This window comes from Carassius auratus, chromosome 18 (assembly GCF_003368295.1).
Source record: "Carassius auratus strain Wakin chromosome 18, ASM336829v1, whole genome shotgun sequence".
Taxonomy (NCBI): Eukaryota; Metazoa; Chordata; class Actinopteri; order Cypriniformes; family Cyprinidae; genus Carassius; species Carassius auratus.
Genome location: NC_039260.1, coordinates 14157176 through 14229264, shown reverse-complemented (window position 1 = coordinate 14229264; position 72089 = coordinate 14157176). Strand labels below are relative to the sequence as shown.

The 72089-nt window shown below is 37.0% G+C and overlaps 4 protein-coding genes across 4 annotated transcripts; 3 read left to right on the top strand and 1 right to left on the bottom strand.

Moving 5' to 3' along the window:
* The first annotated feature begins 18511 nt into the window (after positions 1-18511).
* On the top strand, positions 18512-26306 carry olfcn1 (olfactory receptor C family, n1). Its single transcript, XM_026286868.1, has 6 exons — positions 18512-18600; positions 18711-18996; positions 19159-19731; positions 20076-20198; positions 20413-20536; positions 25399-26306. Exons 1-6 carry the CDS (start codon positions 18512-18514, stop codon positions 26304-26306), a joined length of 2103 nt encoding a protein of 700 aa, XP_026142653.1.
* Positions 26307-33729: 7423 nt separating this feature from the next.
* LOC113118810 (extracellular calcium-sensing receptor-like) lies at positions 33730-37829 on the top strand. The gene is made up of 6 exons (XM_026288219.1): positions 33730-33956; positions 34155-34452; positions 34713-35546; positions 35720-35941; positions 36716-36839; positions 36934-37829. The coding sequence occupies exons 1-6, from the start codon at positions 33730-33732 to the stop codon at positions 37827-37829; spliced, it is 2601 nt and encodes an 866-aa protein (XP_026144004.1).
* Positions 37830-56970: 19141 nt separating this feature from the next.
* On the bottom strand, positions 56971-60660 carry LOC113118521 (extracellular calcium-sensing receptor-like). The gene is made up of 6 exons (XM_026287765.1): positions 60425-60660; positions 59874-60174; positions 58781-59614; positions 58382-58603; positions 58005-58128; positions 56971-57866 (listed from the first exon to the last, which is right to left on the bottom strand). The coding sequence occupies exons 1-6, from the start codon at positions 60658-60660 to the stop codon at positions 56971-56973; spliced, it is 2613 nt and encodes an 870-aa protein (XP_026143550.1).
* Positions 60661-66519: 5859 nt separating this feature from the next.
* Positions 66520-69809, top strand: LOC113118525 (extracellular calcium-sensing receptor-like). The gene is made up of 6 exons (XM_026287770.1): positions 66520-66635; positions 66772-67060; positions 67191-68000; positions 68128-68352; positions 68670-68772; positions 68908-69809. The coding sequence occupies exons 1-6, from the start codon at positions 66529-66531 to the stop codon at positions 69807-69809; spliced, it is 2436 nt and encodes an 811-aa protein (XP_026143555.1). The 5' UTR covers positions 66520-66528.
* The last annotated feature ends 2280 nt before the right edge of the window (positions 69810-72089 follow it).

The following is a 72089-nucleotide window of genomic DNA, read 5'->3' as shown; positions in this document are numbered from 1 at the left end:
GTCACACAATCCTTCAGAAAACCTTTAAACAATCTTATTTTCTACCAACAAAAACCCCATTTATTATTATCATCATTATTATTTTTTATCATTATTAATGTTAAAAAGAGCTGAGAATATTTTTTTAGAGGGAATAAATTGAAAGAACTGCATTGTTTTTATTTGTTAGAGTTATCTCTATTTGTTACATTTATATTATTTACATCAAGCTTTTGAATGGTATAGTATTGTAAATTGCTATTGAAACTTCATACTGTTTCACTTGATTATACATTTAGCCAGGAATTATAGTTTGGAAAAAGTATTTGGAAAAAGTCTAACTAGTAAAATTTTTACACGTTATGTGAAAACTAGTACAAGTATATAAATAAATAAAAAGAGACTTACTCATGTTTATGATCTCTGCTGAATAAAGTGCCTCATTCTTTTTTCTGAGGAAATCCATTTCTCAAATCCTCAACCACATCACATCTTTTTGGGGTGAATTATGTCTTATTCCTCTCATCGCGAAGCAAACAGTGAAATTTGAAGAACAGTCGTGCTGCCTTTTCTTCTGTTATGGGCGTATACAAGCCGCGTGCTTCAGTTTGAATCTGAAAAGCGCGTTCAGCGAGGGGGCATGGTCACATTAGATTTAATGAGGGGAGACGTGAAAAACTGACATCGCATTGTTTTCATATGGATTACTTTATCTCAGAATATTTGTTTTCGACAGCACTTGTTTAGTTTAAAATTAGACATGTCAGGCTTTCTATAGATATCTCTCTCATGTCTCTTCGTTGAGTATTCACGGAGTTACAGTTCATTTTAATGACGTGTTTGTAAATAACGATCAGCGGAGACAGAGGCTGCAGACAGCGCACCTTGTTTGTTATCTTTATTTTATAAGTGCACAAAGGTTTTTTGTTATTATGTCTGTATCCAAAAAAAAAAAAACTATACCCTTTACAGATTCGATTGATGTATTGCTCTTATCTGTACGATTAAAACCGAGAGTGTAATTTAAGTTCTTTTCGGGGTTATCAGGACAAAATGACTCAAAACGCATATATGCGTTAATCAACTCGAAAGGGTTAACTCAGGAACATGGACCCACCGTGGGCTTAACTCGGGAACAGGGGCCCGCCATGACTTAACTCGGGAACAGGGGTCCACTAAGGCAGAACAGATGACGTGGGAGCCCACTAGAGTGGAGCAGGTGGAGCTGAAGCCCACCAGGGCGGAGCAGAGGACCACCACAGCCAAGCAGACGAGACTGAAGCCCAACAGGGCAGAGCATAGGACCACCACTGCAGAGACGATGGCACAGAAGAGCAAGTCTGGCCAGGTTGGACAGAAACAGAGAACATAAACAGGTTAATGGCGGTCTCCGTGGGCGTTATGAGATGGTAGATGGCCTTCGTGGCCATGACAGGACAGAACGTGAGTTTGTGGATGGCCTTCGTAGCCATGACAGGACAGACAGTGAGTTGGTGGCCATGAAAAGATAGGAAGAGAATTCTGGAAGTTCGGCTGAGACCTGACGAGGCTCTGGAAGTTCAGCTGAGATGTGACAAGCCTCTGGAAGTTCACCTGAGACGCGACGAGGCTCTGGAAGTTCAGCTGAGACGTGACGAGGCTCTGGAAGTTCAGCTGAGACGTGACGAAGCTCTGGTAGATCCGTGGTGATTTGACTGGGTTCAGGAAGATCAACTGTGACTTGATTTTGCTCATGAAGATCAACGTTGACTTGACTTTGCTCATGAAGATCAACAGTGACTTGACCTTGCTAATGAAGATCAACCGTGACTTGACCTTGCTCATGAAGATCAACCGTGACTTGCCCTTACTCATGAAGATCAACCGTGACTTGACCTTGCTCATGAAGACCAACCGTGACTTGACTTTGCTCATGAAGATCAACCTTGACTTGACCTTGCTCATGAAGATCAACGGTGACTTGACCTTGCTCATGAAGATCAATGGTGACTTGACCTTGCTAATGAATATCAATGGGGACTTGACCTGGCTCATGAAGATCAACTGTGACTTGACATGGCTCATGAAGATCAACGGTGATTGACTTGGCTCATGAATATCATTGGTGACTTGACTTGGCTCTGGTAGGGTATAGGTGACTTGACTTGGCTCAGGAAGACCACTGGTGACTTGACTTGACTCATGAAGATCATTGGTGACTTGACTTGTCTCATGAAGACCAACGGTGACTTGATTTGACTCATGAAGATCAACTGTGGTTCTACTTGACTCATGGGTGTTAATGGTGACTTGACCTGACCCTGGAAATTGACGGGGACCTGATCGACAGGGACCTGACTTGACTCTGGAAAGTCGACGGGTACCTGACTTGACTCTGGAATGTCAACGGGGACCTGACTTGACTCTGGAAAGTCAACTGCGGTGGCCATCTTGTGCAGCGGCATTGGGGTGGTGGCCATCTTGTGTAGCAGTGCTGGGGTGGCGGCCATCTTGTGCAGCGGCGCTGGGCTGGCGGCCATCTTGTGCAGCGGCACTGGGCTGGCGGCCATCTTGGCCATCTCATCATCCACAACACCCACAGTAAATGCAGAGCCACTTAGTTGAAGTGCCAGATCTATATTCGGTTGTTAAGTGATGACGTAAGAAGCGCTGTTTCCAGGTCCAAGCCTCAACTCGCTTCACTTGAGAATACGACCTCAGCAGCCTTTATGAGCACTGTTTATTCATATTAATAATTTAAGCTAAACGCTTTCAAACTTACGGTAGACACTGCAGTCTCCGTGCTCACAGCATCCCAAACACAAATATTTTTTATATATTTTTTTTAGTGGTGGGCATAGATTAATTTTTTAAATCTAGATTAATCTCAATGTGATCTTGAAATTAATCAGGATTAATCTAGATTAAAATGGCTCATTCGAATTCTGCCAAAGGCATTCAGAATATGTGTGTTACCCAAATAAAATTGACAAACAGTAAGTCTTTGAAGAAGTGGTTTATCAAGCTAGGTGGTGTATTAGAAAAGGGGCTCATCTCCTGTTTCCAAAATGCATCACAAAGTGCTTGAAAAAGCTGTAAACTAATTCCACATTGCACAAGGTGCAAACAACCTTATGCCTGTTTCACACCAATGTTTTAAGTTTTTTTTTTTCAAGTTTGTAGGCGTCAAGGTACAGAAACCAAATAATTAAATGTAAAATAGCACTGGATAGTCTTCAATGTAAAAATGAAATATGTGACCAATCACGGAAAGTAGGGACACAAGTCGGTTCTGGGGCATTTTGAGTTATTCACAGATTCTGAAAGTGTAGTCTCCAAGCTTTCCAACGATGTGTAACACATGGAAATCTGATAATATTTGGAGAAGTTGTGGCCATTTGAAGGTAGGCACTCAAAAAAGTTCAAAAAGCAGGAAATAGCCTCTGAAGATATGCAGTTCTCACTGCTGTGAGTGACAATGGGGCTCATTTACATCTCATTTAGATAAGCCATACCCCCTACATAGCAACGACAGACACAACAGGAAAAATCAGACCGCATACTATTAATAATAAAGGAGAATGTGCATTGTAAATGTCAGTAATTTATCTTTTTTTACTTTTATAAAAATGATTTAGAGGCTGAAATATGTGAGTTTTATCTTTTTATAAAAAATCTTTAATCTTTCAAATGTGGCCATCATTTTTAATGTTATTATTTTAATGTTTATGTAAACAAAAAGTACATATTGATGCTAATTGTAATTGTTATTTGCTGGTTTCCTACATAAAACTTGGTGAATTGATTTCATTGTGTAGCATAAGGACTTTTTTAACAGGATTCTGTGATAACCGATGAGCTAGCTAATAACAATAGGTAGATATGGGAAGGTCTAAACATGGACTAAACATGAGATAATGTGTACGTGTTCTTAGAATGAACACAAAACGACAAACTTTGATGTTTATGGAAACTCACCCCATAAGAAACGATATAGCCTCTGATATCTTACGGTCCAACTGGTCTGAAGCCAGTCCAATTCATTCTTCCTCGTCATCATCTTCACTCAGTTGTAGATTAGGGATATTACAGTCTTATTATGCCGCTTTCATCGTCGCTCAGATCGTCTTCAGAATCAGTGAGCGCTTGTTTAATAGCATGCGTCTTGTCGAAGAAGTACTTCGAAACATTTTCAGTGTAACGGCCACTGTTCAGCTCGTCTGCATCTTTGCGGTGTCCATCTTCATTGAATTTTGATATCAGCTACAGCCGGCCAGAGCGCTGCATACTAAGTAGCCATGCTTCCCTCGGAGGGCGGGGGCAATAACAAAAGAAACAAAAGCCAGCTTATCCAGTATGGAAATAAAGACAGACAATGAAACGACCCTACTGCGTGCTAGAATCTCCGACAAACAACCTGATTTCAACCTCAAAATGTACGCTTTTAAATATACCAATACTGCTATCTCAAACACGGAGAGGTTTCTTTGTGATCTCAACTAACAGATTCTGCAAAAAAATGAAAATCACCAATTTAAAAAAAAAAAAAAACGCTTCTTTCTCATTTTGCTCGAAAGTTGTGCTGCCGACTTGTGTCACTGGTTTCCGTGACGGGTCACATATACAATCAAACCTACATTTATTCAGACAACTTCAACATTTCTCACAGATTACCGGAAGGTTAATAATGTTACCATTCCTGATTCATATCCTTTACCTAGGATGTAAGATTGTATAGACAATCTTGGATCAACTCGATTCATTAACAAGTTAGACTTGCTTAAGTGATACTGGAAAGTCCCCCTTACCCTTCGTGCTTCTGAAATTTCAGCGTCTGTTACTCCAGATAATTTTCTCCAGTACTCTATTATGGCTTTCGGCATGCAAAATGCACCCATGACTTTTCAGAGGTCGGTGAACATCGTATTAGCCAGTGTTCCAAATTGTATTGCCTATCTTGAGGTTTTAGTTGTTTATTCTTCTGATTGGGCAACACATCTTGCTTTATTAAAACTCTTCTTTGAGCCTTTGTCAGTTGCATTTTAACTCTTAATTTGGCAAAATGTGAATCTGGTCAAGCCACCATCATTTATTTAGGTAAGGAGGTGAGACAGGGGCACGTTCGTCCAGTGGAGGCTAAGATCGCTGCCATTACTGAGTTTCCTGCTCCACAGACCTGGCTTGAGTTGTGCAGGTTTCTTGGTATAGCAGGATATTATCATAGTTTTTGCCAGAAATTTTCTACGGTTTCATGTCCTCTCACTAACCAAAATTGGTATGGACCAAGTAATGTCAACATGCTTTTGATGTTGTGAAGGTGCTTTTGTGTAGTATGCCCGTTTTGGCTGCCCCAGATCTATTACGCCCCTTCAAATTGGAAGTCGATGCCAGTGTGGTAGGGGCTGGAGTTTTTTTTTTTTTTGTTACAGGAGGATGTAACTGGAGTTGATAATCAGATTTGTTATTTTTCTCAGAAAGTTAACAAACATCAGCTCAACTATTCCACTATTGAGAAGGAGGCTCTATCAATTATTCTTGCATTTCAGCACTTCAAGGTTTAAGTTGGCTCTACTGATCTAACTGTTGTTGTTTTTACTGATGATAATTCTCTTACTTTTTTTTGTCCCATATGTATAACCACAATCAGCGGCTTATGTTGTGGGCTCTGGTGATACAGAATTATGATTTTGAGATTCGGCACAAAGTGGACAAGAGAATGTAGCAGCAGATGCCCTGTCGTGTGACTAGGAAAGGTTATGAATGTCAACATATTTTGAATGTATTTATAAAATGTTTACTCTGAAAGGGGAGAGTTTTATGGCTTGTGCCGTTTTGTGGTTTTTTCTTTTCTCTCTTTTGTTTGTTTTTATTTTCACTCTCCTAGTGCTATGCCATATGTTCTGCTTTCTGCCAGTCATCGTTGGAAATGATTTCATCCGATTCTTTCCACCTGTCGAATATCGGGATCTATAAAAGGAAGAGACTAACAATGCAAGAGAGGCCTTGCTTGTTGTCTGTTGCTATTCTTTTTTTATTGTGATATTTAATTGATGCTCTGCGCTTACTTTGTGTATTGCGGGTTAAGCTTTTCTTTTTGTATATCTCTGTGTGTTCGGTGCATTACAAAAAAGATCAGTTTGACCTCCATTCATTTAAACATCTTTTGTTTGGACATTTTAATGTATACAAAGGTTAGGGAAGGAGAGGAAAGGTAAAAATATTACGTGATATACATTTTTACATCCTGCAGTGAACTTTTGTTATATACACTAGGTAAGGGGCATGCATTACCTGTTGTAATTTGTGATTGAGGTAGTGCTAAATCTGTGTAAGCAGTACACATCAAAACCTGCATAATCAGAATGCAATAGCCTACATACCAGATTCGTCATAATAATGAGTCATAAACACATCCACAGCTGGAAATCCCAGGTTAGCTACAAAGGTAAGGGTACACCAAACTTTTAGTCCAATGAACAAATAACATTGTAATATGGATGGTAACTCCATTATTTACGTCTCATTTCTTTGGGGACAGTATTGTTTGTATCTGTTATGGAATAACTTGTGCTCAAAAAACAGCATGGTTTTGAAGCATACAGTGTCACAAAGAGAATGATACCATCCACAAAAAAGTAGAAGATACGCTTTTTGCACAAATACTTCTTTCTTATATTTTCTCCAACATTTTTCATATGTGTGTGTTGTGGGAAATGTGCATGATTACCATCTGTATCAGTGCACATCAGCGTGTGATTACTGTGTGTATGACAGCTATCAGTGTGAATGCGGGGGGATAGACATAGTGTCAGAGAAATGGTTGCAGGAATCAAATTTTTCATGGTATCTTCTTCAGATTTGAAATAGAAACTCATGAGACGTGACTTTCAACCAATTACTTTTCTGGATTGCTTCAGGACTGATTTCATGTATTTTTATATGATATAAAAAAAATTCAGTGTGGTACAATTTTTTTAAAGACACTTTCTATAACATTTTAGCTTTTTGAGCTTTTTTCAGCTCTTCAGGGATCAGGTGGTGAGCCTGCAAGCATTGCCACCAGAGGAGGCAGAAGCAGCCTTAGCTTTGCTCTGTCCTGTCTCAGCCTTGAGATACTACATAAACCGGACACAACGATTTAGGACCTCAGACCAGCTCTTTGTTATGAAAGCCTGCAGAAGGGGAAGGCTGTCTCTAAGCATAGGATGGCCCACTGGATTCTCAGGCACAAGGTGTGCCCTGCCCACTCAGGTTGCAAGCTCACTCTACTAGAATTGTTGCTTTACTGGAAGGGGCAGCACCCACAGCGCTTTGGTAGGGATCCTAATTCTTTGGTCACCGACGTGACATAGAGAGTGACCAAATGAAAGGGAACATCTGGGTTATGTATGTAACCCTCGTTCAATGAAGGAGGGAATGGAGACATCACGTCCTATCGCCACGGCTACTGTATCACAACTTAGCAGCCGGGTCACCAGCTCGGCTCCTCAGCGAAAACTTGGAATGCATTGCACCTGCTGCCTTTTAATGCTCACTCTGTGATCAGCGGTAGCTGGATGCAGTCATCACATGCCAATGTGAATTGGCTCGTTTAGTTACACTCAGAGTAGATTGGTCTCTTTCATAACAATTAGAATCTATCACAATTGAAAAGTCAATTTTTTTAACCCAGCTCTAGCAATTTTTTTTAATTATCTTTCCATCTGTTCACTTCATAAACAAATAAATGCATATGCCTGTATACATAAAAAAATAAATAAAAATGAAATTGTGATCATAAAGCAAGCAATTAAATGTGTTATTTTAATTGAAATATGAAAAATTAAAATGACGGTTAAGCATCATAATCTATTGATTATGATGGATTTTATATGACCCTGTGTATACACATTAACATTCATTTAATTCATTAGATATTGAAAAAAGTAGTGTATTAAGATTATTAATTTAATTCACTAATGTTTGTAACTGTTTGTTTGTCAAACTTCAACACTGAGGTATAAAACAATACAACCCCCTGAACTGACTGACTGTACATCTATTCCTTACCTTACATGGTACATTTCAATCACACCAGTGACAATTACATGGTAATTAAACGCCTTAATTCAAATGTAAAAAAATTAAATTGTTAAATATTTTGAATAAGTTCCTAATCATTCAAATCAAAGCAACATGCAGTGCCATCTGAAGATGCAACATACATTGTATATATTTCTGAGTAGTTATTGTTCTGCTTCATTTAAAATCAAATATCATTTGAAATAGTGTTTGTGTAAAGTAATGTTTACCTCTGGGAATTGGCCCTTGTGTTTCACATCAGTACCTTCCTCCTGTGTCTCTTAAGGAGTGTATAAAGCTAGGACACTACCCTGAACAGGTACTCTAAACCAGCACAACCTCTGAGATGAGAGGAGTCACTGTGGTTCTACTTGCTCTGCTGACAAGAGCACTGAACCCTTTCTGTAGATCACTTAGCCTAAGAGATGCTGATGGACAAAATGAACAAAGTGAGCATTCAGACGATAGAGCTGTTAACGTTAGCAAAGCCTTGACATTTACTACAAGGCATGTTCTGATAGCATGTCAAGGGTGGGTATGATTTGTGTCAAGTTCATTTAATTTACACATGTACTTTTTATTATTATTATTATTATTATTATTATTATTATTAATAATAATAATAATAATAATAATAATAATAATAATCAGTATCATCATCATCATAAATACTGTAATTACATTTGTATTCAATTGTCCTTTTTTTAACAATACTAATATATTGGCAATGAAAAAATCATGAAATGTTATTAAGAAAAATTTGTTATTAAGAAAATGATTATGTTATTACACTGTGCTATGACTGAATAATCATGTGCATTTGGTTTAGGTAACAGTGAGTCTATGATATTCTGTTTGTCTTTTCTCAGCTACTTTGTAGAGGAATGTCATTCTATACACATGATGATCGTTTCTGTGGAAAAACTTGAAGCAATCAGAGTGCAGGTGTTTTTAACAAGGTGCCCAGTATTCTGCCTTTGTAAAGTCCTTAATGGCCAGGTCCTGGGTACACAGCACAAACTGGAGCTCAGCCAGACTATTCTGGGCTCACATAAGGTAAGCATTTTAAACACGGATTGTTAGAGTAAATGAATATGAAAGTGTGAAATGTTCAACAACAGATTGCAACCAAAGCAACAGTGAAAAGCTTGAAATGAAATGTAAACATGATCTTGAAAACATTATTTTTTTTATTTTTTTTATGTCTAGGCTTTCAATCAGTCTTTACACACTTGTTTAAATAACTGCCATATGTATCACCAGCTGTTAAAATATGTGAACAGTTACAGCTTTTATCTGAAAAATGGATTTTCAGAGAGTGTCTGGACAAATTTACTTCACACAATGTGTGAAATGAATGTCAAAGATCACAAAAGAGGAATGAACTGTGTGTGCTTCATAGTTCGCATTGTCATGGCTGCAGAGAAAGAGATGGATATCCCAGATAAATTGTGCATGGGAACTGTGGCCTGGTTTATGCCAGCTAACTTTACTGAAACATATGAGTCTAATCTGTCAAGACTCAGTGTGTTTTTACATGGTGTTAAACTATCTGGGCCAGCAGTGAAAGCTCTCATCAGTACCTTCCCCAGGCAGACAGATGACTGGACCATACCTTCTTTGATCTGTGTGTGTACTAAGTGCACAATGCATTGCAAGCTTGTTCAGTGGCTTCACAGATCTGTGTGTAGTATCTCCCTCATGAAGAGAAATGGTGATAGCTGCACTTACAGTCACTGTGCTGAGATTTATCAGGTACAAACTTCATGACTGTTGTCTCTCTATTGAATGTATAATAATAGAAGAATGAAAAGAATAAATAATAATTATAATAATAATTATATATATATATATATATATATATATATATATATATATATATATATAATTGTATTTTATTTTATTGGCAGTTCATATGGCAATATCAACTGGAGAAACAGAGAGATTTAAACCAAATGGCTAAAAGCTGCTTCAGACAAAATATGCTCATGTGGATGCATAAAGGTGACCTCTGACTTTGTGTTTTTGGTTTGCTTATGATGTGCTACTACTATAATTAGGGAGCTCATATGCAATAATTAATATTGTTGAATTGGTGTGCTATTATAACAACTTGATGTGCTCATATTTCATTTGTACTTGTAGAAATCAGTCCACTACAATGGCAGATTTGCACTCAACAATTCAGCAGAGGCCTGTTTCACCAGAGGATTATGAGAGTGCTGCTAATCATTGTTTCTCTGTTTTTAATTGGTCAGACTGCAGTTGTGACATATATGAGGCATACCCAAAGGTATGTTTTTACCCAAAGAGTCAGGAATTCACATCTAAGTTTCATACTGCTCATCTCATGGAGCTCTTTGAGTCCGCTTACTGTTGCTGGACAGTCGACTGGTTGTTCCTGCAAACTTCACCACACAGCATTTGGGATCACGTTTGTCTTCTGTATCTCCTGTGTTCTTGGGAAAACACTAGTGGTGTTATTGGCCTTCAAGGCTGCAATTCCAGGCAGTAATGTTATGAAGTGGTTTGGCCGATTGCCACATAGACTCAGTGTTCCTGCCTTTACTGTGACACAGATCTTTCTCTTTGTTTTTTGTTTTTTAATATATTCCCCTTCATTTAACTTGAGTATGAACTGTTACCAAGAAAAAATGACCGTAAAATATGAAATGCTGTCTGCAATTGGTTTCTGTCCTAGTTTGGATGACTTGGTGCTCAGCTTTATTCTGACATTTTTTGTATGTAACCTGCCATTTATGGGTGTGACAGCAAGAATATCGCTCAGAGCATTATTAAGATAAAGCTAGTCCGGTTTACTGAAACCAACCTTTATACTTATGTTTATATATATATATATATATATATATATATTAATACTTTTCATTTATCATTTCTTAGATACACGTGCTTAAATTTGATTGTCAAAAAGTAAAAACATGAATATATATATATATATATATATATATATATATATATATATATATATATATATTTTTTTTTTTTTACCATCCTAAACAATTGATGTCATGCTTTTCATTGGAGTGTTATTAAAAATGATGGAATACTACAATATTGTCGCTGCAATTTTTTCAGGTAAAAAAAAAAAAATAATAATATATATATATATATATATATATATATATATATATATATATATATATATATATATATATATATATATATATATATATAAAGCTTGCACCCATATTATAGCAGTCCCACTCTCCCCCTACTTCTATTTACAAAAACCTTTGTATTATATTGTAATTACTGTTCAATTCATTCTAATTAAACATTTATGAATGAATTAACAAACTTTGGATAAAAAATACTTTGCAAAAATCTCCTTGCAGATATTCTTTACAACTTAAAAGTACAACAAAACTTCTGAATGTATGTAAAGCTCAATTAAACGGAAATAAGTCAGCATGCCAAATCAAACAAGACCACAGGGAAAAGCCAAAGGATATGTACTATCTGGATCCATTCAGAATCACTAAACACACCAAAACACAAATAAAAAATGAAAACATTCTGAATATGTGGAAACTCAGCAATCTGAAGGTGAGCCGACATTATCAGTGAAGAGTTCCTCTTTTAGAACAAGCCATCATGTCTGTATTTGATGTGCCGATGACCTCATGAACACAAACGTCCTCACAATCTTCTCCAAAACAAGCTTCTTTGATGAGTATTCATTATAAAACCCTCACTGTACATTCATTCTGACAGCTATGTAGATATACTAAAATGTTCAAGCAAAAATATGTTGTTTTAGTGATCAGTGCACCAAGAGTGCACTGTTTTGCATATTAATAATAAAGCCTGTGTTATACTTTCTGCTTGCACAAGTGCACAAGGGTCTGCATGATGAAACAATCATCATCGGAGGGTGTATGCAAAGGCTCTGCATGGACATTCACGTACCTCACATTTTCTGTGGCCGCACAAACTTGTCCAGTATGCTACAAAAGCACCAACTGCGCAAGCTGTGCGAAGAAGTCCGGTGGTATCCACACCCCTAATAAAGCAACTGATAAAGCAATATAAAGACAGCCATATGTGCAATAACTCTGCAATCCTTTGTTTATTGTTTACTGTTCACCAGCATAAAAGTTCAGTAGTATAAATACAAGTAGTCCATTTTTTTCCACATTTTTTTGTCCACATTTTTGTCAAAATTGAGTTATTTATATATTCATATTATGTGGCAAATTTTATATATTATGTGATGTTTCTTTCTTAAGTTGTGCATATTTTGGTAATTTTTTAGAAAACAAAGTCAAACTCTAACTTAGTTTGATAAGGTTCTATCTGCGTGAGCCAATCAGAACTTCGAATGCTAGGACCAATCACGATCATCTTTCTTTTTCATATCGCTGGACCGTGCCGATATAACAGAAAAGATAGCAGAAAAACGCACTAAATCAGTGAATAGAAATATACAGTACAGACCAAAAGTTTGGAAACATTACTATTTTTTATGTTTTTGAAAGAAGTTTCTTCTGCTCATTAAGCCTGCATTTATTTGATCAAAGTAATGCATTCTTAGTCAGTCTTTTATTTTGTAATTTTAAGAGCAACAAACATATATTGCAATGTTAAGGAATTAATGTTTTTTTTTTCATTCAGATATGTAAATCAACATGCATAAATTGTTAGGAGTCAATTAATGGGGAGATAATGGAAATCGAATCGGTCTGAAAAAATTAATCGTTAGATTAATCGATGCATCGAAAAATAATCGCTAGATTAATCGTTTAAAAAATAATCGTTTATCCCAGCCCTAATTCATCAGCTGTATCTCCTTCCTCTGTAGCTATAGTAGCAGTTTAAAAATTTTATGGTAGCGATATCAAACAGTTATTCCCTGCGTCTCAATGTGACTATATATACTACGCTCTTAAAATATGTATTCTTTTGGTGAAAAAGTACACACTTTTGAGTGTGTAGTAGAAGGGTGGGCAAGCTTTGGGACATACTAGTCACGGGTCTCTCATGCGGAAAACTCTGCTCAGTTTCTGCATAATGATGCATTTAAAAGTTCCAAATGGATGTTTATAAAAGTTCACATTGCTGTTGCAGATGAAATATAACATGGATAACAATAAATATTTTTTTTTTTACCAGGTTAAATGTTGATTATTAGTAACTCAAACCCCTTTTGTAAACCTCTCTACCTAACCGTTGATCGCAGACATACAACACGTTTGTAGTTTTTTCTAACACTTTTTATTCATGTTTGTAGTTCTGGACCGAATCCTTTGCCAAAGCACACTCCTTTACTTTCCTTGGGCAATTTTAGCCATGACTGCATCCGAAAACTTAGGCAGGTGACAGCGTCGCTGCCTTTTCAGGCAATGATTTTCCAGACATGGTTTTTGCATGAAGGCACCTCATGAAACTGATTTTGGACAGGCTTCTGAGGCAAAGTGATGGTTTAATGATCTACTGCAAAATATAGAGAGCTTTGGTAATAACTAAGTAGATATTTCATTACTGCAATATTAATTTCTCACTAGAAATTACATAAAAGTGGAAAATGTTAAAACCATTTGAGGTTTTAAATAAACACTGTTTAAATTGTTAATAATTTGTCTCTGCCTTTCATTGAAGTTATGTATTTATTGTAATGACCTTGAAAGTGGATTCAGCATTGAGGAAAAAATAGCAAATTGTATAATACATTTATAGAATATAGCTTGTGTGTTTCAAAGATGTACTCGTAATAATAATAATAATAATAAACTTTAATATAATACTTTGATATTTAAACTTTAAATAGGCATATACTTGTGTAGTGTTCTAAGTGCACATTAAGTTTTTTCCTAATTTAGCTGTTGATGAAGGCCAAAACAACAGATGGATTAAGTCATTCATTCACAAAAACTGATCTTCAGAAATGGAGCAAGCACTAAGGAGAAGTTTTGATTATTGGCGCCAGTTTAAATATGTGGGAAAGCTGATTGTGTGTTTAATTCAATATCTTTGCTGTTTCCCATAGTCTACTTATAAGCAAAATGAAATTATAATGCTATTTTAGCTTAGACTGAAGTAATTTAAGTCTTTGGTTCTTTTAATTGTGAAGATTTGGCTAACATTTAACAAAAACCCGCCAATTCACTATCTCAACAAATTAGAATATGGTGACATGCCAATCAACTTATCAATTCAAACACCTGTAAAGGTTTCATGAGCCTTCAAAATGGTCTCTCAGTTTGGTTCACTAGGCTACACAATCGTGGGGAAGACTGCTGTTCTGACAGTTGTCCAGATGACAATCGTTGACACCCTTCACAGGGAGCCACAAACATTGCCAAAGAAGCTGGCTGTTCATAGAGTGCTGTATCCAAACATGTTAACAGAATGTTGAGTGGAAGGAAAAAGTGTGGAGAAAAAAAAGATGCACAACAACCGAAAGAACCACAGCCTTATGAGGACTGTCAAGCGAAATCGATTCAAGAATTTGAGTGATCTTCACAAGGAATAGACTGAGGCTGGGGTCAAAGCATCAAGAGCCACCACACTCAGACGTATCAAGGAATTTGGATACCGTTGTCGTATTCCTCTTGTTAAGCCACTCCTGGAGTGTCTTACCTGGGCTAAGGAGAAGAAGAACTAGACTGCTGCCCAATGGTCCAAAGAACTCTTTTCAAATGAGAGCATTTAATTTGGAAACCAAGGTCATGGAGTCTGGAGGAAGGGTGGAGAAGCTCATAGCCCAAGTTGCTTGAAGTCTAGTGTTAAGTTTCCACAGTCTGTGATAATTTGGGGTGCATTTACATCTGCTGGTGTTGGTCCATTTTGTTTTTTGGAAACCAAAGTCACTGCACCTGTTTACCAAGAAAATTTTGAGCACTTCATGCTTCCTTCTGCTGACCAGAACTTTTTCTATACCAAATAATGCAGATGAGCTGAAGGCCAGTGTCAGAGAAACCTGGGCTTTCATACCACCTCAGCAGTGCCACAAACTGATCGCCTCCATGCCATGCTGAATTGAGGCAGTAATTAAAGCAAAAGGAGCCCCTACCAAGTATCGAGTACAGGTACAGTAAATAAACATACTTTCCAGAAGGCAAACAATACACTAAAAAGGTTTTTTTTTTTTTGGTCTTATGAAGTATTCTAATTTGTTGAGATTGTGATTTGGTGGGTTTTGGTTAAATGTGAACCTAAATCATCACAATGGAAATAACCAAAGACTTAAACTACTTCAGTCTGTGTGCACTGAATTTATTTAATACACGAGTTTCACAATTTGAGTTGAATTACTGAAATTAATGAACTTTTTCACGACACTCTAATTAATTGAGAAGCACCTGTATATCGACATAACTCAATGACAACTATAAAAGACCAAATTCAGATCTTACTGATGATGCAAACTATATACAGGCAGATGAGCATAGCGCACAAGTTACGGAATGTGCAAAACTGCACATTAAACATTTCCACAAGAGAAAACACTTTTAATGTGGTTTATTGCCTCAAGACAGTGATAATAAATTATTTACCCTTGTGCATTGTTCAAATTCACTACCCTTTCGTTATGTTCGGGATGAAAACATCCACTCAATTAAACTGTAAATTTGATAAACACTCATAAATTTGATGCAAAGTAGATTTTTTACAGAATTTTAAGGTTTTAAACTTGCTTTACCATCAAGAAAAGACAAGCATTTCACACATAGACCATCCATACTTTTCACCATCAAAAGGCAGCAGGTGCATAAACACACTTCTTTTTTTTATTGTTTTCTCCAAGTAGTTCTGAGAGCATGAGGTGCATATTTGGATTTTTTCAGATACATCAAGGTAAGTGCACAAAGGTCTCTCTCACACCTTCTCTTTCTCTCTCTCGCTCTCACACACACACAAAAACACTGTTATTGCTGTTATACTCCATGTAACTCCATATACAAGCCAGAAACTAAGCCTTTTTTTTTTTTTTTTTTTTTTTGCACAGGCCTATCTAAAGGGTTAATGGTCCCACCTAGTGATCAACTGTAAAAAAATAACAAATGTTACCCCCAACAGGGAAAACCACCAACAGTCAAGAATCTCTCACACACACAAACACTATAATTTGCTGTTATACTCCATATAACTTCATATACAAGCCACAAACTAAGCCTTTTTTTGCACAGGCCTATCTAAAGGGTTAATGGTCGCACCTAGTGATCAACTGTATAAGACTGTATAAGTGTAAGAATGCATGATTATTTGGCTTTGCAAAAATGTCGTTATAATGGAAGTCAATGGGGCAAAAACAGCCACCAACAACAAATTAGGGAGAAATATAATGCTGCACAAAAACTAACAATGCATCAAATCTTGTTACTTATGTTTGACATGCCCAAGACTGTGATAAAAGGTAAAAAAATATCCAGTCCACAATCACTTTTTAAATTGAAAATATGGATCTTGTATTTTTTATTTTTCATTTGGTAGTTTTGATCTGGACTGAGGCTGATTAATAGATTTATGCAAAAAAAAAAAAAAAAAAAAAAAAAAAAAAAAATCTTATACATTTTTACAGCAGTTTAATTTTGTGGATGTTTTCATCCATGAACATAACGAAAGGGTAGTGAATTTGCCCAGAGTGTACCATTGAGTTTTTGAAAAATTTCAAAGCATTTTCCCAAAATATCGGTCAAAATAAGATCCGTCACCAAAAATCATTCCATTAGCTCAAACACAGGGAAAGTTGTGGCCAAAATAAACTTTACCCCCTAGTGGACGAAAACGTCCCCAACAACGCATAAGGGTTAAATCCGGCATCTAATTAATAAAATACATTACTGTATATTATGTACAATTAAGCAGATGAGCCCAGAATATGAGCCCACAACCAACAAAGTTTCACCAAACCATTTTATTTCTCCCACAGAAATACAAGCTTGCATATTCGCTTAAGGGTGCCTTAGTGAAAAATTTACCTCCCATTACAAAATGAAGTCCAATATTTTTTCAAATGAATGTTTACAGTAAATTAATAATTTACTCAAACTGACTAAATATATTTTGTCCAAAACTCTCCTTAAGGCCCCTGATACACTTCAAATGAAATCAAACAGTTCGCTTGCGCCACCTGCTGGTGAGCGACTGACAGCAGTATGAGATCAGGCATCAGTGCTCTACTGCTATTCCTGCAGCTCCTGGTTGTACAATGGCAAATATTCAACAGAATTTTAAACACTGAATTTGGAAAGTGCAATAAAATGGACCGAACTTTGGAAGGTGAATATAAATTATTTAATTTTTAATTAAGTAAAACTGTGTGAAATATTTTGAATTGAAATATTCAAAGATTAAATAAACAACAATGTTAGATTCAAGGACCTAAAAATACAAGCGCTGGAAATACAAGGCATTACAATGCAAGCACTGATAATGCAATGCATTTTTGTTTCAGTTAGTACTTTTCAAAATATAATTTTTGAAAAATGTTAAACTTTTCAAAATAAAATAAATGGTTTCGTCTATACTACTTGTACTATATTGACTAGGTTAATTAGAATTGCATTACTGAAAAGAGACTAAAATACAATTTTCATTGACTAAAACTAGACTAAATGTCATCAGTGTTCGTTGACTAAAACTAGACTATAATGTCATCAGCTTTCGTGGACTAAAACTAGACTAGATTAAGAGCATGAATGTGACTAAAGCTAATAAAAACTAAAATGACAGCTTCACACAAAGACTAGACTAAAACTAAAATTAAAACAGGCCGCCAAAAACAACTCTATGTGTCAGTCACATATTAATATTGGAAATTAAGAGGCAGCAATATCAATCTGGTGCAGAGAACTGAAAAAGATGGAAGAAAGCAATATAAAGGTAAGTGCCAGCAACTATTTAATAGTTTTATAATACCAGTCCTAAGTACATAAGGTTCCATACATTTCCATTTGTGAATTTTTTTTTTAAATAAAAGTTCCAACAGAAACATAACCTAATAATAATAATGGAATTGTTGTTAATTGTTGTTGTTAATGTTACAAACCAACCAATAAACAAATGAATTCATTGAATGAAATTAGAGCGTAAATATCTTAAAAATAATCAAACACTTACGCTGACCATGTAATCACATTGCAATGCTTTTACCAATGATTTACAGTTATTACGATTACTAATGTTACATTGTTTTATTTTTACTTAATACAAGATTGCATGTAAAGGAAACAAACACACATAAAACTGCAATCACTATTAATTTACAACATGAGTATTGTGTGCACTTATTGCTTAACAGCTCACTGGGGAAAACATTCAGTAATAATTGGCCATTGTTCACTATGGATAGAAAAGCTGTATATAACTGAGCCAGCAGAGCTCAGTCTTATTTTCTCTCAGCCACATCTGAACTATGGGAAGATTTAATATATTGCTATTTTTCTCTATGCTGATCAAGCACACAGGCTCAATGTGTCAGTTACATGGTAAATTCGAAATGCCAAATATTTTTAAAGCAGGGGAAATTATGATTGGAGGAATTTTTCCAATTTTTAATAAACAAGAAAATGTTATTGCTTCTTTTGAGAGAAAAATGCAACGGATTAATTGTACAGGGTAAGTGCAGAAGCATGCTTGTGATTCAAATGGGGAATGGATGTTTTTTGGGTGAAGTTATTGGCAAGATTCAGACATGCATTGTTGTTCATGACAAATTTTCTGCACAGATTTGACCTACGTGCCTTCCGTTGGGTGCAAGTCATGATGTTTGCAATAGATGAGATAAACCAAGATGAGGGTTTACTTCCTAACATTTCTTTGGGCTATAAAATAATGGATTCTTGTGCTTCTCCCACTAATGTTTTACGTGCGGCATTCACACTGGTGAGTGAGCAGAAGGAAGAGGAATCTACAACTCAGTGTCACCTTCCGCTTACAGCTCTTGTAGCTGAATCAGGCTCATCACAGTCCTTAGCTGTTGCCGGAGCACTTGGACCATTCAGAGTGCCAATGGTAATGGAAATATTAATCAGTCCTGCAGTGTAAATGCATTTAAGTACTTCTGATAATGAAATAAAGGCAATTTATAATTTGTATGTTTATTTTTATTATTATTATTATTATTATTATTATTATTATTGTTATTGTTATTATTATTATTATTATTTAATCTAGGTGAGTTACTTTTCAACATGTGCATGCCTGAGTGATAGAAGAAAATATCCATCATTTTTTCGCACAATTCCAAGTGACTACTACCAAGCAAAAGCCCTGGCCTGTCTTGTAAAACGATATGGATGGACTTGGATTGGAGCTTTGCAGTCTGACAATGATTATGGAAAAAATGGGATTTCAGCCTTCACAAAGGAAGTGGAGAAAATGGGAGTTTGCATTGCATTTGTAGGCACAATTTTAAGGACATATCCCCAAAATAAAATCATAGAAGTGGTTGAATTGATAAAACAATCTACAGTAAAAGTGATCCTAGCATTTGTGCCAGAGGGAGATCTCTATCCTTTAATGAGAGAAACTGTGAGACAAAACATCACAGGAATCCAGTGGATTGCAAGTGAAGCCTGGGTAACTGCAGCAAGGCCCTCTACACCTGAAATGTTCAAGTCTTTTGGAGGCACAGTTGGATTTGTGGTACGAAAGATGACTATGCCCAAACTTGGAAGTTACCTGAAAAACATCAGTCCTTACTTTCCTTCACAATCCACTTTTGTCAGTGACTTCTGGGAAACAATGGTGGGCTGCAAACCATGTCTTAATTGTGAAACCCTGACATTTGCAAATGCTACACTCAACAGCCATATGTGCACAGGAGAAGAAAAACTAAATTACACAGACAAATTCTTTGACATAACACAAGTAAGAGTAACATATAATGTGTATCAAGCTGTGTATGCAATTGCACACGCTATTCACAAATTGTTGTTTTGCCAAAGAGATAAAAATAATGTTTTGAGACCATGCCTAAATGTATCACAGATAACTCCAAAATTGGTGAGCAAGTTGATTTATTTATTTATCAAAACATTTAAACATCATAAGGTGACGGTTTCATTAATTATTTCATAATTAATTTTAAGGTCAGCGATCACTTACAGAGTGTGAATTTTGTAGATGAATATGGAGAAAAAGTATTTTTTGATGAGAATGGAGACCCACCTGCATCATACGAAGTGATAAACTGGCAGCTAAGAGATGGAGAGGTACAACATGTAACTGTGGGATATTTCAGTACATCTACAGATGGAACATATAAACTTACAGTTAAAGAGGACAACATCCGCTGGAACACAGGAAATTTGGTACTTATAACTCTGAATAAGTATGTCTTAATTGTTGTTAATATTATTATTATTATTATTATTATTGTTGTTGTTGTTGTTGTTGTTAATTGGCTAAAGCATATTATTTTGACAGATACCAAAAGCAGTGTGCTCAGACACCTGCCCAAATGGCACAAGAAAGGCCCAAATAAAAGGACGGCCCGTTTGCTGTTTTGACTGCATCCCATGTGCTGATGGTTCAATATCAAATACAACAGGTACCCATTCATCTGTAATAACCCCTTTAAATAATCATTATTTATTTTTTGTTTGTTTCGGGGACATTGTGTGAACAGTTCTGTTTTATGGTCAGCAACAATTGTGACTGGCGGGATAATGTGCACAGTGAATTAACATATTTCTGCAGTCATTAAAATGTTTATATATCTTAGCCCAGCTATTTTTACTACCATTACTATTATGCATAAAAAGCCCTTGTACAACACTTATAGGAATACTGAGATAAATAATAATAACAATAAAGACAATAATAATATTTTATAAAAAAAAGTGCAATCATCAACGTATTTCAAAATTGTTACTTTATTGTAGGGGAGTCAATCGAATAAAATTTTTAATCAAATTATTCACACACTTCATGAAATTAAGCATAGACAATTTATCTTGTTTCAAATTATGTGATATAAATATTTTGTCATAATTTTCTATATCCAGCAAAGTAAACCAAAAAAATAAAGGGTGATTCTCAAAAATCCGCATTTCAAGCTTTTTTCAAGATAAATTTAGATGTCTTTCCAAAAGCAGGACACTTACAAACCTCAAAAGGACAACAAATTAGCCCATATAAGCACATAAAGCACATATAAAAAAAAAAAAAATTGATCAGACTTGTATATTATGTGTACCATGTATTTTAAAGAAGTTAAGTTGCGATAATGCGATCCAGGACCACATGGAAATGGCAAAAAAAAAAAAAAAAAAAAAAACAGTGATACCAACCGCTTGCTGACTAACCAAGAGCACACATACACATATAATTATTAACAGACTCAAGCGTGCTTACTGTGCGACCCCTGTACCACCGCAACCGCAGTTGCAACTTTGTTTGCAGTACTAATCCATCAAAACTTTACTACCGAGACTGATTATCCAGTCGAGAAACTGTAGGCGTCTCATCTGGCCATACAGTGGTGGGATGTTGACAATCCATTCAGTCTGTACTTCACACAGCATGTGTGAGGTGGAGGGCTCGCACTCTGCAGAGACAATCACAGAATATTGCAGAGCTCTGGTTACCTTTATTTTAGCACTGATTTGGACGGATTGTTTGAACACATTTGCTTCCTGGATCATTGGATTGAAAACTTTCTCATAGTTTAGCAGCTTAAAATGATCGAACACTGATGAATGAGAATAGAAGTAGTTCTCAATTGTTGTGCATTAACTGTTAAATTATTTTAGTGCCTCAAACGATTGTAAAATTAATTGCATAACGATGACAGCCCTACTTGTAACATACAGTAGGCATATGTCATAAAGTTGCTATATCAGTGCTACCAGTTTTACAATGTCAATATTGTAACTTATTTGTAACATTTGAACTTTTAATTTGATGCAATATTTTGTCATTGCAACATTTTAGTGCAGCCTTCACTAACAAATGCAATTGGATTTATATGCACTGTGGGGGGAAATGCATTCCCAGACAACAATAGTGTTTGCCCAGATCCAGCACATATCTGGCCCGCTTGAAATCCATGCAGTCCCGATGTAGGTGGGAACTGGGACAAAACTGGTTGCTGTCTGGGTTACAAATAACGCAAGTATGTATTGACTGACAGCGCTCTTAGTCCATGTCGAGAAAAATCATGTGTAGTTGTGGAAATTTGTATTATTTCAAGATAAATTTTCATTTTCAGTTCGTTCACCAAAATGATTTGTTAGTGCAAGTAAAAAATTCAAATGTATTGATTTAATTAAACATTTTAAGTTTTACATTTATTTTAATGAGTTATCCTCACATTTTGATGTTGATAATTACATCAACATAATATTGTGTGTAACTTAAATATCGGTGTTAGCTTGTTTAATTAAAACATTAAGTTTTACTAACTCAATGTAATTAGCTCCATAACTTGATGAGTGGTAATGTAGAAATAAACTCATATTCTGTGCATTTCTATTCAAGATCAGAACAGGATAAGATTTAGTAAAGTTCAGCGTTCTAATCTTTTAGAATTTAAAAGTGTTTTTGAGCATTTACTTAGGTTGAGAACAGACTCTCTGGCATTGTCTTACATGCTGTTTCAATCGGAAGCCATTTGGTGGAAAATGCTTAAATATTGTTTTCCTGGCAGCATTAAGTGTTGTTTTATCAATAAATTATATTTTATTAGTTTTTGTAACTAGAGTTCATGATTGAATCAAAGTTTAAACAATGTGAAAAAACAAGTTAGTATGAGTATTTAACTTAATAATAGTTAGTTTTAACACAATTTAAGTATATAGAGCCCAATATAGATTATTAGTTGAATTTAATTTCAGAAGTTGCCTTAAAAAATAAATAATGCAAACTCTGTTGTGAGTTATGTTCTGTATGCTAAATATGAATATATAAACAAGCGTATGTGCACAGTACCTATAACTGCACTTTGCATTCTCTTTAATCTGATGCTGATCGAGAATGACATGCTAAATGGCCGACTGCTCCAGTACACTGATTTTGTTCACCAACGAGATATGTACCAGTTCATTCAACTAATTCACAAATGACATGTACCAGTTCAGTCATTTCATTTATGAACAAGATATACCAGTTCAGTCATTTCGCTCACGAATGAGAAGATCTTGTTCAGACTCAAAAGAAACTTGTTCAGTGAAGGGCGTATTCATTCACTACATGCAACAACTCACATGATCTATCACATCTCACACTTGAAGGCAGTTAGCTTGCGGTTTACTCATTCTTTGACAGGATGAAACATTTCACAGAGCTACCCGGTTCGCTCATCTGCGCATGCACTGCTAAATTGATTATGTGAACAAGAACGATTCGTTCCCCCAAAAAGATTTGTTCAAAAAGAATGATTCATTCATGAACGTGACTTCATTAATTAGGAGTTAGTGCGGAGGCATTGTGTGCACTGTTTGTTATCTAGGGCTGTGAATCTTTTGGTAGACAGCGATTCGATACGATTAATGATTCATAGGTTTCGATTCGATTCAAGAACAATTTTTTGCAAATTCAGAATGATTTAATTTGATTCGATTCACAATTAAATTTGATTTGATTCGATTAACGATTTGATTCTGTATTCTTTAAGCACATTCACAGGATTCTTTAAATGCTTAGTCACAAGGCAAATTACACAGCAGCCTTTATGGTTAGAGAAACACTTTTGTCCATTGTTAGATGATAGTTTAATAATGTTTATATTACGTAAGCCAATAAATCACACATGTGCAGTATCATCAGCTACTTGGTGCTCGAATCGGACGCGTCCGACAGAAATGGTTCTTGACTCGAGAACGAGTCAATATTTTCTTCATTATCTGGCTCGGCTCGGTGTTCATCTTCAGTTCTTTCTTCACAGCAGTTCAGTCAGTGTACTGTTTGAGTACATGAATTACTCCGGGATATTGGTTTGTTTTAACTCAGAGGTAGTGTCAGCCACATTAAAAAAAGTTAACAGCTTAAGTCATTTGTGGATTAATGCTTATTAAAGGCGAGAATCATTTCAAACGATTCAGTTTGATTTGGTGAAGTGGTTCAAGAAGATCCGGTTACATCGAGTGATTCGTTCGCGAACCGGATATCACTAAACTGTTGTGTTTTGAACTCGCTCACAACAGACATGGAAGAGTAGACAATTCTGATAAAGTCGTAGTTTTTGCTAATTTTGGACCAAAATGTATTTTCGATGCTTCAAAAAATTCTAACTGACCCTCTGATGTCACATGGACATGTCACATACTTTGATGATGTTTTTCTTACCTTTCTGGAAATGGACAGTATACCGTGCACACAGTTTCAAAGGAGGGACTGAGAGCTCTCTGTCTAAATCTAAAATACTGTGTTCTGAAGATAAACTGAGGTCTCACGGGTTTGGAACGACATGAGGGTGAGTTATTAATGACATAATTTTAAACTTTCACAAACCATGCTATAAGATTTATAAGAGCACTAGACAAAGTTATCAGCTATATAATGGTTAAAAATAAAAACTTTAACAGCAATATGTATGGTTGCATGAATAATAAACAACTGATAAAATTATCCACCCCATAAATATAGTAAAGTATTAACAAACTTTGATGCAATAAATAGGGTATGATTTAAAAATGAGCATGCCTTCAAAAAAAATCCACATTTCTGTCTATTTTCAAGTGTTAGTGTATATAATTAGTTGTATTTTATCACAATGCTATAATATGGGGGTTATTATAGAAACCCCCTGGACCTCAATAATTTTTCAAAGCCTGGCTAAGGCCATGCATCCATGCAATAAATGTGCAGCCTTTGACTGCTCAGGTAATGCCATCGGTATGACAGAGAGCCACTGAAAAACTACAAAAAAGTAAAACTACTTCACTTTAGCATTATTGGCAATGACTACTAAGGAGGAATTACACATCGGCTGCTCAAAAAAGTGTTAGTGAGATGAACGGAGCATGAGCGCAATCCTGTGACAGTCACAGGTGGTAAAGTGGAGTGTGTGAAGGAGATATGCAAGGCTCGAACACTGTTTAAGTTCTCCATTAATTCCTTCTTGTAGTAATTTAATGTGTATATATTTTGAAAGCATTAATTACAGTCTGAAATCAGCGATTCACGATTCAGAAAATCCAAGTTTGAAGATCGATGCATTGCATCAGCAGGGTTTGTAATCGATACATCGAGAAAACGAGTGAATCGTTACAACCCTTGTGTTATCCCACCGATCACTATTGTGACCATCAAAATCACTCAACAAAACTGAATACAGTATATGTGGTTTCATAAATTAATTCTAGACACCTTAAAGATAATGTGTACCAAAAATATTTGTCATATCTTTAACATACTTTACTAGACTTTTGTATTTTTTTTATTTTATTATTATTTATTTTTTAGGAGCAGCAGACTGCATTCTTTGTCCTGAAGAATACTGGTCAAATGAGAGACGAGACAAGTGTGTCATGAAAATAAAAGAGTTTTTGTCTTATACAGAAACAATGGGGATCATTCTGACTGCTCTATCACTATTTGGTGCCAGCCTTAGTGTAGCGACTATGATTATCTTCATACGCTTTAGAGAAACACCTATAGTCAAAGCTAACAATTCAGAGCTGAGCTCACTATTACTTGCTTCATTGTTCTTTTGTTTCCTTTGTCCTCTTACATTCATTGGTGAGCCAACAGTGTGGTCATGTATGTTACGTCATACAGCATTTGGTGTTACTTTTGCTCTCTGCATTTCTTGTGTTTTGGGGAAAACCATAGTAGTTGTCACTGCTTTCAGAGCCACATTACCAGGAAATAAATTGGCTGGAAAGTTTGGGCCAGTACAACAAAGAGTAATTGTGTTCTCATGCACTGCAATTCAAATAGTCATCTGTGTTCTGTGGCTTATAATAAGCCCACCATTTCCTGACAAATCCCTGAAGTACAACAATCAAAAGATAATTTTAGAATGCAACACAGGCTCAGATGTAACATTTTATGCAGTTTTAGGATATATTGGTATTCTTTCAGCAATCTGTTCGATTTTGGCATTTTTAGCTAGAAAATTACCAGATAATTTCAACGAAGCCAAATTCATCTCATTCAGTATGCTTATATTTTGTGCTGTCTGGGCAACATTTATACCTGCTTATATTAGTTCACCTGGCAAGTACACAGTAGCAGTAGAGATTTTTGCAATTTTGTCATCTGCCTTTGGTTTACTGTTATGTATATTTGTGCCAAAATGTTACATTATTCTCATTAAACCAGAAAGAAATACTAAAAAACACATGATGGGGAAATTTCAAAAGATTAGTCTCTAATGTATGATAAAAATATAATAATAATAATAATAATAATAATAATAATAATTGTTGTCTTATTGTTTGCCAATACCTGCCATGTATTTATGCACTGACAAGCAAGCAGAGAGGCATTAAAAGCAACTATTAATGCAGCCTAATTTAAATGCCTCAGTAGACCTTAAAGGCTGTGAATGTGTCTGTAATTCAATAAAAATGTTTACTATATTCATATATTACTTGCTAAGATTTCAATGATACATGAGATTTAATCATAAATGCTATCTAGTACCCAGACCTTAACCAGTATTAGCAAATTAACAATTATTATTGTTTGCTTTTGTTATAAGGGGGTGATAAAAGTTATTTATGCAGTTATTTTAACAGCATAATTAGGACATAAACAATCATTACCTCAAATGTTGTTGTTGTTATTATTATTATTGCTGTTATTAAATAATGTTATATTTTATATGTCTGTTTCATTGTAGCATACAAAATGATCATGTCAGTGAGAACATTCAAGTGCATGATAAAGAGTTATATGGTTCACCAGCAGGGCCTGTTTGTTAACAGGACTGTGTTTGAAATTATACCATTTACATCCAAAAAAAAAAAAAAAGGTATGTTTATAAAAATGACTTACATGTCATAACTGAACTATGACCTAATACTGGTTTAGTCTAAGCCCTGTCTGTGAAACAGGGCCTTTAGGTTGTGATCTTTTTTCACCCCTAATCCTAAATACAAAGCATTTAGTACACATTTTGAGAAACAATTGTTCAGAGTTGTGTCAAATTTGCATTTGGAATGATTCTTATAACAACAACAAAGTTTATATTATATTTTAAATAATCAGATATGTATTTATTTAATTTATATTGACGATATGAGTAACCTGAGACATGGGATTGAGTACTGCGTTCCTTGCCGTGCCATGACACTGCACGACGCAGTGTCATTGCTTCAGTTGAACTGACCTGTGATCCTATGGCGAAATGCCGCTTATATAGCCAGATGGCTGTGCTGGGCATCGACGCCATAGGCTCATGCAATTGAGCCATTGGTTTGTTTTTCTAATCACTGGAAAAAAAAATAGTTTTTCCCATATCTCGGGAGCCGAGGTTTCGAAAGTAACTGAGTACTTTTTCATTTTCTTTCTTCTTAAAAATATAATTAATTGAGGAGTCATGAGGATCACACCTGTTTGATAACTGATCTCTCCCTCAGCACACAGCAGACAGGCTTTCCTTTTTGTCTGGCTTTCCTGGACCCTGGCAAACAGCTTTGCCAGCACAACAATTCTGGTGACCACAAAACAACAACAACAACAACAAAAAATACTAAATAGTCTGAAAGCATAAATCAATAGATACTTTCCTTGCATAGAGAAATATCCAACATACAATTACTCTATATATAGTGCTTTTACATTAATTAAATGGCCAGTGTGAAAACCTAAAATGTTGCTAGAATATCTGTAAAAACTGTGAATAAATACACATGTATAAATATATTCCAAATGTTAAATACAAAATAAAAGCAAGAATTTTTTTTATTATAACATTGGATTATTAGTTAAGCCATAAATATTAAGTTGAGTTGATGGCAAAAAAGCAAAAGCATAATATAATATATGGTTATGGGTGAAGTGGCACATTCTCTCCTTTGTGCCTCATAATTACTGGCTCATCTACTGTATTACTAGGTCTTACACAATGCTATTAGATGCAGTTAGGGAGACAAAAAACAAAACAAAACAAAAAAAAACATAGTAAAGCAAATCCATTAAAATATGTACATGTACTACATTGCCTACTATAATTGCCAGTGGGCAAATATGTTGTATTCACCCCTTCAGTGTCAAATCTGAATAGGAGGATACCATTTGGCATCAAACTCAAAAAAAAAAAAAAAAAAAAAAAAAATCATTTTTGGGTACATTTTCCCTTATGTAAGCAGTGAAGGTACAGTACAAGTAGTTTTATAAATGTACACAAACATATTTGCATGCTATACTTTATTTAAATATGTAAAATAGCACTTATTTAATGAATAAGTACATACTGATTAGGTAAAATGGATTAACCCTTAGAAAGTCATTGATATTCATGAAATTAATGATTACATAAAATGTATGCTTTTTTTATATATAATTATCATGTATAGGCTACACCCATGACTGTTTCTTTATTCATTTATTTATTATTGAACATGCAGGTATTTTTATTCTTAGAGGCATGTTAGTTCAATGAAAATAAATAAAAATGAGTAAAATGAAGAAAATATTACATCTATATAATAAAAAAGTTATACCTGAAAGAAAATTATACATTTTTTTTAAGCCCATAGTATTCAATAGCTGACTGTAGTAGATGATTTCATATAATAATTTAAATGTAAATTTCAGCATTATAATGGAATCATAAGTTAGTAGTCATAAAAATAATTAGGGTCCTTGACCTACAGTATTTGAGCAAAACATATCCAAACTTGATAAAGGGGCCTCAATAATTTGCCACTTACATGACATAATGTCATAAATGGAGGGGTGGGTGGGGGGAGATAATCTACAGTACAGCAAATAATCCCATGTGCTAGCTCTTTATCTTTCCATTCTCCCTTTTGTGTGACTGATGGAAGTTTGTAAACTGCTGCTGTCACCCCCCATGGCAAAAACAGACACAAAAGTGGGGCAGTACAGCTGTGGAAAGATTGCTCTCTCATTTCCTCATTTTGACAGACTTATTCCCTATCAAATTAAAGTCTACTCTACAGTAAGGTGTCAGTTAAAGGGTTAAGTTGTGTTTTAGGTGGGATATTATGAAAGCAAAAAGTACTAAACAAGACCAATATCATTTATTTATGAATGTATACATTTTGTTTGCAGAAAAGTATGAGGTATACCAATGCAGAATACACATTCAATGTTGTATATGTATTTTTCTAAAACTGTTTTAAGATGGCTGTGGAGGAGATAAACAATGTAACAGCAGCCACTCCTGCCTCACAAATCACTATGTACAGTATGGTGCAAATACAGTGTAATTAATATTCACGCGCATGATGTGAAAAGCCACAAGTGCCATAAATGTAAATGTTTTACTATTGATCAAACAGGAGACTGTCTGTGGTTTATGTCTGCCATTTATTTTACATATGTAAAAACTAACTAAATAAATAACAATAAAAAAGTAATAGTAATAATACAAATTTGTTAATAGTGAAGTGACATTCAGCCAAGTATGGTGACCCATACTCAGAATTTGTGCTCTGCATTTAACCCATCCGAAATGCACACACACAGAGCAGTGAACACACACACACACACACTGTGAGCACACACCCGGAGCAGTGGGCAGCCATTTATTCTGCGGCGCCCGGGGAGCAGTTGGGGGTTCGATGCCTTGCTCAAGGGCACCTAGGTCGTGGTATTGAAGGTGGAGAGAGAACTGTATATGCACTCCCCCACCCACAATTCCGTCCGGCCCGAGACTAGAACCCACAACCCTTCGATTGGGAGTCCAACCCTCTAACCATTAGGCCACGACTTCCCCCCTTGTTGTTCAGACATCCAAGTTCAGACATCCAAAACCTAAAAATTTGATAACTTTGGTGACATTTGGTGGCTTATGATGATAGAAAAATATCAAAATATCAAAAATATTGGGATTAACGGTATGCCACGTGGTGAATAGATTTGGTTGGAAGTCGCTCCGTGAACATTCATTCATTTTCTTTTCAGCAGTGCTATTTATTTTACCTTTTTTTAAAGCAAATAATCGACTATGATACATTAACAAAGAAGAATGCCAAAACCAGGAAAATCAGGTCGAAACATTTTAGAAATGCTGATTGACAAAGGGAGCGACCAAGCTGCTAAAGCTAATGCTACCACTTCAGTACAGGTGGAGGAAGAGATCACGCCAACTTCCTTGAAGGATTTAATTTCATCCACCATCTGTTCACTATAGTCTGAATTTTTGTCTGAAATTCATTTTGCCATTTCCACATTACAAACGACCCTGTCATCGCAAGCTCAAAAGATCGGAGACATTGAAGAGGCACTCAACGACTCAGTCGGCCAGTTGATGGAAATGGAGAAACTGTGCAGCACGCTGCAATCAGAAAACACCAGCCTCAAACTCAAGCTGTACGACCTGGAGTATCGGTCACGGAGGCAAAATCTAAGAATTATTGGAATACCAGAGGGCTCAGAGGGCCAAAGTCCGATGCTTTTGGCCTCATTTTTTTACTGAACTGTTTGGAGACGGCGCCTTTAAGTCGCATGTGAGTATAAGTTGCATCAGTCCAAAAATATGTCATGATGAGGAAAAAATCATATATAAGTCGCACTGGACTATAAGTCACATTTATTTAGAACCAAGAACCAAGAGAAAACATTACAGTCTACAGCGGCGAGAGGGCGCTCTATGCTGCTCAGTGGTAGACTACAGGAGCACACTGCAGCATCTCTGGCAGCATAGAGCGCCCTCTCGCGGCTGTAGACGGTAATGTTTCTCTTGGTTCATGTCAAATTAATTTTGATAAATAAGTCACGCCTGACTATAAGTCGCAGGACCAGGCAAACTATGAAAAAAAGTGCAACTTATAATCCGGAAAATACGGTACTTTATTGAATCAAGTCCAAAAAATTAAAAATAAATACAAATAAAATTGGCCAAATTTGTCCAGGAGGATTTTTATGTAAAATATGCATATTTTTAACTTCAGTAAAAAATAGCATTGCAGTAAGTTCAGACAGCCAAAACCTACAAATTTGGTAAATTTGATGCCATCTGGTGACATATGATGTTTTTTATTTTTTAATATATATAATTTTTTTTTAATTCATTGAATTTTGATATTACCCATTCATTTCATATGGATGCCCATTTTTGGGCACAAAGGTCAAATTAACGAGTTTATTTATTTTGTATTTTTTCAACCACTTAACAGTGAGTACATTTACATACTCTAGATGTAATACTGTCCCATGGAATTGATGTTGATTGTGTTGAAATTATGCCGCCAAGCAATGATATCTCAGATAATTATTGTTGTTTTGTGCAAACTTCATATAGCTAAAGCTGTAAATTCTACTTCTTGTTACAAGTATGGTAGAACCATCACTTCTACCACAAAAGACTGCATTGTAAGTAATCTTCCTGATGTATCCCAATTCCACAGCATATTCAAAACCTCAGAACAACTTGATGATGTAACAGATACTATGGACTCTCTCATTTCTATCATTTATGCTTAAAACAGTCTGACACCATGGAATAATGAGTATACCCGCACCCTAAAGAGAGGAGCCCGAAAAATGGAACGCAGCAGGAGGAAAACAAAATAAGAGGTATTTTCTATTGCTTGGTGGGAAAATAACCTATCCTAGAGAAAAGCATTAAAAACTGCTAGGTCCGATTACTTTTCTTCTCTTTTAGAAGAAAACAAATATAACCCCAGGTGTTTATTTAATGCAGTGGGTAAATTAACGAAAAATAAAGCCTCAACAAGTGTTGACATTTCCCAACATCACAGCAGTAATGACTTTATGAACTACGTTACTTCTAAGATCGATACTATTAGAAATAAAGCCGTCAGCTATAGTGTCGCATCAGACAGTGCACTACAGATCCCCTGAGGAACAGTTACACTCATTCTCTACTATAGGAGAGGAAGAATTGTATAAACTTGTTAAATCATCTAAACCAACAACATGTATGTTAGACCCAATTCCATCTAAGCTCATAAAAGAGGTGCTTTCAGAAGTCATAGATCCTCTTCTGACTATTATTAATTTCTCATTGTCATTAGGATATGTGCCCAAAACCTTCAAACTGGCAGTTAAAAGTTATGAGAGAGAGAGAGAGAGAGAGAGAGAGAGAGAGAGAGAGAGAGAGAGAGAGAGAGAGAGACTACCCCTGTGAGTCTGTGCACTTAATAGTGTTTGGCAGCAACATATCTAGTAATAGGGAAACTTTAAGTTAATTTTCAGCACGAACAGCGCCGTTGTTATCTCACTTGTGAGAAGTCATGTAGTTTTCAAGTTGTTAAACTATGTTACTGACAAAATCTTAGCAGTAACAACATTAGCACTTATGTTAATGTTTGCGCATCTGTGAGGGAGAGAGAGCGGGAGAGATAGAATATGTGCTTTCCTTACATACAGTAATTCAATTTAATTTTGTGGCAAAAACATTAACATGATCTGTCGTTTTTATCCTTTTGTTTACAGTATTTATTTGTTTGGGCAGTGTGGTTGTGGGTTTTGGTTCTTTTGCTGTTTTGGGCTGTAAGGACCTTTGAAATAGCTCAAATCATTGGCGAAGTGATACAGGCATGTAATGCGGTCAAGACCTGTCTGGAACTACGTTTGTCATGCATTTCCCTGAAAATAATTGCACACGTTGGAACATTTGTCAGCCAATCAGATTCAAGCATTCATCAACCATGTAGTATAATTTACATTAAGGTTCATTGATAACTAATACTGGAATTCGAATTTTCGTCATTAATATCTCATCAAGTCACGGTTGTGCTTTTATGATCCATAAAATATATATAAATATATAGTTTCTGGTAATCAACATAATTAGAAAATTTGCACGAGCCATGAGATATAAATTAGAAAACCATAAATAGGTACAATACCCTACAGTCTCGCTATGATAAACTACTTTTGCTATGTGATAAAATAAATTAGGAATGTAGTTTTCAGTGAATAAGTGTGAATGAATATATTTATTAAGCATTAATAAAATGTCAATTAAAATGGCTCACTCTTTGGCAGGTGTTGCATTAAAATAACCTTTTTTGAAGTGAAGTGAAGTGAAGTGACATTCAGCCAAGTATGGCGACCCATACTCTAACCATTAGGCCACGACGGTTAGAGGGTTGGACTCCCAATCGAAGGGTTGTGGGTTTTATTCATTAAGCTTAACAATGATGTGTAATGCATTTGTAAATGAGTCATTTATGAACACCTTTATAAACCATTTAAAAGGGAACCTTAATGTAAACTGTTACCATAAAAATGTTTATCAATAACATATAATGATAATTAACTTGTGGTAATAATTATAGCCTATATTAAGAATATGTAGATAATTGCTGTTACTTATGTTACTGCCAGTTACAGTTGGAACCCAGATTACACTTTAAAATTAACAGTTTCATTGTGCTAGTAAAGCTAAGGTTAAACTGACAAAATACAAACTAGCAAGCCTTACTTGAAAATGTTAGAAAAAAAAAAGTTATCTGAATGTACAGCAGGTGTTCATTACTATTAGCTTTCACAGTCTCTTGGTACTTAAAAGACTGCAGGATATGATTATTCTATTGGCTTGTGTGTTCCCTCATGAAATGTTAAGGCCATCCCTCAATCACAGATGATGTTTATAAATTCTGTACTCACCAGATTTATTTGTCTGTATAAATTATGGCACTACTTTCTGCAGCTCTCCTCACGGTTTGGTTTCTGATGTGCATTGGTGTGCAGAGTCAGTATAAAAGCAACAATAAGTGCATCTATCAGGGAGATGAGGATACATACACTTTTTACCAGCAAGGAGATGTGGTTTTGGGAGGTCTTTTCCCTTTGCATTTCAGTCCCATATCATCGATTTCTTCCTTTAGGACCAAACCTAAACCAACTAAGTATAAATTGTGTGTTAAATTTTTGTCGCCTTATAAATTCTGTGTAACAAAAACTGTATATATATATATATATATATATATATGTATGTGTGTGTGTGTGTGTGTGTGTGTCTAAAAATTGTCCAATCAGCTGCCTGAACTCAAATGCATTTTTTACTTGTTGAATAGCAGTTATGTAATTCATTATGTGTGTGAAATCCGTTGCAGCTTTACCCCTCGAGCCCTGAGGTGGATGCAGACAATGATATTTGCTGTGAGGGAAATAAACCAGCGGCAAGACCTTTTGCCAAATCTATCACTGGGCTACCACATCAAGGACAGTGGTGATGACATACCTGTATCTGTGAAAAGGTCTCTTCTCCTGGTCAATGGACAGCCAGAGAAGGGCAGTGGACAAAGCTGTGAAGACACACAAAAGGAGCCGAGCCCTGTTATCGTAGGAGAAGCATCATCAGGCATATCCATGGCTGTTCTGAGAAGTCTAGGCTCCTTCAAAATACCTTTAGTAAAACAAAAATATTTAAGCATTACTTTATTAGAAATACAATTGTTTTGTCTTGGTAATAAATAGCCTATCGTTTAGATTCACTTACGTTCAAATATATACCTTTTTCTTTTTACATATGCATTAATTTGCATTTAATTTTTATTAATTATAGTAAATATTGAACATTTATGTCCATATAAAATAGTAATATCTGGTTGTTTCCTTTTCATTTTATTGCATTGTTGATTTTACTGAAATGTTGTGTTTTCATATTTTAGGTGAGCTACTTTGCATCCTGTTCTTGTCTCAGCAACAAGAGAGAGTTTCCAGCATTCATGCGGACGATGCCAAGTGATCTATTTCAGATTAAAGCTTTGGTAAAACTTGTCCATTATTTTCAATGGACATGGGTTGGAGTGATCGGTGTTGATACAGACTATGCTCGATTTGCCATCCAGCTCTTCTTAAAAGAGTCAGAAAATTTACATATTTGTCCAGCTTATGTCCAACTTTATCCTGTTGCACTGACGCAAAATGCAGCTGAGGAACTTGTAAAGATTTTAAAATATTCTTCTGCCACAGTCATAATTAGCTTCACTGTGGATTCCTATTTGCATAGTATTTTAAAAGAGTGCAGACGACAAAATGTTACTCATCTTCAGTGGATTGCCAGTGAGGCCTGGGCAACTTCAAAAGCCCTCTGGGATGACTTTGGTGATTTGTTAATAGGAACATTAGGGTTTGCCATACGGAGAGCTGATATACCACAACTTGGCAGTTACCTCAGAAGAGTAAGTGATTCTGTTGCTCAGAAGTCACATTTTATCTCTGAGTTTTGGGAAGAGACTTTCCATTGTCGGCTGAATGGGTCTTTAAATACTCATGTACACGGGGAAGAGCCACAGAACTGGCCACTTTGTAATGGCAGTGAGAGTTTGGATGATGTATACACTCCTTATTTAGACGTGTCACAACTCAGAGTCTCCTACAATGTTTATAAGGCTGTGTATCTTATAGCACATGCACTACATGACATGAGCACATGTGAACCAGGAAAAGGCCCCTTTCAGAACGGGACATGTGGGAGTCTGTATCCTATTCTGCCATGGCAGGTGTGTGTTATTCTCTATTTTACATTCTCCTCCAGTAATATGCTTAGAATTAATTAGCATACAGTGTACAAATATTAAATCAATGATTCAATTATATAAAGGGAAGAATCTCTAAAGCTACATTTATATGTTTTAATGTGTTTGCTTTTCTTTGCTTTATGCTGTCTCCTAAGCTCTTGTACTACATGAAACGAGCACATTTCACAACATTTGGAGAAGAGGTCAGATTTGATGAAAACAGTGATCCAATTGCATCCTATGACCTGATGAACTGGCAAAGAGGTTCTGATGGCTCCTTTCAGCTAGTGAGGGTGGGATTCTATGATGCCTCCCTCGAAGATGACAAAGACCTAGTAATAAATGAACCAGTGATTATGTGGCACAGAGGAGAGAAGGTCTGTGCCATCCCAGTCATTACAAGATACTGCTTACTATGTTTGCTTTTTCTTCAACTCTACTTAAAATTAATGGCTGAACTAACAATAATACAGTTTCATAATTTTAAATGGAAATGCACTGTTCATTTAATTTTGTGTACACATGTGAATATATTTGTAACTGTTTAATTTTGCACTGATAATATATACATCCAATCCTGCTCCTGGATAGCCACTGTCCTGCAAAGTTTGCCCTCAACTCAAATTCCATTTGATGTAACTCGCATACCCTGAAATTATGAGATGTTAAAAAAAAAAAAAAAAAAAAAAAAAAAAAAAAACACTTATAAAAAAGCCCATATAAATTTAATTAGATTAGATATAATTTGGTAAGGCAGCCTAATAGTTCAGTGGGTAGTGCTGTTCCCTCAAAGCAAGTCCTCGCCTGTGGCCCGAGACATTGGAATAGGCTACGAATCTCCAACAGAGTATAAGCAGTTTGAAAAAATAAAAATAAATAGGATGGATATAATTTTGTAGTAGAGTGTTCAAAATTTGATGATTGTTATCTCATAATTAGGTTTTGAGACTGTAGACTGGATTTCACAGAGGGGGTCACATATTAGAAACTAGTTTTTGCATACTTGAATCATGCCAACTTGTATACAGTACTTGGACCAAATTCAGGAAATACATATTGTAAGTAGACAAGTGGTACATATATATATATACAATTTTTATTTTATTTTATTTTTTTCTACTTTCTATTGTCTCTTTTGCTGTGGTCATTAGGCACCAGATTCATTGTGCAGTCAAAGCTGTCTTCCAGGCTCCAGGAAGGCCAGGCAAAAAGGAAAGCCAGTTTGCTGCTTTGACTGTATACCATGTGCTGAAGGAGAGATCAGTAATCAAACAGGTGTGAATTTCTTCACAGTCCTCATTTAATGGTATTCTAAGAAGAAAGGAATATTGGTGGTTTATGTTCCCCCTTTCCCCCAATGTTTCCACAGACTCAATTGACTGCCTGACCTGTTCAAAGGAAACATGGCCAAACCAAGCCCAAGACCAGTGTATTCCTAAAACTTTAGAGTTTTTGTCCTTTCAGGAGCCCTTGGGAATAATTCTATGGGCATTTTCAGCATTTGGGGCCTGTGTAGCATTAGCAGTGATTGGTGTGTTTATAGTGTACATGAAGACACCAGTTATACGAGGAAACAATATAGAGTTAAGTTTCCTTCTCCTTCTGTTCCTCTGTGCATGCTTTCTGATTAGCCTAACATTTATAGGGAAGCCGACTGACCGGTTATGTCAGATTCGTTATCCAGCCTTTGGAATAAGCTTTACTCTCTGTATTTCATGCATCTTGGCAAAAACTGTAGTAGTTTTAATGGCTTTCAGAGCCACACTCCCTGGCAGTAATGTCATGAAGTGGTTTGGCCCTGCTAAACAAATATCAAGTGTAATCTTGTGCACTTTTGTGCAAGCACTTATTTGTATCATATGGTTAACAACGAATCCACCTTTTGCTTCATACAACACCAAGTTCTTAAGTTCAACTATGACTGTTGAATGTGCTGTCGGATCTGAAACTGGATTTTGGTGTGTGCTAGGATATATTGGCTTCCTAGCTTCTTTGTGCTTCTTATTAGCATTTTTGGCCAGAAAATTACCAGACAACTTCAATGAAGCTAAATTCATCACATTCAGCATGCTTATATTTTTTGTTGTGTGGATAACATTCATTCCAGTTTATGTGAGCTCTCGTGGAAAATATATGGTTGCTGTCCATGTATTTGCTATTCTAACATCTGCATTTGGTCTCTTGCTTTGCATATTTGCTCCTAAATGTTATATTGTATTACTGAAACCTGAGAGAAATGACAAAAAGCATATGATGAAAAAATAGTATTATTTATAGCTGGTAAGTTTAACTTGTATAAAAATTTAGTGGTTAATGTTTGCAGTCTGTAAATATGTGTGTGTGTGTGTGTATATATATATATATATATATATATATATATATATATATATATATATATATATATATATATATATATATATAAATATCTCATTTAAATATCTCAATTCTAACACCCATGCTATCTTATTCCTGAATGACAACAATTCAGCCATGTCTATTATGACTGTTTCACATCGCGAATGTCAGTGGAGCCTGAGAATCATGTTTTGTTGCTTCCCATCTTAATTAAAGGGGGGGTGAAATGCTCGTTTTCACTCGATATCCTGTTAATCTTGAGTACCTATAGAGTAGTACTGCATCCTTCATAACTCAAAAAAGTCTTTATTTTTATTATATTTATAATAGAAAAATAGTCTGTACCGATTTTTCCCGGAAAAACACAAGCACCTAGAGCCGTGACATGTGGGCGGAGCTAAAGAATCACGAGCGCCAGTAGGCTTTTGCTTTGATAGCGTTTGGAAGCTGTGACACGGATCCAGAGGCTGAAATTTAACAAGAGCAGCATCAGCAAAGGCGTCTCTATGTGGTATGTACTGAAACCTTATATATTTGCTTAACGGTTTTGGAAAATTACTAAGTTCCACTATACGTCGTCTTTTTTTTTTTTTTTTTTTTTTTTTTTTTTTAAGCTGTACATGTGGAAAGTGCAGTTTGATGACAACATCCCATGTTGTTTACTTGATGTGCTTACGCGCTGATAGCTAAGTTAACAACACTGAGATATTTGAAGCAGTTTTACTCACTGCATGCGGTTCCAACACACGATCGTGACCCTTTTTCGTTGGGACTGCATTATCCTTAAGAAATAAACAATGTGCAATCCGAAATGCAGGGAACAAACAAAAACACTTGCACAACTCCGTTGATGCTCTGTAAAAATAAACTCCATCCACTGGTCCCTTAATGCTGTTTCTCTTTTGATAATCTCTGCAGGGTTGTCTTGCCCTGGCAACTAAAAACACACTCCTTTTGTGACTTTTCGCGACGCTCTCGCTCTGATCAGGCTGTGCTCAGCCTCTCAGTGCTCTGCTATACGGGAGCGCGCGCTCTTCCGGCAGACGTTCCTTAGGACCCATATAAGGAAATTACGCTCCATCTAACGTCACAGAGCCATACTCGAAAAAAACTTTCCGAAACTTGTGACAAACCGGAAGAGGTTTTTTTGGAACAAAAATACTCCTTCAAACGTACAACTTAATTTTTGAAACTTTGTCCATGTTTAGCATGGGAATCCAACTCTTTAACAGTGTAAAAAACTCAGTATGCATGAAATAGCATTTCACCCCCCCTTTAATCATTCCTGCTGCAGCTGATCCAGAAAGAGCGTCTTTTCAACCACACATCATTATTTCTGTGTTACATAACAGAAGTACTGGGATACAAGTTTACAGTATCGGTATAAACACTTATTCTCTCTACAGAAGTGATCAAAACGAAGGTAACACGTGTATGTATTTGTAAGGCGATATCCTCTTCCGCCACGAGGTGGCGACAAACTGCCTATTAAAAAAAAGTATTTGTCATTGAATCATTCATTCGAAAGATTCTTATTGAGAAACAGGTCTTGATGAATTGAGACACTGACCCCATTTAATAATAAAAAATAAAATGAATATATATTTTAAAAAGACTTAAGTAAATTAATAGTACATTTATATTTTGTTTAGTTTTCTAATATATTTTTTTCTGTAGAACCATGAGCATCGTGATCTCCAATTTATAGGCCTATATATATATATATATATGTGTGTGTGTGTGTGTGTGTGTGTGTGTGTGTGTGTGTATGTATGTATATATATATATATATATATATATATATATATATATATATATATATATATATATATATATATATATATGAACATGATTTTCAATTTATCCAGAATCTTGCAGCTCTAGTTTACATGTTGTTTATTGCTGCATATAATTCATTAAACTATAAGTTTAATTTAATAAAGTACAAGATGTTTACTTGTATATACACCCATTGATTACATCGCATGAGTGCCTAGGTCATCGGTGGAACTTTTGCAATGGGTTGAAGTGATATGTCTTAAGCACTTGATCACTTGGAATAGTAAAAATATAGCTACTTAAGGAATAACTTAAGCATAAGTACTGAAAAATAATATGACTCAAGTAATAGTAAAAATGTAGCTTGCTTAAAAACTACTCAAGTTACTGCATTACAAAGTATTATGTTTCTGTTTTTTTTCCCAAAATGAGACGATGTGAGCATTATGGAGCAGGGTTAACCCTAACCCTAATACACATGTACGTTAATGTCTGTTTCACAAGTGAGAACCAGGAAATCCCTTATATGGACAAATGTATCAGATATCACTACAGCTGAATAACGTGCAGTTAGAGATGCTTTGACTGATCAAACGTGGAAGACAATAAACACCCAATTGCAATACAACGTTTTACAGTAAAGATTATTATAAAGAATATTTTCTCTTTCACTGTGATAAGAAGCAACATGGAACTACAGAGGCTTACTGTTCCTAACTCGACTGATGTTATATAGTGACTTTGGAGTTAAACGTGATGTTAATCTCATAAATTGTCAAGTTTGACGCTATGTTAAGCAAACATACTACCTACAGTATATGCCTGTTGCCAGGGGAAACTATTTTATACAGAAATTTTTGAAAAGTGCATTCACTTATTAGATCATGTGGTTGTTTTTAAGAAGGGCAAAAGCGGTGGTGGTACGTGAGGGTTTAAAAGAAAAGAAAGTGTTTAAAAAACGAGTATGGGTAAGGTCGGGCATTGTTTGAATTTTTATGGTACCAATTCTTGTAAATTCCTAATTTTGATTCCAATAAGGTAAATAATAATACATAAAAAAAATAATTAAAAAAATGGGGGACAGAAATGTGTACCCAAGTGATTATTGGCTGGCAGTGACCTTAGTGAACGTGCAAATTCACAGTACACAAATTTGACCATTACCGACATCTGATCTCATGCATTGCACGGCTTTACAGTCTTTCCATTGACAAGAGATTTTCTGATGATATTGCAAAGGATGTACATGAGTGGATATTTCACATGAATCAACTGTAATTTAGGCAAAACAAAGATTAAAATGCTTATCATCTGGCAAAGGATGGTGCACAGCTTATGACTGACATGTCCATTCACTGTCAGTAAATACTGCATGAGCTGTGAGTTTAACCTGCTTATTTTATGACTCCTCCATATCCAGTTTAAGCTGCATACTTGTTCTTGCATTGATGTTATGTTAGTAGCAATTTCAAACTCAGCAGCAAAGGTGGGAGTAAGTCACACATGTGCAAGTCACAAGTAAAGCCCTATTCGGACGGCACTAGTTTTCTAAACAGCATTTGAGTTTCGATTCTTACCACGACGTCTGCGATTTTCATGTATCAATTCGGACGGGACTAACATCTCCATGTTTATTACAGAGGTGGGAGGGTCTGCTTTGTGCATCTGAGCATCACAGAGATCACATGCTCTGTATGAATGCATTGCATATAGTCATTCGGATTGATTACCATTAGTATTATTACACAATAAATACAAAATGGCTAGTATAGCAAAACCATGTTTAAAATATCGCGAGCAATCACAGACATTCGCATTCCGGCGGGACTAGTTTTACAGGGGGCCATTAGAGAAATCTGTGTTTCACCGACGTACTTGGTGATTTTAATCCCGTCCGAATCTTGTGACGATCGTGTATCCAGAGAGACACAGGGAGAGTGAGAGATCCAAATGCAGATGTCTTTATTAAAGGGTAATCCAAATCGTAATCCAATAATATAAGCCAAAGGTCAAAACCGAAAAAGCAGTCCAAAACAAACAAACAAAGGAAAAGAAAGGAACAGGAAAGGGAACTCGGGAAACGAGAAGACTTGGAGGACGAGCAGACTGGGAAGAATCTCGAGAAACGAGAATGCTGGATACATGAAGGGTAAGGACTCCATACAAACAACATGAAAAGATTGGTATTTATAGGGAGGCTAATGACAATAAAGTTACTGCACCTGGTGCAATTAACAGGAGTGCAATTACTGTGATGACAGGACAAGACTAGAGGAATACTAGTGCCTACGGTGAAGTGCCTAAGGGGAAGTGAGCCCACTAATGAACACCCAGGGAAACAGAGACTAGACAGCGTGACATTACCCCCTCCTCCACGGAGCAGCTGCCAGATGCTCCACCCGAACCCAAGGGAAAACCAAAAACACAAAGAGACCAGGAGGGAGGTGGAGGGGCGGAGGACCAGGGGGAGGGACGGAGGGCCAGGTAAAATGGGGAAAACAGAGACAAGAGGACCAGGTAGAATGGGGAAATAGAGACAAGATGACCAGGTAAAATGGGGAAACAGAGACAAGAGAAGTGCAACACAAAATAAAGAGTCCAGGAGGGTGGTGGACCGGCAGAGGATCAGGGGGAGGGACGGAGGGCCAGGTCCTTAGAGGGAAACAGAACGAAAGACACAGACAAGAAACCCAGGAGGGAGGTGGACCGGCGGAGGATCAGGGGGAGGGGCGGAGGGCCAGGTCCATAGGAGAAAAACAGACAGAAGAACAAAAAAACAAAACAAAAAAACAAACAAACACAAGTCCAAGAAGGACATCACGTGACGCCCACCAGGGCGGAGCAGAAGACCACCACATCCATGCGGCCGAACCAGACGCCCCCCAGGGCAGAGCAGAACACCACCACATCCGAGCGTCCGAACCAGACCCCCCCCCCCAGGTTGGAGCAGAAGACCATCACATCCGTACGGCCGAACCAGACGCCCCCCAGGGCCGAGCAGAAGACCACCACATCCGTGCGTCCGAACCAGGCGCCCCCCAGGGCGGAGCCGAAGACCACCACCTCCATGTGGCTGAATGAAAAGGAGGATAAGTCTGATTGGGCAAGTCTTAAACAAAAAACATGAACAAGTTAAGGGTAGCCTCCGTGACCACAGCAGGATCAGTCGGGTGCTCAGAGAGTTCAACTGAGATGTGATGAGGCTCTGGAAGTTCCGCAGAAGTGAGGAGAGACTCTGGTAGATCCTCAGATAAGTGGAGAGACTCTGTTTGTTCATCAGAGACGTGGAGAGGCTCTGATAGCTCAGCAGAAACGTGGGGAGGCTCTGGTAGTTCATCAGAGACTTGGAGAGGCTCTAGTAGTTCCACAGAGAAATGACGAGAATCTGGTATTCCCATGGTGTTTCCTTGTTCATGAAGATCAATGGTGACTTGCCTTTGTTCATGAAGATCACTGGTGACTTGTATTTGTTCATGAAGATCACTGGTGACTTGAATTCTCCCATGAAGAACCCCAGTGACTTGACTCGGTCCTTGAAGATCACCGGTTACTTGACTCTGTCCCTGAAGATCACCGGTGCTTTGACTCTGTCCTTGAAGATCACCGGTGACTTCACTCTGTCCTTGAAGATCACCAGTGACTTGAATCTGTCCTTAAAGATCACCAGTGACTTGAGTTGACTCTGGAAGGTCAACGGTGACTAGCCTTGACTCTGGAAAGTCCACGGTATATAGCCCTGACTCTGGAAGGTCAACGGTGACTAGTCCTGACTCTGGAGGGTCAACAGGAACTAGCCCTGGCTCTGGAAGGTCAACAGTGACTGACCCTGACTCTGGAAAGTCGATGGTGACTAGCCCTGACTCTGGAAGGTCAACGTTGACTAACCCTGACTCTGGAGGGTCCACGAGCACCTTACTTGACTCTGGAGGGTCCACGAGCATCTGACTCAACTTTGGAGGGTCAACAGGAACCTGACTCAACTCTGGAAAATCAACAGGCATCTGTCTCGACTCTGGAAGGTCAACAGGAACTAGCCCTGTCTCTGGAAGGTCAACGGTAACTAACCCTGACTCCGGAAGGTCGACGTGACTAACCCTGACTCTGGAGGGTCCATGAGCACCTGGCTCGACTCTGGAAGGTCAACAGGAATCTGACTTGATTCTGGAGGATCAACTGGAACGTGACTCGACTCTGGATGGTCAACAGGAACCTGACTCGACTCTGGATAGTCAACTGGAACCTGACTCAACTTTGGAGGGTCAACCGGAACCTGACTCAACTCTGGAGGGTCAACGGGAACCTGACTCAACTCTGGAGGGTCAACGGGAATATGACTCGACTCTGGAGGGTCAACTGGAACCTGACTCAACTCTGGAGAGTCAACGGGGACCTGATTCAACTCAGGAAAGCTCACTATAGCTGCCATCCTCTGCAGTGGCTCCGGGCTGGCGGCCACCTTGTGCAGTGGCGCTGGGTTGGTGGCCATCTTGTACTGTGGTGCTGGCTCAGCAGACATGACGTGAACAGTTTCTGGATCAGCAGATGTGACGTGAACACTCCTGGGAATCTCTAGGATTTTTGACAGCATGGAGAAATAATCCAAAAATGTCTCAGCGGCCATCTTGGGCGTTGGCGCTGAGCTGGCGGCCATCTTGCACCGTGGTGCTGAGCTGGTGACCACTTTGTGCTGTGGCACTGTGCTGGCATCCATCTTGCCTCGTGGCCCTGGGCTGACGGCCATCTTTTGCAGTGTCACTAGACCTGCGGCCATCATGGGCAGTGGTGCTGGTCCGGCGGCCATTATGCGCAGTGGCTCTGGGCTGGCGGCCATCTTGTGCTGTGACGCTGGGCTGACGTCCATCTTGTGCTGTGGTGTTGCGCTGGCTTCCATCTTGCCTCGTGGTACTGGGTTGGTGGCCATCCTGTGCAATGGAGCTGGGTCGGCGGCCATTCGGCGCAGCGGCACTGGGCTGGTGGCCATCTTGTGCAGCAGCGCTGGTTCGGCAGACTTGTGTCTCCTTTCCCCTCTCCGTCCACAATGGTGAGACGGCGGCTCCCATCCATTCCTCCCGAACCCAGGGTCGACGGGGGGCCATAGTGGAGAGTGATGCCGAACCTCCTCTCGACCACTCATTCCTGAGTGACCTCCCCTGGTCCCACGAAGCACGACCAGGCGGGTACCCTCGAAACCATTCCTCTCCCGCTCGGTGACTGGGGAGGAAATATGAACAGACATACCGCTGGATCTCAAGAGATGGAGTCCTTCTGTGACGATCGTGTATCCAGAGAGACACAGGGAGAGCGAGAGATCCAAATGCAGATGTCTTTATTAAAGGGTAATCCAAATTGTAATCCAATAACATAAGCCAAAGGTCAAAACCGAAAAAGCAGTCCAAAACGAACAAAGGAAATGAACAGGAAAGGGAACTCGGGAAACGAGAGGACTCGGAGGACGAGCAGACTGGGAATAATCTCGGGAAACAAGAATGCTGGATACATGAAGGGTAAGGACTCCATACAAACAACAGGAAATGACTGGTATTTATAGGGAGGCTAATGACAATAAAGTGACTGCACCTGGTGAAATTATCAGGAGTGCAATTACTTTGATGAAAGGGCAAGACTAGAGGAATACTATTGCCTACGGTTAAGTGCCTAAGGGGAAGTGAGCCCACTTATGGACACTCAGGGAAACAGAGACTAGACAGCGTGACAAATCTGCCACGTCTGAATTTTCCTCACACAACCTCTGTGATAATTCCAGAGCAACCTACCTGCTGTTTTAGAGCAAACTCAGTGATTCTCTGAGAAAACTAATCCCATCCGAATGCGAATGTCTGTGATTGCCGGTGATATTTTATTTCACAACACGTTTCCTTGTGTGTTTTGGCCAACGTTAATTACCACAGATGCTCTTACCATGCGCATGTTTGATATATCTGTTGTGAGGGTCTGTTGTGAGCACAACTGCTGTGACAGTTGACGTACAATGCTGCTGATGTGTTATCTTTGTTATTGGGCACAACGGGTCATAAGTCAGCAGCATTGTGAAAGCGCTCACAACAGACCCAGAAGAGAAGTCAATGAATAAAGTCGTAATTTTTATAATTTTGGGACCAAAATGTATTTTCGATGCTTCAACAAATTCTAACTGACCCACTGATGTCACATGGACTACTTTAATGATGTTTTTATTACCTTTCTTGACATGGACAGTATACCGTACATACATTTTCAATGGAAGATCAGAAAGCTCTCAGACTAAATCTAAAATATCTTAAAGTGTGTTCCAAAGATGAACGGAGGTCTTACGGGTTTGGAACGACATGAGGGTGAGTCATTCATGACATAATTTTCATATTTGGTTGAACTTATCCTTTAAGTTAGATCCTTCATTTTATACACAAGAATAACAACAAGAACAATTACTAATAATTTATGGAGTATGGACTATTGATTATTATTTATTTGTGTGTGTGTGTGTGTGTGTGTGTGTGTGTGTGTGTGTGTGTGTGTGTGTGTGTGTGTGTGTGTGTGTGTGTGAAAATCACTCTGGATCCCTCTCATCCAAGTTACCCCATCTTTGAACTTTTGCCATCTGGCCAGTGCTTCAGAGCCGCAAATACCAGGACAGTCAGGCACGAGAAAATTTTCTTCCCCCAGACAATCCACCTCATGAACAGTTAAATGTTTCCCAATTACACTATAGAAATGTGCAATATCCTTATATTTATTTGTTACCCCTCCATCCTAGTACATCCCTGCATCTTACTCAATTCTATTCAATTATCATCTATAGCACAACTGTTTATAACAATTTATGTTTTTGCAATTAGCTTTTTTTCTGTGTGTTATATTGTCTCTGTGCACTGGAAGCTTATATCACTAAAACAAATTCCTTGTATGCGCAAGCATACTTGGAAATAATGCTCTTTCTGATTCTGATAATGTTATCAGAGTTTACAAAAGGGTAAAGAACATGTAATGTTTTTGTATTGTTTTTTCACTTGCTAAAGTTAGATGCGCTTTTGCTGTTGTGTATTAATGTCACTGATCTATATATGTTCTCTATCATAGATCAGTGGTTAATCTGTTGTCTTTTAGAGATTTTTCCACATTTTCCTCATGTGAACTCCATGCATTAGGTGTTTTATATATATATATATTTTTTTTTTTTTAAATCTTATAATAGTCTCAAAGATAACATACATTGTAAAGTTGGTAAAGTTACAATTTTAATTAAAGGATAAGTTCACTTTTAAATAAAAAATTCCTGATAATTTACTCACCCTCATGTCACCCAAGATACTTATGTATTTATTTCTTCACTCAAAAACAAATTAAGGTTTTCGATGAAAACATTCCAGGACTTTTCTCAATATTGTGTACTTCACTGGACTCCAAACGTTTGAAGGTCAAAATTATTCTGTGCAGCCTCAAAGGACTTTAAAAGATACCAAATGATGAAGGTTCTTATCTAATGAAACGATCGGTCATTTAAAAAAATATATATAATAATTGGGGCAGACAAAGATCTAAAGAGACATGGTGGTGCACATGTGGCAAATGTCAACCATTGCCAACAGAGGAAGAACTCAGTGCTGCCATGACTGGACCAATTTAATTCCGCCATTAGAAACAGTCAGTGAGTCAGCTGGTGAGACCACATCTCTCTGCATTACCAAACAAAATGGTTTCCCAGCGTTACTAAGCAACTGCATTTAGAGTTGTCTTTTTAGTTTGCCCAAAATTAACTGGAGACACTGTCCAAGGCCACAAGAAACCACACATTTCTTTTATTTTACAGTCAATACAGGCTGGTGGCATACAGGATGGTTCTGGAATGGATGCTGAAAGTAGAGAGATTGGAAGAACGAAACAGGAGGGTTCTTCCATCCTGTGTTGTCAGTGCCATCACACAGTCATACCCTTCTCCATCGGGACATTATGTGGGCTTCAGAGAAGCAGAAGAGGCTTTTGGTCTTTTGTAGTAATATTAATTGGAATTAGATTAATGTTACATTTTTAATAAACATTATATTTTGCTGTAGTTTTGTTACTTTCATATTCAATGCTATTTGTTGTTGTATATGCATCAACACTACATACTTATTGATGTCTCGCACAAATGTTTATTTGGAAGAATAAAACAAATTTAAGATAACTACATTCATTGATGTGTAATTGCAACTGTAGTAGGATACCTTCAGTAAGGACCATATATTCACACGATATTTCCTCAATAAGAAAACATGAGAACAACTATAAAACAACATGAGTAAAAACAGTAATTGTACATTAGACTCAACATTTTTAAAGTAAATTAGTGTCCAAATCTTGATAAGTGCTTTGCAATTACGTCTTGCTTGTCATGCCTAGGTTTTAGGGCTATGTTCTGTGGCAATGGTCAATGAGTCAAATGAGAAGAACTTTGTAAACAGTGTTGGTGTTCAGCTGCCATTGTAGAACTTTCTCAACCAGAGTTTCTCTGAATTTTTGAGTGGTTTGTTCAAAAATTGTTTTGGCTAACCATTCTTTGGTATGTTTTCAGAAAACCACACTGTACACCTATAATAAAATGAACTCAAATCAATTGACATCACCCTACATATTGAGAAATGTTTACTAGTTATGCACAGTATGTTGTTTCCCACTTACCAGTAGTGGTTGTGGCTTGCTGACAACCTACATTTTCATAGTGGTCAAGGATAGTTGTCTCCTTGCAGCCATGTATGCATAATGAAAATTCAAGATGTTTGAGCAGTTCTTCAGTAGGGCAGAATGAAACACCTCAAGTTGTCCCAAAAATAATATAAAAAATTGTATCCGGTGTACCTACATGTGTGTGTACATAACTATGTGTATATAAGTAACTAAAAGAGACATTTGCCTCAAATCCTTTAGAAGTCCTTTGTCCAGAACAAGTCTGTAGTGTGTGGAAGGCACGTGAGTTTTTCCAAGCCATTTTCTTCTTTGTTGCTGTTCCAGACTGAGATCATTGTGTCCACATTTGTTTTTTCAGCTTTCCTTCTTCAATCCAAGTGTGCACACCTGTAATGTGAAAAAGAATGGACTTCCATTTCTCAATCAGTTCCAGTAAAATATATGGATACACAAAAATTAATAATAATAATGTATGAATTATAATCATAAAAATATATGTTTGTGGTCCCGCAACCCCAAAATGTTCAACTTTACAAGGACACGTTTTATTATGTATTAATTATATTAACATATTATTACACACATATATATATATATATATATATATATATATATATATATATATATATATATGTATATATATATATATATAGCATTAACGTTACTTTTAATATATCGTCCGTCAGTGTCTTGTGTCATATTTACATAATATTTTACAATATCTGCACTTTTTGAGGTGTTAATAGATGGTTATGGTTACGATTACACTCATGTTAATTTGATATCTTATTTTTTGCATTTAAAATTAATATATGTTAGTTTCCTAAAGGAAACTGCGTTAAGTAATAAAGATTATCATAATTATGTTGAGGCTGTTTAAATGGTAATTGTTAAAAGTAATGTTTTGCATGTAATATTTCAGACTTGTTGAGCTTGTGTCTTCATCGTGCCCACGCTGGGAGTTAACTAACGTTACACAGAAGCCTGTTTATGTGAGGAGGAGGTGGTTTTCTCAGCTTCTTCAAAAGAGAGGGAAAGACGGGTTTAAGGCATAAACTTCATTATTCCATCATGTTCCATTCATTTTACTTAGACTAAAAGAATGTTTATTTTTGTAGATGTTGAAAGCCGGAGACATAGAAGAGCATCTGTCTTTTCAGACTGATGTGTTATTTTGAGAAAATAAATGTTTATGTTGTGTCCTGCCTGTTTACTTCACATTTTAATGCAACAACAGTGTGATTAAATGTACATATTTTAGTTTATTTGCAGATTTATTGAGCTTTCTCAATCCTCCTGCCCTGCGTATGTAGAGCTGTTGGAGGTTATGGATCGCGCCAAGGCAAACTTGGACTTGCCATGAAAGTGCGCTAACAAGGTGATGCTGTGAAGCAGCAACCCCCAGATGATGCTAACCCTGACACAACATACATAACTAACAAATATTGCTACCTACTATGAAATCACATTATAATTGCTGTTAATAGTGTTCATATTATATATGGTTTTTTTTTTTTTTTTTTGAAAATTCCTGTCATTTGCACATAAACTGATCACCACTTATAAACTACTAATAAATATTGTAAAAATCTAATTTTCTGTAAAGTTGCTTTGCAATGATTTGTATCGTGAAAAGCGCTATACAAATACACTTGAATTTAATTTAATTTAATTATTACAAGGATACAATTAAGGATACAACATCACCAAATTATTAAATACAACATTTCTAATTTATAACACGAAAGCATAATTGACCATTATTAGATTTTGTTAACTGGTCACAAATGAGGTACATACAGACTGGTGGGAATGTATTGCAGGGAGGCATAATATGTCCCAGATGTTGAGGGTTTTGTCCTCTTTCCAACACTTTCAGGAATTGTTGTGAGCACTGAACAAAGTTTAGAATGAGCATCTGCAAACTGCAAACATTTCCTATGTGCTAATCTTTTAGCAGGAGCTGTTGGATAAGGGGTGCCCCCCTTCACACCCAAAGTACATGTGCCAGCTATCACAGTAAACCATTCTCTCGAAGCTGGCCAATAGATAGGCATAAATTACTTGATCGTTAAGTTCTTGAAGAGACCAAAGAGGCTGAACTCTTCTCATCCTCAGACTGTGCAATCTTTGGACTTGTCATGGTCCTATGAGGGCCCCGCTTTAAGCCTCTCAGTTCGCCCGATTTGCGGGCCAGATAACTTAAAATGGCTCTCCTCCTAGTCTTGGCATCGGTTAAGTTAGTTGGTGAATTTCAAGCTCTGAACTTCAAGGGCACTGAGAATATATCTAGAGTGTTGTAGTCTGTTTAGACATTCAGAGCAGCACTTTTTTGTTTTGGAGGCCACCATAAGGGACTGCCGACAGTTTAAATAGTATCTGTGCAATCATGTTGACGAAATTGCTGGAAATTAAGTGTCCCAAACGAAGCAAGCCAGAGGCGACAGCGGCAATGAACCAAAACCCCATCGGTGACAGAATGAAGAAAAAACCTTGGGAGAAACCAGGCTCAGTCACGGGGGCAGTTCTCCTCTCGCCATACAAAACCAGGAGTTCAATTCCAAGCTGCAACAAAGTCAGATTGGGCAGGATAATTATCTGTTTCCTGTGGTCTTGTCCCAGTGGCTGTCTAGAAGACAAGGTCTTGACTGTGGATCAGTCTCTGGGGCTCATCTAGGTGTCTTGGTCTTCGCTGACATTCAATGCTGTAGAGGTCCTCTCTAGGTACTGATCCACCATCTGGGCTGGATCCAGGTGATTGCAGTGACCATCTGACCTGGATATAGACTGGATCTGGTGGCTACGGTGACCTCGGAATAAGAGAGAAACTGACTAATATTAGCATAGAAGCCATTATTGTACATTGTGTGTTATGGGAAGTGTTCCCGGTTCCGGTTTTCCTAATTAATGCAGCCTAAAAATCCTTTAACGGAATTGAATATTAGAAATGTGTTAGTGTGTTATGTGTAAACTAGGTTAAAGAGGTGGGTCTTTAATCTAGACTTTTACTGACAGAGTGTGTCTGCCTTCCGAATAATGTTAGGTAGGTTATTCCAGAGTTTGGAGCTAAGTAGGAAAAGGATCTGCTGCCCATATTTGATTTTGATATTCAAGGAATGATCAAATTGCCAGACTTTTGAGAATGCAGCGGATGTGGAGGACTGTAGTGCAATAAAGGGCTCATTCAAATACTGAGGTGCTAAACCATTCAGGGCTTTATAAGTAATTCGAAAGGTTTTTAACCTATACGATGTTTGATAGGGAGCCAGTGCAGTGTTGACAGAACCTGGCTAATATGGTCATACCTCCTGGATCTTGTAAGAACTCTAGCTGTTGCATTTTGGAGTAGCTGGAGTTTGTTTATTAAGTATGTACAACAACAAAATAAAGCATTACAATAATCTAAACTTGAGGTCATTAACGTTAACGTTTAATGAATTAACATTTTTTTGCATTTGACATTGAGAGCATAGGTCATAATATAGATATATTTTTGAGATGGAAATAGGCCGTTTTACAAATTCTAGAAATGACACTTTCAAATGAAATATTGTTATCAAATAACAAACCAACTGATGATGAATAATTAATAGAGCAGCCATCAAGTCTTGAACTGTTCTAGGTTTTTTTTTTCTTCAGAATTTAGCAATAAAAAATAGCAAGAAATAAATTATTCCTCATCCAGGTTATACTGACTATGCATTCTGTTAATTTTTTTAAATTGTTATGTTTCTCTAGGCCTCAAAGAAATATAGAGCTGAGTATCATCAGCATAATAGTGAAAGTTAAGACCATCCTTCCTATAATATCTCCCAAAGGCAACATGTAAAGTGTGAAAAGTAACGGCTATAGTACTGAGCCTTGAGGAACTCCATACTGCACTTGTGATCGATGTGATACCTCTTAATTCACTGCAACCAACTGATGGTGGTCAAAAAATACAATTTGAACCATACTAATGCACTTGCATTAATGCCAGCAAAGTATTCTAGTCTATTCAATATAATGTTGTTGTCAATAGTGTCAAACACAGCACTAAGATCCAATTGTTCTAATAGAGAGATACAACCACAATCAGATGATAAGAGCAGGTCATTTGTAACTTTAAGGAGAGCAGTCTCAGTTCTATGATATGGTCTAAATCCTGACTGGAAATCCTCACAGATACCATTTTTCTCCAAGAAGGAATATAATTGTGAGGATACTACCTTTTCTAGTATCTTGGGCAGAAAAGGAAGTTTCGAGATCTGTAATGTCTGTAATGAACTAGTTCTTTGGGGCCTAGTTGTGTTTGTTTTTTTATGAGAGGCTTTATAGGTTTTGGGGACATATCCTACTGACAATGACATATTAATAATAGTCAGAAAAGGATATATGACTTCTGGAAGCACCTCTTTTAGGAGCTTAGATGGAATAGGGTCTAACATTCATGTTGTTAGTTTAGGTGATTTAACAAGTTTATACAGTTCTTCCTCTCCTATAGTAGATAATAAGTGAAACTCTTCCTCAGGTGATCTGTAGCACACTGTCTGATGCAACACAGTAGCTGTTGGCTACATGGTTACTATTTTATCTCTAATAGTATCGATCTTGGAAGTAAAGCAGTTCATAAAGTCATTACTGTGGTGCTGTTGGGAAATGTTAGTCTGGTGATGCTTTATTTTTAATTAATTTAACCAATGTATTGAATAAATACATGGGTTTATGTTTGTTTTCTTCTAAAAGAGACAACAAATAATCAGATCTAGCAGTTTTTAATGTTTTTTCTGTAGGATAGTGAATTTTCCCACCAAGCAATATGAAATACCTCTAGCTGCGCTCTATTTTCCAGCCTGCTCTCTTTAGGGTGCGAGTGTGCTCATTATACCATGGTTTCAGACTGTTTTCCTTAATCTTACCTAAGCGTAAAGGAGCAACCGTAACTAAAATGCTAGAAAAGAGAGAGTCCATAGTTTCTGTTACATCATCAAGTTGTTCTGTGCTAAGAAATTTAGTTAAATCAGGAAGATTAGTTACAAAGCAGTCTTTTGTGGTAGAAGTGATGTTTCTACCATACTTGTAACAAGAAATAGAATTTACAGTTTTAGCTATTTGAAGTTTGCACAAAACTAAATAATGATCTGTGAGATCATTGCTTGGCTGCATAATTTCAACACCATCAACCTCAATTCCATGTGACAGTATTACATCTAAAGTATGATTTCCACAATGAGTATGTTTTATCTAACCCCTATAGAGTTCAAAATGTCTATTCCTCTTTATCCCATTGCATATTTTTCATTATCAACATGGATATTAAAATCACCAAGAAGTAAAACTTTATGTGCAGCCAGCACTAACTAAAATCAGCAAATTCTTTAATAAATTCTGTATGGCGCCCTGGTGGCCTGTATACTGTCGTGCAAAATATTTTTGGGACATTCAAGCTTTTATCATGTGTAAAAGTATCTTGAGCCAATTTTGTTGTTTTTCTGAAAAATTATTTGGTCGTCTTAACCGTAAAAAAGGTTAAAAGCCCCAGAGAAACCAAGGCAGGGGACTATAACACATATATCGCTCTTTCACTTTGTTTGGAATGCTCTTGAGTTACAGTGTTCTGCCTTTGTTTAGCCGCACGTCAATATGAAGTAATGGTTCCAGTTTGGAGTTATATGGTGATCTGCCTTTGTTTTACTGTCCATTGAAGTCTGCCGCATTTTAATTACAGTGTAGACAAACAAATTAGATGGATTGGGATCTACCAAAGAGCTCTACATAACAATGCACTATAAAGACTTGATCAATCATAAAGTCAGTAGCCTATACTAACAGTTCAAAATTAAATCCAAATCCTATCTTTTCTTGCAACCCGATAAAATCAATCCATGGCGATGAACGTCATCAGAGATCAGAATCAGAATTAGAAAGTTTTATTGGCAAGTATGCTTACGCATACAAGGAATTTGTTTTATTGACATAAGCTTCCAGTACACAGAGAAAACAACACACAGACCAAAAAAAAAAAAAAAAATAATATAAAGAGAAATATTGCACAATAAATCGATTGTATGAACATTCGTACTATAGATGATAATGAAATAGAATAGAATGAGATGCAGGAATGTACTAGGATGGAGGGTGTAATAAAAAAAATGATATTGCACATTTTTATTGCATAAGTGAACATTAATTTTTTTTCGTGAGGTAGATTGCCTGGAAGAATAAACTGTTCTTGTGCGTGGCTGTCCTGGTATTTGCGGCTCTGCAGCGCCGGCCAGATGGCAAAATTTTAAAAAAAGTGGATTACTGAGCCCTTTTCCTCACTCTGGATGTATACAGTTCTTGAGGGGTGGTCAGGGGAGCACCAATAATCATTTCATCAGTCGGAACCACTGTCTTTAGTCTTCTCATGTCCGATTTTGTTGCTGAACCAAACAAGACAGTTATTGAAGTGCACAGGACAGACTCAATGACAGCTGAGTAGAAATGTTTCAGCAGCTCCTGTATCAGGTTAAACGTCCTCAGCTGGCTAAGGAAGTACAACCTTTGTTGGGCCTTTTTAACAGTGGAATCAATGTGATTCTCCAACTTTAGGTACTGAGAGATGGTGGTTCCAAGGAATCTGAAAGACTCCACTGCCGCCACAGTTCTGTCTATGATGGTGAATGGGGGAGTACAGGGGGGTTTCTCCTTAAGTCCACTATCATCTCCACTGTTTTGAGAGTGCTCAGCTCCAAGTTGTTAAGGCTGCACCAGACAGCCAGCTGCTCAACCTCTTGTTTGTAAGCAGACTTGTCATCGTCCTGTATGGGACCGATGACTGTAGTGTCGTCTATAAATTTCAGGAGCTTGACAGAGGGGTCTTTAGAGGTGCAGTCATTGTCCACAAGCATTTTGAGCATTATTACCATTTGTTGGCTTTCAAATCAATCCACAAGTCATTCCTTTAGGTTAGGCTTTTTCATACAAATCAATATAAAAGCAATTATGCTATGTAGGGCTGGGCGATATATCTAACGACTTCACCTGCTTATAATTGGAGTAGCATTTAATAGACAGAGCCGTAGATCGCTCGCAAGCTACGCAATATCGCGTTCATTATCCCAGATGAATCACCTTCGATAATGAACGCAATATTGCTTAGCTTGTCAGCGATCTACGGCTCTGTCTATTAAATGCTGCTCCATTCAAAAGCAGGTGATGACGATTTAGCTGTAATCACGGAAACAGATTTACTGACTAGATGCGCATGATCATATCGTCAGATATATCGTCCAGCCCTAATGCTATGTCTAACATTCTTTTACATTAATTGAGCATATCAAATAAATTGGTATCCACGGTATCCACTCCTGTTTAACTTTTAATCTGCTTGTTATGATAAAAAAAATGTAATACTGTCACATTACTATATGCATTATCATATATGAGACATACCATGATCACTAGATCTTATACAGGTGTTACTATAACAATTTTGTAAATGGTGATCAGCAACCAAATATTGATAATGTGGAAGTTACTGCCTTTTGCCTGGGTGTGACTTTTCAGGTTTTGCAGACAATGCAAAGGCAGAGTATATTCACTTCAGAATAAAGGTAAAAATCAAGTTTGAGCTCACAATTTTTTTTACGTAGATCATTTCTATTACTGAAACATCTAATTGTTAATTTTCCAGTGTACTACCTATAATTAATTTTGCGGAACAAGTAAACAATTTTAAAGCCGTTTTTCCTCAGTTTCACATTCTAGCGAGATAAGGTCTTTTGCCTTTGTAGGGCAGTATACAGTAGACAGTACAAGCATCACAGGGGATTTATCATTAATACTTGTTTCTCTGGATAATGTTATATGAAGCACCATTACTTTAAACAAGTTATACCATGAAACACCTTCCCCTTTACCTTTTAAATGTGGCAAATGTTTATGAAAGTATTCTTGTGGGGTAGACTCTTTTAAAATAATGTTATCATCAGGTTTTAGCCAGGTTTCTGTCAAACAGAGCAAATCTAGGTTATCATTTACATAAAGTGCGTTCATAGATAGAGACCTGATATTCAATAAGCCAAGCTTCATCATTTGTTTATCTGTATTACATCTGTTTTTTTATTTTTTATTTTTTTATTCAATTAAATTGTTACTCTTAAATTGGTTTGGATGTTTGTTTGTTTTTTGTAATTTCTAGTTCAGGGAACAGATACAGTCTCTATAGTGTACAGTTTGCAGCCTAGAAATGCTGCTTCAATGAACCCCAAAGGATGCGGCTACTCTGGACATAAGTGTCCTGCTGATCGCTCTCACTGTCCTGCAAAACGAAAGCTGTGCAACTCTGTGGCAAATTAAACCATTTTGCAAAAGTATGTCATTCTACCTGTGAGAAAACTGTGCATGCAATAAGCCAAGAAGGTTCAGACCAGCTTGAGGAATGTGATGAACTGTTTATTGACTCAGTGACACAGAACAGGCTTTTGTGGACATTAATATAAAAAGCTAATTGTCATAACCAGGTAACTTCAACTCTTTATTCAGTTGAAAAAATACAAATAAACTGTGGACTACAACTGTACTTTTGACTGTAGTGTATTATTCCAAATGTTTAAAACTAATAATAATAATTATTATTATTTTGTTATTTTTTCATCATGTGCTTTTTGTCATTTTTCTCAGGTTTCAGAAGAACAATGTAACATTTAGGAGCAAATATACAAAGCAAGAGACCAAAGGCAGATGCAAGAATAGCAAAGACATGGACAGCAACCGTATACTTTCCACGAGAGCTTACATATACTGGAATGAAGGTTATCCACACAGCAAAAAATATAAGCATGCTGAATGTGATGAATTTAGCTTCATTAAAGTTGTCTGGTAATTTTCTCGCCAAAAATGCCATTAAAAAACACAAACAAGCTAAGAGTCCAATATAACCTAAGACACACCAAAATCCAACTTCAGATCCTACAGCACATTCAACAATTATAGCTGCACTCATAAACTTGGTGTTGTATGATGCAAAAGGAGGCTTTGTTGTTAACCATATGATGCAAATAAGTGCTTGCACAAAAGTGCACAAGATTACACTTGATATTTGTTTAGCAGGGCCAAACCATTTCATGACATTACTGCCAGGGAGTGTGGCTCTGAAAGCCATTAAAACTACTACAGTTTTTGCCAAGATGCATGAAATACAGAGAGTAAAGCTTATTCCAAAAGCTGGATAACGAATCTGACATAACCAGTCAGTCGGCTTCCCTATAAATGTTAGGCCAATCAGAAAGCATGCACAGAGGAACAGAAGGAGAAGGAAACTTAACTCTATATTGTTTCCTCGTATAACTGGTGTCTTCATGTACACTATAAACACACCAATCACTGCTAAAGCTACACAGGCCCCAAATGCTGAAAATGCCCATAGAATTATTCCCAAGGGCTCCTGAAAGGACAAAAACACTAAAGTTTTAGGAATACACTGATCTTTGGCTTGGTTTGGCCATGTTTCTTTAGAACATGTCAGGCAATCATTTGAATCTGTGGAAAAAATTGTGAAAATGGAGTGCATAAAATGCATCTAAAGTTTAATTTTAAATATAACCCCCTGGCCCCCACCCAAAAAATAAATAAATAAAGAGAATAAAAAAAAGTGAGGAGCTTTGAGAAAATCCACACCTGTTTGATTACTGATCTCTCCTTCAGCACATGGTATACAGTCAAAGCAGCAGACTGGCTTTCCTTTCTGCCTGGCTTTCCTGGAGCCTGGAAGACAGCTTTTACTGCACAGTGATTCTGGTGCCTAATGACCACAGCAGAGCAAGCAGTAAAAAACACTATAGTCTCAAGACTGCATGTCACTACATATTTCCATTGCATAAATAAATATACAACTTAAAAAACTAAAATTTTTATTATAAAATAAAGTCAATAGAGCATTGCCATTTCAGTTTAAAAAAAAATACTTTATTTAGTTCTGCCATAACTACTGGGTAGAGTTGAAGGAAAAACAGACAAAGCAAGCAATATCGGGTGATGAGTGGGATGGCACACACCTTCTCTCCTCTGTGCCACATAATTGCTGGCTCATCTATTACTAGGTCCTTTTCATTTTCGAGGGAGGCATCATAGAATCCCACCCTCACTAGCTGAAGGGAGCCATCCGACTCTCTTTGCCAGTTCATCAGGTCATAGGATGCAATGGGATCACCATTATCATCAAATCTGACCTCTTCTCCTAGTGTTGTGAAATGTGTTCTTTTCATATAGTACAGAAGCTTAGATGAATGTTGGGAGATAGGATGATGCAAAGCAAATCATTAAAATGCATGGATGACAATATATAGAATACATATATGTTACATTTAAACATTGTTTTAAAATGTGTACAGTGTTTGATAATTTCTTATTAGCACAATATAGGCAGAAAATGCAAAATGGTGAGTAAGACACACCTGCCATGGCAGAATTTGAGACAGACACCCACATGTCCCATTCTGAAAGGGGCCTTTTCCTGGTTCACACGTGCTCATGTCATGTAGTGCATTTGCTATGAGATACACAGCCTTATAAACATTGTAGGAGACTCTGAGTTGTGACACGTCTAAATAAGGAGTGTATACATCATCCAAACTCTCTCTGCCATTACAAGGTGGCCAGTTCTGTGGCTGTTCTCCATGTACATGAGTATTTAAAGACCCATTCAGTCGACAATGGAAAGTCTCTTCCCAAAACTCGGAGAGAAAATCTGACTTCTGAGCAACAGAAATATTTACTCTTCTGAGGTAACTACCAAGATGTGGAATATCAGCTCTCCGTATGGCAAACCCTAATGTTCCTTTCAACAGATCACCAAAATTGCCCCAGAGGGCTTTAGATGTGGCCCAGGCCTCACTGGCAATCCACTGTAGATGAGTAAGATTTTGCCGTCTGCACTCTTTTAGTATACTATGTAGTTCTGATTCCCCAGAGAAGTTTACTATGACTGTGGCAGAAGACGATTTTAAAATGTCCACAAGTTCCTCCACTGCATCTTGCATCAAAACAACAGAATAGAAGTGAACATAAGCAGGACAAATATTAAATGTTTCGGACTCCTTTAAGAAAAGCTGGATTGCAAAGCGAGCATAATCTGATTCCACACCGATCACCCCAACCCATGTCCATTGAAAATATTGAACAAGTTTTACCAAAGCTTTAATCTGAAATACATCACTTGGCATTGTCCGCATGAATGCTGGAAACTCTTTCTTGTTACTGAGACATGAACAGGATGCAAAGTAGCTCACCTAAAATATGAAAACACAACATTTCAGTAAAATTGAAAGTAACTAATAAGTGAACTAATACAGTACAACCAAATATATGCTAGCACTTTTAATTGACGATTTATGTATGCACACACACACAGAGAGAGAGAGAGATTGTTTGTCTTTTTCTTAACTTTTGTTTGTATTTCATATAAAGGAAATCAACATTACATCACCAAAATGGAAAGGAAAATGAAATGCAATTGCAAGAGATTAATTAAGAAATATTTTATTTTACCATGGGTATTTTAAAGGATCCTAAAGTTCTCAGAACAGCCATGGAGACTCCTGATGCAGCATCTCCCACGATTACAGGGCTCGGCTGCTTTTGTATATCTTTTGTACAGCTCTGTCCACTGTCCTTTTCTGGCTGTCCATTGACCAGAAGAAGAGATCTCTTCACAGATACAGGTATGTCATCACCACTGTCCTTGATGTGGTAGCCCAATGATAAGTTTGGCAAAAGGTCTTGCCGTTGGTTTATTTCTCTCACAGCAAAGATCATCGTCTGCATCCACCTCAGAGCTCTAGGAGTGAAGCTGCAATGGATTTCACACACACACACACACACACACACACACACACACACACACACACACACACACACACACACACACACACACACACGCACACGCACACACACACACATGTATTAAATGTGACCATTATTGCATTTAATGCAAACTTATTAACATCATTATTGTAAAATATAAATGTAACATGAATAAATAAATAAAATAATTTCTAAACATTACAAAACATTGATCAGATCATGAAAGCATGACACACAATTGATACTTGGTTGCCTCAGGTTTGGTTTTGAAAAAAGAAAAAGATGATATGGGGCTGGAATGCAAAGGAAAAATCCCTCCTAAAACAACATCTCCCCCTTGGTAAAAACTGTAGGTATCTTCATCTCCCTGAAAGACACACTTAATCTTGCTTTTATACTGACTCTGCAAACCAATACACAGCATAGGCCAAAATGTAAAATGCAAAAGCAAAATTGCATTAAGCTGTGCCATAACTGATAAATGAGAGAATCTAATGGGTACAACATATATAGATAATCTGCGATTGAGGGATGGCCTTAACTTTTCACCTGAAATAAATAAATATATCATATGCCCCTCCTGCTGTCAATATTTTATGTAGCAAGCCCATGTGAATGCAATTATTTCTTTGAGCCAATGATAATGCACACATGATACACATTCATCCATGAGACAACGTCAGTCAATAAAATAAAAATAGTCACATTATAACTTATTTTCTTTGTTAGTTAATTTCACAGTAGCTATTCTGGTGCACATTTTACAGTGGTGTGTAAAAACTGTATGCGTAAAACATTTTGTGGGAGTTATGCCTGTAGCATTGACAGTGTTGTCTACTTATTTAAAAGTTGTATATTTACATGAAGTAATTATAGATCATATGAAATACACTGAAAAAATTGTGTACTACATAAACACAAATGTTACTTCTACATTAAATAATTAAGTTCAGACAAAGAATTAAAAAAATAAATGAAATTCTATATCACTTATAAATTAAAAATTAAGTTAAATTTAAGTTTTAAGAAGTTTAAGTTTTAAGAAGTTAAATTTTTAAATTATAAGCACATTTTACTTGGAATTGTTTGTTATGTTTACAATGATTTACTTTAAGTAAATATCAAAGTAGTAATCCCGTTTTCCCATCATGCACTGGGGCATGAATAATTAAAAATATTAAATTTCCACTGTTTTCGAGTTGTATTTACATTGTTTTATGGTTGATTTTGTCATTAGGTTTAGTAAGTTACAGATTTGTGATATCTGGAGTTAATTTTCTACTCAAAATGACCCATTTATACTCAAACACAGTCCATTGATTGTTACCGCCATTGTGTATGGTGTACCAAGTATCGAGGTCTCGGTGTTGTCACACACCTTGACTCATTTAGTGTTTTTGCCCCAGTGACCCAGTTTCTGTCTTCCGTGTTTAGTTTGATTAGTTCCCAGGTGTGTCTATTATCTTCCTCATGTGTTCCATGTCCCTGTTAATTTAGTTATTCCATCCACCTGTGTTTCCCCATTATCCTCTGTACATAAGCCTTGTCCTTTCAGTTCTGTTTTGTCGGGTCTACTTGTCATCAACTGGTTACTTGTCATCAACTGGTTACTTGTCATCAACTTGTTACCAACTTGTTACTTGCTCACTACTTGATACTCACGAGCTGTGCCTTCCTCTGTGATCCATGTTTGGATAACTCCTATGTTGGAAAATAAAACCTTATTTCGTTTATCCTCGGCTCCGTATTCCTTCAGGCAGCGTAAAACCGTGACAGGTGTTCATTTGGGTAGTAATTATATTTAGTGGACATATTATCTTCAAAGGATAACAAGCTGTCTAATTGCTTACATGTATGCAAATTAACCACATGCTTTAATAGCATGGTTGTTTTCCAGTGCTACCTTTTTTGAGTAAATTATATAAACTATATCTGAGGAAAATGTACTTGATGATTGTGTATTTAACAAAATAACTAGATAGATATTACTCAAAATCTAACTAGCCATGCTAAATTTGCCCATTTAGATTTATTTATTAATTCATCTGGATAAAGTTAATGTGCTAATATGCAATAAAACTCTAAATTATTATTATTATTATTATTTTTTTTTTTTTACTTAATAAAACAAATTGGTGCACAATACATTTTAAATTACATGTTAAAATATTTCAAATGTGAAGAACATGACTTTAACTCAGTATCTCTAAAACACATTGTTTTTTAAATAAAACAAAACTGGATAAAATCTGGATAAAAATATGGTAACACTTTATGAAGCCCATATCTTACTACAGCTTGTGAGTGGTTAGATGTTAAGTGTTTCCTTTGGAGCTAATATTAATTAATTGTTATGATCTTAATACGCCAACTGCAAAAAAACAACAATGTTTTATATGGTTACATTTTATTTTGATGGTCCCCTTAATCAGTAGACTATAAATAAACTTTGCCAGTGCCAACTATCTCTCATTAGCGTATTAGTATGCTCAAGAATGGTCGAATCTAGTTTGGTAGAATACGATGTACTTGCATAGATAATTACAGTATGTCAGTTTATCTGTTGGTTGACCATCAAAATAAAGTATTAGCATATATTTACAGTAAGTAACATACTAATACTCCAATGACCACTAGCTGATATGTAGTTGCAGAGTTACTTAATCAACAGCTGTCTAAAGGGTACCATCAAAATGATCATATGGATATTACAATAAAAATAGTTTAAAGCAAATGTGTCATATTACACATTGTATTGAGTAGTCCACTGAAGGCGATCATAGATGAACCCAAGGTGCAGTTTATTTATAAGGTGCAATCCAAAATCCAAACAATAAACAACGACTTTACGAGGTATGAATGGACTTGTCTCACCAACAGAAGGTACATACGTTAATACACGACAAGAGACAATAGGTGCGTTCGACTTCACGCAGCATTGCCCAAACCGATCGCTATCTGACTTGAAGCAGTGCATGCCGGTTAGAATTTTTTGTCCGACTTGAGACAGTGCCAATGCCACATGACTGTCAGGTGTGGAATCAAAGTACCAAAAGAGCGTTTTGAGAGCAGCCGGCTGACTCAGCCGCCGCAGTTTCTCCAGAGTGGCTACAGGAGCGCTGATGATGACACAGCTGCTTCCCGATTGGCCAGATCCAACACATGACAATGATCACGTGTGTTTCGGATTAGTCGAAGCATTTCAATTCCAATAATGGCAACGAATCTTTATTTTTAAAAAGGTAAAGGCTTCAATAAAGGATAAAGGGGGTTCTTGTGGGTGTTTTCAGGAGTACATGAATCAGCTGTAGTAGAGTCAGAGAGTCAGAGTTAGAGTTAGATAGTTGTGTCGTCGTCGTTATTGTGTCATAAATGTGTTATGGCTGTATATTATTAGATTATATCAGGTTATTTAAGTTATAGTATATTGTTATTATTAATTAAATTAGTTATATTATAGTATTGTTATATTAATTAAATAAGATTTTTTTGGATTGCTTTGGTTTTTTGGATTTGGACTGGACTGTTTTTTGATTTGGATTGCCCTTTTTGATTTGTTTTTTGTGACCTCTTCGTTTTTCCTTGTAATGGAGCCAGCAAGAAAGAGGAATCCTCCCCTGTCTGGGAGTTTTTTGAAATGGTTGGTCACAATAAGGTATGTGTATTATTATTGATTTAATGTCTTGATCTAATGATGATACTCACTATAAGGCTATATTATATTTCATGTCTATTCGTTTATGTTTCAAGTTGAAATGCTTGCTGTTCCTAAAAAGCTGACATACAACAATAACACCTCCTCCATGCTCAGGCATTATCGAGCACTGCACGAGCATGCACAGACTACTAACAATCTTTATCAATCAAATCAAATCAATATTTATTCAAAGTGAATCTCAAAAGATCTGAGGATCCACTAGTATATTTGGCTCAACATAAACATCTGTATCCTCATTTATACCAGCTGGCACTGACATTTTTATGTCCCGCATTCTCTGTTCCATGGGAAAGGGATCTTTTCCAAGGCTGGAGAGGTTCTGTCCAAAAGGAGGAATCGTCTAAGCCCCAACACACTTGAAAAAATTATTTTACTCAATAAAAATAATGTGTGATCCTTCCTTCACCCACCCCAAACTGCAGTGTCACAGTTTGTTCCTCTAAATCCATAGGCCCATAAGCACAACACTGCACTAAAATTAGTAGCACTTCAATGCACAAAACACACCAGAAACAATTCTTAACCTTTCCCACCCCACACTTTTCTGTTGCAATTTGCGTTATTACACTCCCTCCACCGTAAGTACTACACTCAACACAGTCTCACTTTTGATGTTCTTACTGTCACTATCCAAACAATTTATGAATAATGAATGAACTGTGTGTGACAGTCTTTGCAAAAGTAAATTAAGAGGTCATTGATTCAGTATTATTTTTTTGATCTGCTATTTCTTTGCACAGTAGCTAGGTGTCACTAGTGAGCAATAATGAATGAAGCTTTGAGTAATGAACCTTTTGGTGAAGCAATGGGCTGCAAGGTCTCGGGGGGTTCAGGAAGCCTCCTTTTGCCATCACTAGACGTGACTAAAGAGACGTGACTCACCAACAGAAGGTACATACATTAATATATGACAAGAGACAATGGCAAAGACATGGCTACTTATACAGACAATGAGGGTCACATGACAAGAACAAACCAGTGGGAAACAAGACACGTGACCTATAGCAACCAATGAGCAAACAGAACTGATAATCACATGACAAGACAATAACCAATAAGAACATGACACATACACAAGGCAGAGATACATGGGGGAAGGGAAGCAGGACAAAAACAGCATAAATCAAACTACTAAATAAAAGACATGAAAACAATGAACAAGAAACAAAACCCAAAACAGCCCTTAGACACATTCATCTGACCTTTATTTATATAGCGCTTTGAACAAAATACATTGCATCAAAGCAACTGAACAACATTCATTAGAAAAACAGTGTGTCAGTAATGCAAAATGACAGTGAAAGGCAGTTCATCATTGAATTATGTGATGTCATCTCTGTTCACTTTAAATAGTGTCTGTGCATTTATTTGCAATCAATTCAATGATATCGCTGTAAATGAAGTGTCCCCAACTAAGCAAGCCAGAGGCAATGGCGGCAAGGAACCGAAACTCCATCTGTGACAGAATGGACAAAAATAACCTTTGTTGGGGGGCCAGTTCTTCTCTGACCAGACAAAACCAGCAGTTCAATTCCAGGCTGCAGCAAAGTCAGATTGGGCAGAAGAATCATCTGTTTCTTGTGGTCTTGTCCTGGTGCCCACTCTAAACCCTTGTCCAGTTGACACCCACATAGCCCAGATAATTCCCATGTGGGGCCCACGTGGACATATTGGCTGGGTTAGTTCAGTAAATTTTACTTAATTCATTACTTAATTTTTATTTTAAAAATAATTACTGTTTTTTTTCAGTGTAGTAATGACACAAATATCCCACAAGAATATCGGTAGCACTTTATTTTACAGTCCTGTTCCTCATGTACATACTATGTACTTATTATAGTAATTACAATAACTATATGTAATAACTAGGTACTAACCCTGAACCTACCCCTAAACCTAACCCTACCCCAGTTACCTTGTATTACCAGAACTTTCTTAGATAAATACACTGTAAGTACACTATAAGTACATGTAAGTACACGTATTGTAAAATAAAGTGTAACCAGAATATCTTAGATAATGAATGAATGAATGAATGAATGAATGAATCAATCAATCAATCAATCAATCAGAAATAAAGTATTTTATATTATTATTATTATTTTAATAAAAAATAAAATAAACCTAATCACTTGGAAGACGCTTATCAGTTCATACATTTCCTGGAAATCTATTTATCTTACTTTCTTAATTTGGGAGCTTTTTTCAATGTAACTGATTATGATTAAGTTGTTTAGTTAATCAGCATATGTAAATTACTATATTGTTTAATGAATCCCCATATTAATCACCATAATCTTCTAAGTAAAGCATAAGTGATATTGTAGTTGTTGATTTTGTAATGTATAATATGTATAACACAATAATAATAGCTTCAGATTGAGGCATAATGGGAAACATAATAGTGTACCTGATTTGATATATAACTCAGGATGATGTCATGCTTAATGATATGCATGATTAACATATAAAACCAAAGGTAAGACAAGCATCTCCTCGCCTTTTTTTCTTGTGAAGGTTAACAGAATAATGATTCATATTTTTGTCTCTGTATTTCATATTTCCAGTGCAGCGGTAACTTCAGGCTGCAACCCATGGGGTGACTTTAATTTGCCAGTATTCATGACTAGTGGAGACTTCACAATAGGAGGAATTTTTCCTTTGCATTATAGAGTAGAGCTTCCTCCAACAGACCACAAAAAGAGACCTTTAGCAGCACAGTGTCAAGGGTAAGGACATCTTATATGTTCTTTACATCTCTCCCAAGCTGTAATTTAAAATCTGTTGTTTACATTTTATTCATTTTCTGAATCAAACCATCTATTGTTTTACAAGAAGGTATTTTAATAAAATAATTTTATGAAGGTTTGATCCAAGAGCTTTCCGCTGGGCTCTCACCATGAAACTTGCTGTGGAAGAAATAAACAACAGAACAGATTTCTTACCAAACTATACTCTGGCTTATAGTATCTTTGACTCTTGTGCCACTCCTGTGACTGCTCAGAAAGCAATCCTGTCAGTGCTGAATGGACAGGATGTTGTTCAAAGTGTTATATGTTCTGGAGCTAGCACTTTATTAGGATTAATAGGGGAATCTGGATCGTCACAATCAATCGTTGTCTCCAGAACTCTGGAGCCTTTCAGGATACCAATGGTAAAATACAATTGTTTTCCTGTTTATATATATATATATATATATATATATATGTATATCTGTGTGTGTGTGTTGGCTAACATTTGTTTTATTTTTCATTTGTTTCTTATTTTTATTATTTAATTTATAGATAAGTTACTTCTCAACCTGCTCTTGTCTAAGTAATCGGAAGCAGTTTCCAACATTTTTCAGAGTGGTTCCCAATGATGATTACCAGGTCAAAGCTATTGTACAACTCTTAAAGCGGTTTGACTGGACATGGGTTGGTGTGGTGACTGAAGACCATGACTATGGCAGGTTTGCTTTACAAGGCTTAAAGCGAGAAATAGAGAATACTAACATTTGTGTGGCCTATCATGAAATGATCCCCAAAGACTATACCCAGAAACAGGTCCTAAAGATTCTTAAAGTAATGAAGGAATCAACAGCTAAAGTGGTGGTTGTTTTTTCAGGAGAGGGGGAATTTTACCCTTTCTTAAGAGAGTTTATGACCCAAAATATCACAGGAATTCAATGGATTGCAAGTGAGGCTTGGGTTACAGCTTCAATGTTAGCACAAACATATCCATTCTTAGATGGCACAATTGGGTTTGCAATACGTCAAGGCCACATCCCAGGTCTTCAGAATTACCTCAAAACGGTGACCCCAGAAGTGTATCCTTCTAACCCTCAAGTTCAGGAGTTGTGGGAGGCTCTCTATGGTTGTTCTCCCTCCACATCCAGCTTGAACACTCATTTGCCCTCCTGCACCGGAAAAGAACCTCTCAGACAAGAACACTCTGCCTTCATGAACACATCTAGTCCTCGTGTGACCTACAATGTATATAAAGCAGTGTATGCCTTTGCTCATTCTCTACATAATCTCATTCACTGTAAACCTGGAAATGGACCGTTTGAGAATTTCTCATGTGCAAACCTCAACAATGTGTTTCCATGGCAGGTAAAAGTACCTTAGTGATTATGTTGTGCATTTCTTTTCATAAACGTTGTTCATTTGTTAATCATAAACGTCTGTTCTCTCCCTCCATTTTCCCCCACTTCTTTGTTGTTTTCTTATTTCTCTATAGCTCCAGCATTATTTACAGGAAATCTCTTTCTCTGTTTCTGGAGAAAATGTCAATTTTGATGTTAAGGGAGATTCAATCCCATCATATGATTTAATTAACTGGCAAAGACACACAAGTGGAGATTTTCAGTTTGTTAAAGTGGGCCTCTATGGTGGTGCTCAGCAAACTGGGAGAGAACTGTTGATTGTGGAGCAGGCTATCATGTGGTCTCACCAACAGAACAAGGCAAGGTGTTGACTGTGCACTGCACTGCCATCTATTGCTATATTAAAAACATTGTCACTATGTGATCTTTGACAATATTCGCATAATAATATTGTGAATAAGTAAAAAGGGTGACTTGTTTATGTTTAAATATTCATAATTATGTTGTTTGGACTCACAAATTATTATAATAATTTTATAATAATAACAATTGTTTGTATATATATATATATATATATATATATATTTATATATTTATATATATATTTATTATTATTATTATTATAATTATTATTATTATTATTATTATTATTATTATTATTATTATTATTATTTAGGTACCTGTGTCTGTATGCAGTAACAGATGCACTCCAGGATTCAGGAAGGCTGTCCGTCGTGGGCAACCTTTGTGCTGCTTTGATTGTGTTCCATGTGATATTGGCAAGATCAGTAATCAATCAGGTCAGGACTACCTAGTGTATGTTTTCCTATTGACAAGTTATGTGTGTTCTTATTACATTTGTCTTCATCATTTGCCTTAATTGATCTGATTTTATAATTTCTCTTTATTTATAGATTCAGTAGATTGTCTGTCATGCCCTGAAGATTATTGGTCGAATGTGAATGGAACAATATGTGTCCCGAAGGTGGTTGAGTTTCTCTCCCATGATGCAATGGGAATCACCCTGACTCTGATAGCTGTAATGGGAGCATTTCTAACTATCACAGTGCTGGTGATATTTCTTTACAACAGAGGGACGCCAATAGTCCGTGTGAATAACTCAGAACTCAGTTTCTTTATCTTGTTATCACTGACTCTGTGTTTTCTATGTGCTTTGGTGTTTATTGGGGAACCTACATCCTGGTCCTGCATGCTGCGACACACTGCCTTCAGCATTACTTTCTCTCTCTGCATCTCCTGCATCCTTGGCAAGACTTTAGTGGTGTTGGCAGCTTTTACAGCTACCCGACCTGGAAACAATATAATGAAATGGTTGGGCCCCACACAGCAGAGAATAATCATCTTCTGCTGCACTCTGGTTCAGGTGATCATATGTACTGCTTGGCTTACAATATCCCCTCCTTTCCCCTATAGAAACACTAAATATAAACAGTCCAAGATCATCCTGGATTGCAGTGTGGGCTCTGACCTGGCCTTCTGGTGTGTGCTGGGATATATTGGCCTTTTAGCCTGTGTCTGTTTTTTTCTGGCTTTTCTGGCCCGGAAGTTGCCAGGCAATTTTAATGAGGCCAAATACATCACCTTCAGCATGCTTATATTCTGTGCAGTGTGGCTAGCATTTGTACCTGCATATGTCAGTTCACCTGGTAAATTTACAACTGCTGTTGAGATTTTTGCTATTTTAGCTTCTAGTTTTGGTCTGCTCTTCTGCTTGTTCACCCCCAAATGTTACATTATTTTATTAAAGCCTGAGAAGAACACAAAGCAACTTTTAATGGGGAAATTTACAAAATGAAATATTTTTGTATAATTGCATTGATGAAATATTTGATATTTAATGAATGTTAAAAAAGAAGAAAAAAACGGTACAATTTCAATATACTGTATACATATGGTAACTGTGGAAAACAAATGACCAAATAAATTATATCTGCAATGTTTTATATTATGTAATATTAATATCAAGCAACATTCTATTCTCTAAGATTCTATATTTATTTATTTATTTTTATAAAATACTTTTACAAATTACAATTTGGGTCTTTAGAAAACTTTGTCTGTCCATAATTATATGATACATTCTAAAGTATTTGGACACTTCATCCACACATGGGCATCGCCAGACCATCTTGATGTTTAGGAGGGCTACAGCCCATAAACAAATTTGTGATTGCCTCAGTCCCTTTTAAATTTCTTATGAAAACACTGGCAGACTTCAAACGGCTTCTCTGTCTTTCAGTGCATCCTTTTCAATCCGCAGATTATGGCAGCACAGAGTGAGAAACAGAGGACAAGATGTGTGTATATCGATAGATTGTTATGATATCTGCATCTGTGCTATTCTTTGTCATGAATGCAGTTTACAAAATATCATGGGGGAGCAATTGGTTTTCAGTCTCCTATAAACCTCTCATCACACCACAGTGTTTTTTTCACTTAATAATGAAGCACTTAATACATATAAACACATATTAAATAAAATAATCATGTTGTCTTTTTTATTTGAAAATTGTACTTTTAATATAAAACATATTAATTAACTTGTTTAGTTGGACACTAGCACCTCTCATACTGTTGCACCACACCCAAACTACATTACCCATAAGTCACTGCATCACAGTCACCCTGCCACACCTGCACCTTATTCATCAGCCAATTTCCTTGCCACACCTGCATCTCATTTACACACACATATAAGCAGCACACTCACTCTCACTCACTGCGAAGTCTTGTTTAGCCAGTCTGACATTTCCGACCGTTTTCCTTGTGTTTTCCTTCTGTACATGACCTTGGGATTGTTTATACCGACTCTGATTCTCTGCTGCCTGCCCCCGACATCTGCTTGTTCCTGTAATCGATTCTGATTATCCCTACATACCTGACGCTGTTACTGATCATTGCCTGTCTGACCATTCTCATCATTAATGTTGTGCACATGGATCCGAACGTCTCTGTCTCATCATTACAGAAGACTTCGCCATACCAGGATCCAGCAGCCCGGTATCCCCTTGTCACTGAGGTATCGGTTCCTGTTTCAATGTCGGCATATCACCAATCCAGCCTAACCACAGATCCAGTTGACCTGCTGTTAAATCTAAAGCAAGGAGATCGATCTATTGAGGACTATGTTCAACAGTTCTGTGGATTGGTATATCGAGTTCCTCTAGACGATGAAGTCTTGTTTAAGGATTTATTCCGTTTTGGACTCAATGAACCAGTAAAATCATGGTTAGCTAGAGGGGAGTTTAATTGCAGCTTAAGGGATATAATGGACTTTTCGCTCTTGTTATGTGGTTCTCCTTTCACTGTGGGAGAGGCAGAGGACTTTAAAGCCCCAAAACCGCTGCACAAGATGGCCGCCAGCCCAGCGCCACTGCACAAGATGGCTGCCAGCCCAGTGCCACTGCACAAGATGGCCGCCAGCCCAGCGCCACAGCACAAGATGGCCGCCAGCCCAGCGCCACAGCACAAGATGACCGCCAGCCCAGCGCCACAGCACAAGATGGCCGACTCAACGCCTGAGCCTCCAGACAAGGTTCCACCGACTTGCCACCATAGAGGGTCTACCGTTCCTCAAAGCCCGGAGATCATTCCAGAGGCGGTGCCCGAGGCCGTTCCAGAGGCAGTGCCCGAAGCCGAGGCGTCTCACGTCTCTACAGGCAGTCCAAAGTCAAGTCAGGTTCCAGTGGACCCTCCAGGGTCGAGTCAGGTTCCAGTTGACCCTCCAGAGTCGAGTCAGATTCTGGTTGACTTTCCAGAGTCAAGGCAGGTGCCCGTGGACCCTCCAGAGTCGAGTCAGGTGCCCGTGGACCCTCCAGAGTCGAGTCAGGTGCCCGTGGACCCTCCAGAGTCGAGTCAGGTGCCCGAGGACTCTCCAGAGTCGAGTCAGGTGCCCGTGCACTCTCCAGAGTCGAGTCAGGTGCCCGTGCACTCTCCAGAGTCGAGTCAGGTGCTCGTGGACCCTCCAGAGTCGAGTCAGGTGCTCGTGGACCCTCCAGAGTCAGGGCTAGTCACCGATGACCCTCCAGAGCCAGGGCTAGTCACGATGACCCTCCAGAGCCAGGGCTAGTCATTG

What these genes read in the sequence shown, in the direction of transcription:
- olfcn1 (XM_026286868.1), top strand. Translation starts at nt 18,512, where the DNA reads ATGATTGGAGGAATTTTTCCAATTTTTAATAAACAAGAAAATGTTATT. An exon ending in GTGACTTCTGGGAAACAATG is followed by an intron (nt 19,732 to 20,075) that starts GTGGGCTGCAAA and finishes ATTAATTTTAAG; the next exon opens with GTCAGCGATCACTTACAGAG. An exon ending in TTCAATATCAAATACAACAG is followed by an intron (nt 20,537 to 25,398) that starts GTACCCATTCAT and finishes TTTTAGGAGCAG; the next exon opens with CAGACTGCATTCTTTGTCCT.
- LOC113118521 (XM_026287765.1), bottom strand. Translation starts at nt 60,660, where the DNA reads ATGGCACAGCTTAATGCAATTTTGCTTTTGCATTTTACATTTTGGCCT. An exon ending in CTCAAATTCTGCCATGGCAG is followed by an intron (nt 58,604 to 58,780) that starts GTGTGTCTTACT and finishes CATTCATCTAAG; the next exon opens with CTTCTGTACTATATGAAAAG. An exon ending in AGAGATCAGTAATCAAACAG is followed by an intron (nt 57,867 to 58,004) that starts GTGTGGATTTTC and finishes TTTTTTCCACAG; the next exon opens with ATTCAAATGATTGCCTGACA.
- LOC113118525 (XM_026287770.1), top strand. Translation starts at nt 66,529, where the DNA reads ATGACTAGTGGAGACTTCACAATAGGAGGAATTTTTCCTTTGCATTAT. An exon ending in TTAGCAGCACAGTGTCAAGG is followed by an intron (nt 66,636 to 66,771) that starts GTAAGGACATCT and finishes AATTTTATGAAG; the next exon opens with GTTTGATCCAAGAGCTTTCC. An exon ending in AGCCTTTCAGGATACCAATG is followed by an intron (nt 67,061 to 67,190) that starts GTAAAATACAAT and finishes TTTAATTTATAG; the next exon opens with ATAAGTTACTTCTCAACCTG.
- LOC113118810 (XM_026288219.1), top strand. Translation starts at nt 33,730, where the DNA reads ATGGCACTACTTTCTGCAGCTCTCCTCACGGTTTGGTTTCTGATGTGC. An exon ending in ATCCTATTCTGCCATGGCAG is followed by an intron (nt 35,547 to 35,719) that starts GTGTGTGTTATT and finishes CTGTCTCCTAAG; the next exon opens with CTCTTGTACTACATGAAACG. An exon ending in TGTGGCACAGAGGAGAGAAG is followed by an intron (nt 35,942 to 36,715) that starts GTCTGTGCCATC and finishes TGTGGTCATTAG; the next exon opens with GCACCAGATTCATTGTGCAG.